The sequence below is a fragment of the Microcaecilia unicolor genome, chromosome 7 (genome assembly GCF_901765095.1).
Source record: "Microcaecilia unicolor chromosome 7, aMicUni1.1, whole genome shotgun sequence".
Taxonomy (NCBI): Eukaryota; Metazoa; Chordata; class Amphibia; order Gymnophiona; family Siphonopidae; genus Microcaecilia; species Microcaecilia unicolor.
The window spans coordinates 274,458,378-274,530,466 of NC_044037.1; the positions used below are offsets into that span (position 1 = coordinate 274,458,378).

At 44.8% G+C, this 72,089-nt stretch overlaps 1 protein-coding gene across 1 annotated transcript; it reads left to right on the plus strand.

The window, feature by feature from the left end:
* Positions 1 to 5,664: 5,664 nt before the first annotated feature.
* On the plus strand, positions 5,665 to 46,317 carry LOC115475132 (5-hydroxytryptamine receptor 5A-like). The gene is made up of 2 exons (XM_030210871.1): positions 5,665 to 6,378; positions 45,985 to 46,317. Exons 1-2 carry the CDS (start codon positions 5,665 to 5,667, stop codon positions 46,315 to 46,317), a joined length of 1,047 nt encoding a protein of 348 aa, XP_030066731.1.
* The last annotated feature ends 25,772 nt before the right edge of the window (positions 46,318 to 72,089 follow it).

Genomic DNA, 72,089 nt, shown 5'->3' on the forward strand with positions numbered 1-72,089 from the left:
AATTCAGTATAGGCTGTAACCAACAGCCGAGCTTGATCTCAGTGAGAAACGCCGACAAATTCGGCTCACTTAAAATGCTCTATACATCATTAAAGCAGCAAAGGGGAGAACGCTGATATATTAAGATAAGTCACACCTGTACTGCTTTTTGAATCACTGGTGCTATACAGTTCATTATATATTCATGGACATTTAATCTTCATGTTTGAATTGAGAGACAGTCATACATTTTTTTGAAAACTAGATACAGTGTTCTTTTTAGCAGATGGACATTTTTTTTCTGCTCTGTTAGTTACATTAAGAACCTGTTGGTTTAAAGAAATACCCTATATAAGAATTTTCACCTCCAACATTCTATGTCTAGATGCCTGGGTTCGTCACATCCATAACCACTCATTGCCCCGCCCTTGTGTCAAAACATAATGACGCCAGAGGGCAGAACAGTGAGAGGGAAGGGAAGCCAGCGCCAGCCAGCCAGAGAACGTTCAGGTACAAATCGAGGGGAAGAATCGTGAGGGGAGGGAGGGAGGAAGAGAAGGGAGGGGAGGGCAGGGGATAATGGATGGGATGGGAGGACAGTAGAGGAGAGAATCGTGGGACATTGAGGGGAGGGAGGAAGGGGAGGGCAGGGCAGAGGAGAATTGATGGACATGGATGGGATGGGAGGACAGTAGAGGAAAGAATTGCAGGACATGGATGGGAGGGCAGGGAAGAGGAGAATCGCTGGACATAGAGGGGAGGGAAGGGAGAAAAAAAAGCTTGCATGACAGCCTTCCTAGGGCCTGTTTCATTGTTGAGGAAATGGGCATGGTTCCACTAATAATATATAAACAGAAATAAAGTATATTATTATTAAGTTTTGTAAAGGGAATTTCAAGGAGTCTAATGATGTATAGAGCATTTTAAGTGAGCTGAATTTGTCGGCGTTTCTCACTGAGATCAAGCTCGGTTGTTGGTTACAGCCTACACTGAATTCTCCTTCCTTTTATATATATACTAGTAAAAAAGCCCCGTTTCTGATGCAAATGAAACGGGGGCTAGCAATGTTGTCTTCTGTGTGCTTGTGGGAGTGTGTGTGTCCCTGCCCTCTGGCCTCTCTCCCCTCCCCCCTCTGAGTCCTTCACTGTTACAGAGCCAGCGATTTGATTTCGTGCTCTGCTGTTTTCCTTCACTGACTGTGTTACAGAGAGGGCGGGGCAGACACTCATAGGGAAACCGGTTATCTCGCCCCCTTCACACTTCCGGCTGGAGGCTTCATAGAACGTTGGTGTTGCTTTTTATATAGAGAGATTCTTTCAAAGCATCTATTGCATTACATAATTTGCAGGTCCCTTGGTTTCTACTGAGTTTGCAATGATTTATTGTGGGATTGATTTCCTTTTTACTCAATCACATCTAGAGGAGTGGCGTACCTACAGGTAGGGATGGGTAGGTACAGGCCCACTCATTCTTGCCTCAGACCCACCCAGTCCAGTGGCTCATGAGGTCCCCAAAATACCTCAGTGGCAGTGCCTCACTCCCCTCTCTCCCTCTTCTCTGCTCATGGCCCAGCATCTGTCCGTCTCTCTGAACTCCCATCCCCCCCCCCCCCTCCGGTCTACCTCAGAGTCGTTGCTGGCTGCGATTCCTATAGGCAACTTGCACCGGCCCTGCAGGCTTCCCTCTACCACATCCCTGCCAGTGAAGAAACAGGAAGTGATGACATCGAGGGTGAGATGCAGTAGAAGGAAGTCTACAGGGCTGCCACAGGTTGCCTATAGGAATCACTGCCAGTGACAGCTCTGAGGTAGACCGGGAAGGGGATTGAGAGAGAGAGGGGGCAGATGCCGAGCCACAGGAGGAGGAGGAGAAAGAGAAAGATGAAGACGTGACTAGGGGCAGAGGGGATGGAAGGGAAGAGAGAGAGGGAGAGATGGGTGCAGGGGTAGAGAAGAAGGAGTAATGGTTGACGCTTGGAACCATGGCGGGTATAATTTTATAAGAACTTGCATGTGTTACGGTCACATCGGTGCCTATTTTATAAATACAGAGAGGTGCCTACATGTTTTTATAAAATACTAGCACAAATCCTGCAGAAATAGTGGCTAGATCAAGGCTGTGGATATTTACGCATGTCTAGCAGAAGGCATATTTTATAAAATACACTTGTAAATTGTGACATCATCCAAATGCCTCCCCCGAATGTGCTTACTCTAAGGTTGTGTACACATCTGTGCCTAATTGTACTGCATGTACTTTTGCACCTCAGATCATTTGATAGGGGGGGGGGGGGGGCTTTTATACATACATATGAAAAATCCTTCGTAAAATTTCCAGCTGCGAAACTGGAGCTTTCTCAGCAATGACTTTAGCTAAGAAGATCTTGTGATCCTCACTGCTCTCCTTGTCTGCTTTAATCACTAGGGATACGTTTCATCTGATTTCCAGAGGATACCAATTGTCTGATTGGCTCCACTGATGCCGATGAGCTCTGATCCCTCCAGGGCTGCCGAGAGGGGGGACAGGGGGGACAAAATTCCCCGGGCCTCCGGGGGGGCTTGGCGCCACTGCCGCAGTCCGGCCCGCCCGCCCTCCGTCGCTCCCTGGCACTGACCTTAAGCGTTTCCCTCACCTTTCCTTCGAAAGCGCAGCAAGCAGCAGCAGACCACTCCTTCCTTCCGTGTCCCCCCCTCGCCTGACGTAACTTCTGCAAGGGTGGGGCAAGGAAGGAAGGAGTGGTCTGCCGCTGCTTGCTGCGCTTTCGAAGGTGAGGGAGACGCTTAAGGTCAGTGTAGAGGGCCCGGGGGTGGAGAGAGGGCCCGGCCCGGTGGTGGGTGGAGGGGGGTCCGGCAACCTCAGGTGGGGGGGGGGGGGGCCCAGGGGTGGCCTTGTCCCGGGCCTGGATCATTCTCTCGGCGGCCCTGGATCCCTCCAACAGAAAGTCTCCAGTGCCCAAATTCTGATACAGCACTGGTAAAGCAGAGTGAAACTAATAACTCTAAGCAAAGACAAAGGGCTTTGATTTTTTGCCATCTTCTGGTGCCAAGGTGCCCAAGAACCTAAGGGCGTGCTGCTGCTATGCTGTCCACCAAGACAACACCCATAAGACTTATAGACCTTGCTGGACGTCAGGCCATCTCATTTGCCTCTCTCTTCACGTCTGTGGCCTCAACTTCTGGCTCACACAGGCAGCTCATCATCTGAGGACCACCAGGTTGGCTGAAGTCTGTGCAAGGAGAATTATTCCAGCCTCTACATGGAGCAAGAGGTATTTTCTGGATACAGATCTGGAGGGAGTCTGTGTTTTTCGTCTGCCACAAGAAAATTGTCTAGCTGTTTGTTGTTGTTCGAGAAGTTTTTCTCGGTTCCAGAAGTGTGAGTCAGACAATCTGATACTTTGCTGTATCCATAAGGAAGATTTATTACTTACTACAAGATAAAGTGTAATCAAATTTTTTTTTGTTACATTTGTACCCCGTGCTTTTCCCACTCATGGCAGGCTCAATGCGGCTTACATGGGGCAATGGAGGGTTAAGTGACTTGCCCAGAGTCACAAGGAGCTGCCTGGGCCTGAAGTGGGAATCAAACTCAGTTCCTCAGTTCCCCAGGACCAAAGTCCACCACCCTAACCACTAGGCCACTCCTCCACTGTGGCTACTATTTGAGATTCTACATGGAATGTTGCTATTCCACTAGCAACATTCCATGTAGAAGTCGGCCCTTGCAGATCTCCAATGTGGCCGCGCAGGCTTCTACATGGAATGTTGCTAGTGGAATAGCAACATTCCATGTAGAATCTCCAATAGTATCTATTTTATTTTTGTTACATTTGTACGCCACGCTTTCCCACTCATGGCAGGCTCAATGCGACTTACATGGGGAAATGGAGGGTTAAGTGACTTGCCCAGAGTCACAAGGAGCTGCCTGTGCCTGAAGTGGGAATCAAACTCAGTTCCTCAGTTCCCCAGGACCAGAGTCCACCACCCTAACCACTAGGCTGCCAGTTATGCCTTTGCTATAGTTCAATAAGTCATTATAATTTCCGAATGTTTCTGCTCAGCCTTCCCTTTGTCGGTCAAGAGTGGGAACCTAAAACAGGGGAGGGAGGTGTAAATTCACTAGCAGTGCACACCTCCCTACAGCATACATAGCCCAGGCCGGGATTGAAGAAGAGTTTGCCATAAAATCATCAGATGGATACCTTCCATGAAGCTGAAGATTTCTCCAGCTCCAGGCACAGGAGGGAAATCTCTTTCATCGAAGAAATACCTTGCACATAAAGAAATGACAAAGTTTCAACTAAGGAAATAGAGCTTTTTCACCGCTTCCCCATCTATTCACGGAAATATTCCTAAGCTCTGAAATCAGTTGTCACAGATCCAAAATCAGACTCCAAGCAAAGCCTGACCTAATTTGATGCCGCTGAAATTTCAAGAGCATGATAGAACATTTCTTAAGGGATTTGTACACTTGTATATATATTTTTTATTCATAAACCCGAACACCCTTCCATGCAGTATTGTTCCAAAACCGAACAGGACCAGAAATCTGAAACCGCAAGTTACCAGAGATCATTCAGCAAAGGAATGCATTAATACAGCGGAGCTTCTTCCCCCCCCCCCCCCCCCCGGTTTCTTCGGTGCTTTTCCCAGTCGGACAACACAGAGACACCCCAAAGGTTTCTCTGCCTACTTACCCTCTGCAAAAAGAGACCGGTGCAGTCTTGCATCGCTCGAGTCGTTCAAAGGCAAATCAGCAGCCGCTTTCCTTGCGTTTCGGAACGGGTCAGAGAGAGCTCAGCAGTTTCGGCAGATGCCACGCTTTCCCTTTTCGTCAAAACCGGAGCCTACCTCTACGGTATTGTGCAAGCCACATGGAGCCTGCAACTAAGTGGGAAAATGTGGGATATAAATGTGTAAAATAAATAAAAGAGACAAATGGCCGCAGTTGGACTGGTGCAAAGAAACAGCGCGGCTAAAATCAATCCCAGACCAATATGCGCTTCTTTTTCATTCGAATGGCAAAGGACAACGTTCGGCATCTCTTCCTTCACAAAAACTTCCAGCTGCTTCCTACATTTTAACCAGGGAGATTCACACGAATGAAACAGCTTTTCCGGTGCGGGTTTGTTATTTATAAACGCTATTACTCATTTTCAACTTTGCCATCACCGTTCGAAGAAAATGCACGTTTAAACTGGAAACCAACAAGCCCCTGGAGAATCACGCCTCAGATTTACCTCTGGGATCAAGAGGAGAAGACGGAAAGTTTTGGCTGGAATTGGAGGGCCGGTTCGGAGGGGCTCCCCCCCCCGCCCCCTCCCCCCCACACCCCCTTCCTCCTCGTTGCTGCCTGAGCCCAGCGGTCTGATCTTTTTCGCGGGTTTCCCTGTGATCCGCTTTTAACCCGGCGCGCTGCTTGACCACTTGAAGAGCATTTCCATTCGGAGGATGGACGATCGGCCCTTCAATCGCCTACAGGACACTTTGAAATGGAAATATAAGGGAGCCGCCGCTCGCTTCGATCCGCCTTCCAGAGCCGGAGAGCCAAGGCACATGGCAAAGGAAGCCCTGAGATGGGCTCCAGTTTGACTTTCCCCCCTCTTTCTCTGCCTAAATTAATAATCCGAGGGGAAGGGGGAAGAATTGTGGGGATCCCCTTTCTTAGATGCATCTGCTTGGAGCAATGGCCACGGTGATGGACATCAACGGGTCAGCGGTGGGGGTCAACTACAGCTCCGAGGACAGCATCCTCCGGAGGGGCCCCTTCTCCATTTTCAGCATCCTGATCCTAACTTTGCTGGTCATCCTGATCATCGCCACCTTTCTGTGGAACTTGCTGGTGCTGGTGACCATCTTGCGGGTCAAGACGTTCCACCGGGTGCCCCACAACCTGGTGGCTTCCACGGCTGTGTCCGACGTGATGGTGGCAGCGCTGGTGATGCCCCTCAGCCTGGTGAACGAGCTGTCGGGCAGGAGGTGGAGGCTGGGCAGGCTGCTGTGCCAGGTCTGGATCTCCTTCGATGTTCTGTGCTGCACGGCCAGCATCTGGAATGTCACAGCCATCGCCCTGGACCGGTACTGGTCCATCACCAGGCACGTGGAGTACACCTTGAAGACCAGGAAGCGCGTTTCCACCATCATGATCGGCCTGACCTGGGCCCTTTCAGCCGTCATCTCGCTGGCGCCCCTCTTCGGTTGGGGGGAGACCTACACCCCCGGGGAAGAAAACTGTCAAGTCAGCCAGGAACCTTCTTACACCATCGTTTCCACTTTTGGAGCCTTCTACTTCCCACTGGGGGTCGTGCTCTTCGTGTACTGGAAGATTTACAAAGCAGCCAAGTTCCGGATTGGAGGTCGCAGGAGGAACGCGGTGATGCCTCTCCCCGAGGTTGTCCAGGTAAGGGGAACGACGGGGCTGCTGGGGAAGAGATTTCTTTGGGAGGGAGGTACTTCTTTCCGGCTAAGGGTTATCACGATTTTTCCCCCTTTGTTTAAAATAGTGTGGTTGCCCTGCAAGTCCATTTGAATACACAGAAATAACATAATATTTTCACTTTTCACAACGACAACCCCTCATCAGTGAATGGGATACCAAAGAGAGACATTCAGACAACCCAGAAATTAAGATTTTTTGAAATTAAATTTGAGCAGACCCTTTGAAACTGACAAGACAGCTGAGACCCGGGTTCCTTAACACAGTTCCAGCCATAAATTTCCACTGCCTGTCACTTTCTGATCACTCTAACCCTCGCTGCCTCCTGCCCTTTCCCTGTCTCCACACTGTCATCGGAATCCGGTTTATGGTTCACGTGTATTTTCTGCATAGAAATAAGGGCTAACACTTTATGAAAAATACATAATGTACCTTTTTATTTGACTTAACAAACAGTATCTGGACCTAGCATCCATTCCTCAGTTCAGAACGAGCAAAAGATTTTCTGACAAATGCCATTTTTTGATCATTCTGTTCAGACCTGGGGAAGAGAGCACAAGCCTCCTAAAAGCAAGTCAAGAAATGTATTAAATTAGTCCAATAAAGCAAGGGGTATCACCCTGTATATACCTTCATTTCTTGCATTGCTTTGTTTCAGAAACCATCTATGACCCACTGAGCAAAAAGGTACCAAAAATGGGGTTTTATTTATTGTTACATTTGGACCCTGTGCTTTCCCACTCATGGCAGGCTCAATGCAGCTTACATATTATATACAGGTACTTATTTGTACCTGGGGCAATGGAGGATTAAGTGACTTGCCCAGAGTCACAAGGAGCTGCTGTGCCTAAAGTGGGAATCAAACTCAGTTCCTCAAGACCAAAGTCCACCACCCTAACCACTAGGCCACTCCTCCACTGTTGCTACTATTTGAGATTCTACATGGAATGTTGCTATTCCACTAGCAACATTCCATGTAGAGAAGTCGGCCCTTGCCGATCACCAATGTGGCCGTGCAGGCTTCTGCTTCTGTGAGTCTGACGTCCTGCACGTACGTGCAGGACGTCAGACTCACAGAAACAGAAGCCTGCGCAGCCTTGTACATGGAATGTTGCTAGTGGAATAGCAACATTCCATGTAGAATCTCCAATAGTATCTATTTTATTTTTGTTACATTTGTACCCTGCACTTTCCCACTCATGGCAGGCTCAATGCGGCTTACATGGGGCAATGGAGGGTTAAGCGACTTGCCCAGAGTCACAAGGAGCTGCCTGTGCCTGAAGTGGGAATTGAACTCAGTTCCTCTACAAATATCAGAGATAAAAGCTATAAAAGTTTTAAAAGTGTTGTGTAATATAGGGTCAGTAGAATGGGACTTTGCAATTTTTGTTTAAATAACTTTAATGTTTTTCATGTTCTACAGCCTCAGGTACCTAAAGTGGGGTATGTGATTTCCGGGGTTAATTACTTTTATAATTGATAAAAGTTTTTCATTTTTAAAAGACATAATTAGTCCATACCTAAGGCTAAAATTTGGTAGGATTGTGCAATTGATATCTTTCTGTCTTGTGCTATAAATAAGTTGCATACCTCACTTTTGACACCTTTTCACTCAGCGGGTCACATTTATTTTATAGAGAACATGAAGCCTGCAAAAACTCTGCATGTCCCAAAATGCATAGCTCTACTTGAAAGATGCTGATGGCTCTTGAAACTAGTGCTATAAAATAATGAGTGGAGTGGAACCGGTAGATGTGAATGGCTTGTTTACTCTTTCCAAAAATACTAGGACTAGGGGGCACGCAATGAAGCTACAAAGTAGTAAATTCAAAACAACTGGAGAAAATATTTCTTTACTCAACATGTAATTAAACTCTGGAATTCATTGCCAGAGAATGTGATTAAAGCATTTAGCTTAGCGGGGTTTAAAAAAAGGTGTGGATATCTTCCTAAAAGAAAAGTCCATAAGCCATTATTAAGATGAACTTGGGAAAATCCACTGCTTATTGCTTGGATAAGCAACATAAAATGTATTGTACTATTATGGGATCTTTCTATGTACTTGTGATCTGCATTAGCCACTGTTGGAAACAGGATACTGGGCTTGATGGACCTTCGGTCGGTCCCAGTATGGCAATGCTTATGTTCTTATGCAGGGCTGCTGCCTCCCCGGATCGCGGCGCCCCCCCCCCCCCCCCCCCCACACACACACAATCACCACTGTTCCCCCCCAGATCGCTGCTGTAATTATTATTATTTATTGCATTTGTATCCCACATTTTCCCACCTATTTGCAGGCTCAATGTGGCTTACATAGTTTTGTTATGACATTGTCATTTTAGGATATCAGATACAATTAGTAATGTGCAGGGATTAATTAAGGGAAGAAAGAAGGAAGTGAATATGGTAAGTGTAGAAGGTGGACTTTCATAACTGGGTAGATTGGTGAGGTGGATTATTGAGGCTATATGTTCTCTTTGTAGGCCTTGTTGAAGAAATATGCCTTCAGAGATTTGCGAAAGTTAGTTATTTTGTCGATTGTTTTCAGGTCTGTAGGTAATACATTCCATAACTGCGTGCTCATGTAGGAGAAGGTAGTGGCATGCATCAGCTTGTATTTTAGACCTTTACAGCTGGGGAAGTGCAGATTGAGAAATTTACGGGATGATCTTGAAATACTTTGTTGGCTGACGGAGATTCCCAGGCCCCACCAGCAGAAGACGTCTTCCTCCAGCGCTGCTGTTCAGTCGATTGCCTGCCCCTGCATCTGCTTTTCCTCTCAGTTCATGCTGTAGGCAAGGACAAATCAAACTCGGGTATACATACAATGTATCACATACCATGTAAATGAGTTTATCTTGTTGGGCAGACTGGATGGACCATGCAGGTCTTTATCTGCCGTCATTTACTATGTTACTCTGTATGTGTGCCTGAGAGGAAAAGCAGCTGAGCAGAAGAGCAGCTCTGGAGGTGCTCCTCCGGGTCCTCCCCAGCTTCCAAGGGGGAGCCGGCCGCAGCGCCGGAGCTTTCTCTCTCCTGCTCCTGTTGGGACGCGATCACTCAGGTCCCGTGGGGAGCAGGAGAGAGAGAGACCCCGGCGCTGGGCCTCCCCCTTGGAGGCCCGGTCTCGGGGAATTTTGTCACCCTGCCCCCCCCCCCTCAGCGGCCCTGTTCTTATGTCCTTAAGATTTATCCCTAGGAAGTTTCATGTTCTCTGTTTACCGTTATAAATATTTAATAACATGTGTTGTTAAACGTGAGATTGCAGAGATCCCTTATGAAACCCTTCAGAATCATGTTCTGTTCTGTCACTTGCAAAGGGATGTTTTAACTAAACTTTCTTTCTGTTAAACCAATTACTGGGGCTGACATTCACTCCTCATTTATCTGCCGCCCCATAAGACAAGAGCAAATTAATATGCATGAGTCTGCATCTTTATCCTCTCTCTCAAGTCATGTAAACCTCATGGGACAAAAGCTACTGTTTTGGAATGTTAATTGCTTAACCAAACACTATTTGGGATATGTGTTTGTATCTAAAGCATCTTAATTTTAATTAACTGTTGTTTTTAATTGGATGGATTATATTTTAGGCTAAAAGGATGAAAATCTATGTGTATTGATCCATTTGCTAATAATAGTGAGCTGCCAAGATAAAGTGAGGACACAGGCACCTTACATGTTGGAAATAGACATTATGCTGATTTGTCTGTCACTGAGTATTACCCTATATGGTCTATTTTAAAAATTATCATTTTAAGTGTGTTGTGCAGGTTTTTGGCTCATCCATGTGCTGAAAGTGCAAAACCATTGTGTTAAGCTGTGTCAACAAATGTGCCCATCTGATGACTGCTGTGAAAGAGGTTTACTGTCCAAGCTAATGAACCTGGAAGAGAGGCTTGGTGTATTCATTTGAAGAAAGACTTTTTCTGGCCTTACAGCTTCCTTCACTTCTTTGGGGCCTCCGCCTTGACCACTGCCAGCCTTTACAAAGTTCTGATGCCATGATCTTTCATTCGCAAGGGGATGGAATGACTTTCCTATGAGGAAAGGCTAAAATGGCTAGGGCTGTTCAGCTTGGAGAAGAGATGGCTGAAGGGAGATATGATAGATGTCTATAACATACTGAGTGGAGTGGAACAGGTAGACATGAATTGTTGTTTATTCTTTTCAAAAATACTAGGACTAGGGGTTATGCAATGAAGCTACTAAGTAGTAAATTTAAAGCAAGCCACAGAAAATATTTCTTCACTCAACAAGTAATTAAACTCTGGAATTCATTGCCAGAGTATGTGGTAAAAGCAGTTAGCTTAGCAGGGTTTAAAAAGGTTTGGATAGTTTCCTAATGTCACGCTTCACACGAAACACTGGATAGTGAGCCCTTGGGCTACTGCCGAGGGCGGCAGCGGCAGGAGGAACACCCACCGGAACAGAAGCCACAGCAGGGAGCAGGAAGACAGTCCACGAATCCAGCAGAACCGGGGCCAGGCAAACAAAGTCAAGGTCCAGCTCCAGGCATGGGTTCCAAGGCAGGCGGCAAACAAAGTCCAGGTCCAGGCAAAGGTTCAAAGGCAGGCAGCAACCAAAGTCAAAGTCCAGGTCCAGGCAAAGGTTCAAAGGCAGGCGGCAAACAAAGTCAAAGTCCAGGTCCAGGCAAAGGTTCAAAGGCAGAAACTGAACGTAGCAGGGAAAGCACAGCAACAAACAACCGCAGAAGACACACCTCTGAGGACCTCTGTTGCAAGGCAAACTAGAAACACTTCCAGGTGGTTAATAAGGGCCAACAGCCAGGGAGTTCACCAGGTACGGAAACAGCTGAGTTCCAAAAAGTCTCGAGACCAACTGGCAGGCTAGAAAATCCGGACCGGCATGACTTCTGGAATCGGGAATCCATCAACAGACAGTCCATTGCGACCACCAGGTCTGACCACCAGGGGGCGAGATGAATGAGAGCATGATACCGGGGCAGAGTCATAATACCTAAAAGAAAAGTCCATAAACCATTATTAAAATGACCTTGGGAAAATCCACTGCTTATTTCTAGGCTAAGCAGCATAAAATTTATTTTACTGTTTTGGGATCTTGCCAGGTACTTGTAACCTGGATTGGCCACTGTTGGAAACAGGATACTGGGCTTGATGGACCTTTGGTCTGTCTCAGTATGGCAGCATATGTTCACATTTTATGGTGTAGCCCAATTTCATCCAGCCGTCTCGGTAACAGTCCAGGCTAGGAACAACAGACCAGGGCTTCTTCGTAAACTCAGAGCATGTGCCCCCAAAATCTGGCCACTAGATGTCATAGCTGTGAGATGGCTGAGACTCAATGGTTGTAAATACTAGATTGCATTCATTTGAAACAAGGTAGGAAATGTCATGTCACTGCAAACAAAAATAAGCAGAAAAAAACACATAGTAGGGAATTCTGTATATGGTGTTTAGTGCTATGCACTATTTCTGCACCAATGTGTTGGCATCGAAAAGCATTATAATGGAAGCAAGGTGCCGAAACGGGCCAAAAATGGCAGATTGGTGCAGAAGTGAATACTACCTAATTGTTTCTGAGTGAATCTGAAAAAAGGGGCGTAACAATGGGAGGAACGTGGGTGGGGCAAAAAACAGTGGAGGAACAGAAAGGAAAACCTCTCACAGATGGTGTCCAAAAACCTTCTTTATTTCGGTAAACTTCAAGATCAATAAACGAGACCTGGCACGATTCATGTTTCGGCCCTACTAGCCTGCATCAGGGGTCTAAAACATAGAAAAATAAACAAATGAAAACCTATACCATATAAATAAATTAAAAAAAAAAAAAACCTAAGACATATAGATCATACATAAAAAGTGTGTAAAAAAAGGGAGGGGACATGGGAAGTAACCTGTTCCGGGGCAGAGGGAGCATGGAACGAAGGAAGGACAGGCGCGCGCGCGGCACCCCACCCCCCCCATTGGCATGCACTCGGGGTGGACCGCACCCACGGCCCCCACCTAGGAACGCCACTGAGTTGCTGTACATGATCGCACCCAAAACTGGGCACAGATTCCAGCATTATACGCTATTGGCAGCTGCTGTCGCTGTTTCTCCGCTTTCCTTCTACACTCTGTTTCACTCTTCACCTAGTACAATCATCACTTGTCCTCTCATCCATTGCTTCTCTTCCATCTGCTGTCACTATACCTTCTCCTCATTCTCTCATTCAAACATAGAAGAAAGACAGTCCCTTTTCAAAGAGCTTACAATCTAGTAGACAAAAAATAAAGCAAGCAAATCAATTAATGTGTAGAGGAAAGAGGAGAGGAGGGTAGGTGGAGGCGAGTGGATACAAGTGGTTACGAGTCAAAAGCAATGTTGAAGAGGTGGGCTTTCAGTCTAGATTTAAAGATGGTCAAGGATGGGGCAAGACGTAGGGGCTCAGGAAGTCTATTCCAGGCATAGGGCGCAGCAAGCCAGAAGGAGTGAAGTCTGGAGTTGGCAGTAGTGGAGAAGGGAACAGATAAGAAGGATTTATCCAGGGAACGGAGTGCACGGGTGTAGGGAAGGACGAGTGTGGAGAGATACTGGGGAGCAGCAGAGTGAGTACATTTATAGGTTAGTAGAAGAAGTTTGAACAGGATGCGAAAACGGATATGGAGCCAGTGAAGCGACTTGAGGAGAGGGGTAGTATGAGTAAAGCGACCCGGGCGGAAGACGAGACAGGCAGCAGAGTTTTGAACCGATTGAAGAGGGGAGAGGTGACTAAGTGGGAGGCCAGCAAGAAGCAGATTGCAGTAGTCTAAACGAGAGGTGACAAGGGTGTGGATGAGGGTTTTGGTAGAGTGCTCGGAAAGAAAGGGGCGGATTTTACGGATGTTGTAAAGAAAGAAATGACAGGTCTTGGCGATCTGCTGGATATGAGCAGAGAAGGAGAGAGAAGAGTCAAAGATGACCCCAAGGTTTTGAGCTGAGGAGACAGGGAGAATGAGAGAGCCATCAACAGAAATAGAAAACGGGGGGAATGGGGAGGTGGGTTTGGGAGGAAAAATGAGAAGCTCGGTTTTGGTCATGTTTAATTTCAGATGGTGTTGAGACATCCAGACAGCAATGTCAGACGAGCACGCTGAAACTTTGGTTTGGATGCAAGGTAAGATATCAGGGGTAGAAAGGTAGATTTGGGAGTCATCAGCATAGAGATGGTAGGAAAAGCCTCATTCCCTATAAGTGTATATCCCACTCATCCCAGCCACTATTCCCACTCTCATCCACTCTCTACAGCACCACCCAGCATGGCTGGATTAACCATTAAGCAGACTAGGCAATTGCCTTTGGTGGCAGCTATAGTCAAAACAAAACAATAGTTCTAGACGGATACACAAACTAAAAAAAAACATCCATGCCTACTTTACCTACAGGGAGGGAGGGAGCAGTTTTCAAATAGCCTATTCATCCAGAAAAATAGCCACTGAACTGGGTAAATGGATTTTGTAACTCTGCCTCATTATAGATATATCAATATATATAAATGGCGAGTGTCGTACTCACTCGCAAATGCGCAGTAGAGACCCTCTCTGCCCCGCCCCCACGTCAATACGTGATGACGGGGACGGAACAGAGAGGGTCTCTACTGCGCATTTGCGAGGGACACCGCCATCGCTAACGCTCCCCCCACCCGGAGTCGCCGCCACCACTCACCTTCCACCCGGTCGGGCCCTCGCTCCGCTATTGAAACAGCGAGGGCACGCAGCACACAGCTCTACTGAGCTGCTGTCGGCCTTCCTTCTTCTCTGCCTGTGTCCCGCCCTCGATGACGTTACGTCACATGAGGGCGGGACACAGGCAGAGAAGAAGAAGGAAGGCCACGGCAGCTCAGCAGTAGAGCTGTGTGCTGCGTGCCCTCGCTGTTTCAATAGCGGAGCGAGGGCCCGACCGGGTGGAAGGTGGGTGGCGACGGTTCCGGGGGGGGGGGCGGCGAACTCGGCGCCGGGGTGGGGGGCCTTTCAACCCCCCCCTTCCTATACTAGCCCGTTTTTACGGGCTGAACGGCTAGTAATATATATAAAACCAAGTTTGCAGTTAAAGATATGATGCCTAATTATGCATTTTGTGCAGATTGTTCTCAGAGGGATGCTGAGAACAGTCTGTACAAAATGCAGATTGTTATTTATTAAAATCTTGCCCTGGGCACCTAACACATTTTCAGTGGCTCTGCTACCCAGTGCTGCCATTCTTTTTCTCCTCCATGTGTATTCCTCTTTTCCACCCTCCAGCCTGCCCCAGGAAAACAATTCATAAGAACATAACAATAGCTATACTGCGTCAGACCAATGGTCTAGTATCCTGGTTTCAACAGTGGCCAATCCAGTTTACAAGTACCTGACAGAAACCCAAATAATAGCAGGTACTATGGATGTCTTTAACAGTAGGTTACAGATTACTAACAGCAGATCAGCAGTTTCATGTTTGAGTTCTTTCAGTATCCTTGGATGCATGCCATCTGGTCCTGGTGATTTACTACTCTTTAATTGGTTGATTTTGCTCAGTACGTCTTCCAGATTCACCGAGATTTCTTTCAGTTCCTCTGCACCATTACCCTTGAGAGCCATTTCTAGTACAGGTAGATCTTTTACATCTTAAGAACATAAGAATAGCCATACTGGATCAGACCAATGGTCCATCTAGCTCAGTATCCTGCTTCCAACAGTGGCCAATCCAGGTCACAAGTGCCTGGCAGAAAAACAATTAGTAGCAACATTTCATGTTACCAATCCCAGGGCAAGTAGTGGCTTCCCCCATGTTCATCTCAATAACAGACTATGGACATTTCCTCCAGGAGCTTATTCTTTGAGTGAAAAAATATTTCCTCCTATTTGTTTTAAAAGTATTTCCATGTAATTTCATTGAGCGTCCCCTGGTCTTTGTACCTTTTGAAAGAGTGAAAAATCGATTCATCATTCTACACCACTCAGGATTTTACAGACCTCAATCATATCCCTCCTTAGCTGTCTCTTTTCCAAGTTGAAGATCCCTAACCTCTTTAGCCTTTCCTTACATGAAAGGAGTTCCATCCCCTTTATTATTTTGATCACTCTTCTTTGAACTTTTTCTAATTCCGCTATATGTTTTTTGAGATAAGGCGACCAGAATTGAATGCAATGCTCAAGGTGAGGTTGCACCATGGAGCGATACAGAGGCATTATAATATTCTTGGTCTTATTTTGAATCCCTTTCCTAATAATTCCTAGCATCCTGCTTTTTTGGCCACCACCACACACTGGGCAGAAGATTTGAACATATTGTCTACAATGACACCTAAATCTTTTTCTTGAGCACTGACTCCTAATGTGCACCCTAGCATCAGGTAACTATGATTCAGATTATTCTTCCCAATGTGCAACACTTTGCATTTGTCCACATTAAATTTCATCTGCCATTTGGATGCCCAGTCTTTCAGTTTCCTAAAGTGTTCCTGCAATTTTTTCACAATCCACAAGTCTTTTGACAACTTTGAATAGTTTTGTGTCATCTGCAAATGTAATCATCTCACTTGTCATTCCGTTTCCCAGATCATTTATAAATATGTTAAGTAGCACCAATCCCATAACAGATCTCTATGGTACTCCACTATTCACCCTCCTCCATTGAGAAAAATGGCCATTTAACCTTACCCTCTGTTTTCTGTCCAATAACCAATTCCTAATCCCCAGAAGGACATTGCCTTCTATCCCATGACTTTTTATTTTCTCAGGAGTCTCTCTTGAGGAACTTTGTCAAAAGCTTTCTGAAAATCCAGATACATTACATCAACCGACTCACCTTTATCCCCATGTTTATTTATGCTTTCAAAGAAATGAAGCAAATTGGTGAGGCAAGACTTCCCTTGGCTGAACCCATGCTGACTCTGTCCCATTAAACCATGTTTTTTAATGTGTTCTATAATTTTATTCTTTATAATAGTTTCCAGTATTTTCTCTAGCACTAAAATCAGGCTTACCAGTCTATAATTTCCCAGATCACCCCTGGAACCCTTTAAAAAAATCGGCACTACATTGGCCACCCTCCAGTCTTCAGGTACTGTGGATGATTTTAATAACAGGTTACAGATCACCAACAACAGATCATGACTGAGTTCTTTTGGTACCCTGGGATGTATGCCATCTGGTCTAGGTGATTTATCACTCTCAATTTGGCTTAGTATGTTTTTCAGGTTCATGAGATTTCTTTCAGTTACTCTGCACTGTCACCCTTGAAAACCATTTCCGGTACAGGCAGATCACTTACATCTTCTTTTGTAAAACCCGAAGCAAAGAATTAATTCAATCTCTCCGCTATGGCCTCATTGAGTGCCCCTTTTGCTCCTTCATGATCTAAAAGTCTCATGGATTCCTTAATAGGCTTTCTGCTTCTGATATACCTGAAAGAGTTGTTACTGTGAGTTGTTGCCTCTGCAGCAAGTTTCTCTCTATGATCAGAGATAATGCATGCAAATTTAAGCAGCGCAATTATCTCTGATCATGAGGTAGAAGTGCGGGAGAATTGTGCCTGAGCATGCACTCAGCACAATCCTCCCACACTTGTTTGACAGATCTGGGCTGTCAAAAGGCCAAACCTGTCAAACACAGGGGCTGGAGGTCCATGGAACCACCAGGTCCTGACTATCCCTGCCCCGAGCAATGGGGGCTGCAGGTCCGGCGGACCTCCGGTCCCCCCAATGATCCCCCTCCCCCAGGTTCAGGGAGGGCTGGAGATCCAGTGGGTCTCCAGCCCCCCCAACCCCCCAGCAAATGGTCCCTGGTGGTCCAGTTGGCACCGACCAAGTCCCCCCCTCAGTGACATGGGGACTGGAGGTCTGCTGGACCGCTGGTCCCCCCTCCCCAGCACAACCCCCAGCATTGGCAAGGGTCCCTGTGTGATGGTCTTGAGACTCCATCCACCGCCCACCCTCCCTCTCTGCCCGCCCACCCCCCTACCTTGGTTGGAGGAGGGACGCAGCCTGCCTCCCTCCTCTTCCTTCGACACCGCAAAATGGCAGTGCCCAGCCCTGCCCAGCACATTCTGGGATGCGCTGGGTGGGGCTACACACCATATAAGGGAGTTTGCTTTTGATCATCTGCCTGTGAGTGAAGGTGAATATGGGAGTAGGAGGGAGAACAGCAGCAGTGGGGGGGGGGGGGGGGAGAGACGGCAGTGGTTAGGACTGAGTAGGGTAGAGCATGGTAACACTGGACTGGGGAGAACAGAGAATGATGGTATTATGTAAGGGAGCTGTGTCTCACAGGGCATGTAAATGGAAGTGTTGCAAAGTGTCATAGATTTGATATACCACCTTTCTGAGGTATAATCAAAGCAGTTTACATATATTATATGCAGGTACTTTCTCTGTCTCTAGTGGGATTCACAATCTAAAAATTTTGTACTGGGGCAGCAGAAGATTAAGTGACTCTCCCAGGGTCACAAGGAGCCATGGTGGCAATCAAACTCCATTCCCCAGGTTCTCAGCCCACTGCACTAACCATTGGATTACTCCCTCAATGGGAGCAAGTTTCAAATAGTTCCAGTTTGATAAGGTACTTTTTACCCAAATTTCAAAGGGAAAGTATGTGCTTTTCGTGTGCCTGTTATTTTGTGATCCCACAAAGCCTCCTCCAAATGTGGTTGGAAAGATGACCTTTTTTTGAACTCAGTGTATAATTTTGCCAGACTGAGGCAGTCTGTCCACATAAAATGTCATAGGTAGCTTTTCAAATTGCTCTCAAAGGGGGTCATTTTGTAACCTAATGCCTATGTCAAAGTTCCAAAAAAGGAAATCAAGACAGGAAAAGTGCTGTCACCAACTTATAAACATCAGCAGGGTTGAAGGTTCCCCTGAAGAAGTCTGAGAGGTGAAACGGGTCCCCCGTTGGGATTGTTCCTTCTGTTAAAGCTAAGTTAAACTAAGTTGTGCTTGGTTTACATTCTTAAAGTGAAGATGTTTGCTGGAATCAATGAACATTGAGTCATACAGAGTTTGAAAAATTATATATTGGGACCAAGTTCAGCTATTAAAATTACTATGCACAAGAGAACAGGCGATGATTGGAAATGTTAATAAATAAATACGTAAATGGAGGTCTTTTTTGACCAATGAATGAGACTGTGAGCTGTGACAAGAAAAGGGCTGCAACTCAGTAAGAGAACAGCCAGAACTTCGTCAGCTGATGACCACAGCCAGCTGAGGTCTTTTCCCTTCATCCTTTGCTTGTCAAGTACATATTTCATTTTTAAGTTTTTGGATTAATGAGTGAGTTGTTTGTTCCACTATTTATAATTTTGATGTTTACAGAATACAGTGGTTCCTTCAATTTTTGTATTTTACTCTTTAAAGTTCCTAAAGCACATATGTTCTGCCCATTTTATAAAACCAATATAGGTTTTTGTACTTATAAAATTGGTACCTAGAACCAGCCCTTGTAGCACACAGATTTGCATGGATGTACTGCATTCATGTACATACCTTACATCTCTACCTACTCTCCAACCCCAGAAATCTCTATGTGTGGTGTGCATGTGACATGTGATATTGCTTAAAACCCACCTCTTCATTGCTGCATTCGGCACCTAACTCTTACCGTTGAGTAAATCCAGACTGCCCCAATTTGACCGTTCACTTGTCTACTAGATTGTAAGCTCTTTGAGCAGGGACTGTCCCTCTATGTAAATTGTACAGTGCTGCGTAACCCTAGTAGCGCTTTAGAAATGTTAAGTAGTAGTAGTAACACGTATGCTTGTACATACATACAGTGGGGGAAATAAGTATTTGATCCCTTGCTGATTTTGTAAGTTTGCCCACTGACAAAGACATGAGCAGCCCATAATTGAAGGGTAGGTTATTGGTAACAGTGAGAGATAGCACATCACAAATTAAATCCGGAAAATCACATTGTGGAAAGTATATGAATTTATTTGCATTCTGCAGAGGGAAATAAGTATTTGATCCCCCACCAACCAGTAAGAGATCTGGCCCCTACAGACCAGGTAGATGCTCCAAATCAACTCGTTACCTGCATGACAGACAGCTGTCGGCAATGGTCACCTGTATGAAAGACACCTGTCCACAGACTCAGTGAATCAGTCAGACTCTAACCTCTACAAAATGGCCAAGAGCAAGGAGCTGTCTAAGGATGTCAGGGACAAGATCATACACCTGCACAAGGCTGGAATGGGCTACAAAACCATCAGTAAGACGCTGGGCGAGAAGGAGACAACTGTTGGTGCCATAGTAAGAAAATGGAAGAAGTACAAAATGACTGTCAATCGACAAAGATCTGGGGCTCCACGCAAAATCTCACCTCGTGGGGTATCCTTGATCATGAGGAAGGTTAGAAATCAGCCTACAACTACAAGGGGGGAACTTGTCAATGATCTCAAGGCAGCTGGGACCACTGTCACCACGAAAACCATTGGTAACACATTACGACATAACGGATTGCAATCCTGCAGTGCCCGCAAGGTCCCCCTGCTCCGGAAGGCACATGTGACGGCCCGTCTGAAGTTTGCCAGTGAACACCTGGATGATGCCGAGAGTGATTGGGAGAAGGTGCTGTGGTCAGATGAGACAAAAATTGAGCTCTTTGGCATGAACTCAACTCGCTGTGTTTGGAGGAAGAGAAATGCTGCCTATGACCCAAAGAACACCGTCCCCACTGTCAAGCATGGAGGTGGAAATGTTATGTTTTGGGGGTGTTTCTCTGCTAAGGGCACAGGACTACTTCACCGCATCAATGGGAGAATGGATGGGGCCATGTACCGTACAATTCTGAGTGACAACCTCCTTCCCTCCGCCAGGGCCTTAAAAATGGGTCGTGGCTGGGTCTTCCAGCACGACAATGACCCAAAACATACAGCCAAGGCAACAAAGGAGTGGCTCAGGAAGAAGCACATTAGGGTCATGGAGTGGCCTAGCCAGTCACCAGACCTTATTCCCATTGAAAACTTATGGAGGGAGCTGAAGCTGCGAGTTGCCAAGCGACAGCCCAGAACTCTTAATGATTTAGAGATGATCTGCAAAGAGGAGTGGACCAAAATTCCTCCTGACATGTGTGCAAACCTCATCATCAACTACAGAAGACGTCTGACCGCTGTGCTTGCCAACAAGGGTTTTGCCACCAAGTATTAGGTCTTGTTTGCCAGAGGGATTAAATACTTATTTCCCTCTGCAGAATGCAAATAAATTCATATACTTTCCACAATGTGATTTTCCGGATTTAATTTGTGATGTGCTATCTCTCACTGTTACCAATAACCTACCCTTCAATTATGGGCTGCTCATGTCTTTGTCAGTGGGAAAACTTACAAAATCAGCAAGGGATCAAATACTTATTTCCCCCACTGTATGTGTCTCTGCAATTTTAAGAGTCATGTAAAAATGCTGCATACATGGAAAACGCTTCTATAAAAATTTTCCCCACAATATCTGTGAAAGAATGTACAACATGACAACATGACTGTACACCATCATTATTAAAAAAAAAAAAAAGATTTTCCTTGATATCCCTTGTATGAATTTCCCTTATAAAGGTATTAAAAATATGTCAATCTTCATGTTGAATCTACATCAAAAAAGATGACTTTCAGGTAAATAATTGAGCTCTGGCAGCTGCCAAGAAAAACCAATTTAAAAATTGAATCCGTAGCTCCCAGCTGTACCATTGTGGAATTAGCTGTGCAGTCAGCTGTTCGGAGAATGGAAGGTTACTTTCTCAGGCTAGTGTGATTGTTCCACTGTGGTCCAGGCATTGTATCCCTCTACCCCTCTCCATCATCACTCGCACCAAATACTTCCCTCAATTTATAGAAAACAATATCCTTTTTTGGCCCTCCACCAGAAACCCAACTTGTGAAAGGAGTAACCTAGTGGTTAGTGTAATGGACTTTGATCCTGGGGACCTGGGTTAAGTTCCCACTACAGCTCCTTGTCAGTCTGGGTAAGTCACTTAGGGGTCCTTTTACTAAACCGTGTAAGTTTGTACGCGCGCCAAAATGGAGTTACCGCCCGACTACCATGTGGCTCTTGCGGTAACTTCATTTTTGGTGCGCATCTAATACGTACGTCTGAAAAATTGTTTTTATTTTTGGGCACGTGTAAGTGGCATTTGACACTTGTAGGTCATTACCGCCCGGATTCTTTACCGCTAGGTCAATGGCTGGCGGTAAGGTCCCAGACCCAAAATGTAAGCGCGGCAATTTTGATTTTGCCCCAGGTCCATTTTCGGCAAAAAAAGGCCTTTTTGCATGGGTGTTAAAAAATGGATCGGTGCGCACCCAAAACCCGCGCCTACACTAGCGCAAGCCATTTTTCAGCGAGCCTTTGTAAAAGGACTCCTTAATCCTCCATTGCCCCAGGTACAAAATAAGTACCTGTATATTTATTTATTTATTTGTTGCATTTGTAACCCACATTTTCCCACCTCTTTGCAGGCTCAATGTGGCTTACCTAGTACCGTGAGGTGTTAGCCACCTCCAGTGATGAAACAAATACAGATTGATGTTGTTACAGAACATTAGAGAATCAAAAGAAGAGAGATATATTGTTCATTGCAGGTTATGGCTTCGTTGTGTTGCTGAGTTCAGTTACTTAAGTTGGATCAGTAGTGTATGCCTTTTCCAACAGATCGGTCTCTAGTGATTTCCGGAAATTGAAGTGATCCTGCGTTGTCTTTATGGCTTTATATAATATGTAAGCCACTTTGATTGTAACTACAAAAAGTTGGTATATCAAACAGGGGCGTATCTGAGGTTCGGCGGTAGGGGGGGGGCAGGGGCTAGAGTGAGGGGGCACATTATAGTCCCCCACGGCCGTTGCCCCCCCTACCGCCGTCAACCTTCCCCCGCCTACCGCCGTCACCTACCCCCTGCCAAGGTCTGCTTCCTCCGGTCCAGTGCCTTTAATAATGTTACTTCAGCTGGCGGGGGACCCCCAACCCCCGCCAGCCCAGCCGAGGTCTTGTTTTAAGTTCTTCTTCCATCCTAGTGCTATTGAAAACTGCCTGCCTGCATCCCTTCCAGTTTCGGACTGAGTCTGACGTCGCAGCACGTTGTACGTGCAGGACGTCAATGTGCTGCGACATCAGACTCAGTCCGAAACTGGAAGGGATGCAGGCAGGCAGTTTTCAATAAAGAACTTCTTAAAACAAGAGCTCGGCTGGGCTGGCGGGGGTTGGGGGTCCCCCGCCAGCTGAAGTAACATTTTTAAAGGCACCGGACCGGAGGAAGCGGACCTCGGTGGGGGTAGGTGATGGCGGTAGGCGGGGGAGGGTTGACGGTGGTAGGGGTCCAGGGCCAAATCTGCGGGGGCCCAGGCCCCTTTGGCCCCACGCAGATACGCCCCTGATATCAAATCCCTTTTTACCAGGTTACTGAGTCTAAGTCATTTTCTGCTTGGTGCGCTAAGGGAGTTCTGTCTGTGTTAACAGAGGAAGTTAAACTTCAGCCCTTTTCAGACTTGCAACCCAATATCAACTTACACAACTAAGGACCACTTTACATACTTGCAATTGCAACATTATGTCCATAGTCTGCCCTGGGAGCAGTGTTGCAAAGATAAGCAGGATACACTGTCAACCGCATATACCGTAGGATCACAACAACTTGTTCCTTTGTTTTACCATCATACATTTCTTTTGGAAATTCTACCTGACAATGATTTTGCTCATCTGACAACTTTGTGGAATAATGATTTGGTAATTGAACTGGATGAACATTGCTTGTTCTGCTGTTTGTTTGCTGTCTGTAATGTCATTCCAAATATGCAGTTGTGAAAGCAACACTATAACTTTCTCTTACATCTTTATGTTTCTCCTGGACGTGCCTTTTGGACACGTGCCCAAAGTGCTCTAGGCAGGGAGCAACTATGGACCACGTTTTGGTTCTGCCCGGGAGTCCTTGCCTTTCGAAAGACACTAACAGACTTTGGCCCCCTTTTACCAAGCTGCGGCCAAAGGGGGCCTGCATTGGCGTCAGCGCGTGTTTTATACGCGCGCCAAGGCCCCCTTTTACCGCAGCTGGTAAAAGGGCCGGTCTCGCTTTCCTTCAGGAAATGGCCATGCGGCAAGTAAAGCGCTTGCCGTGTGGCCATTTTGGGAGGGGGAGAGCCCTTACCACCACCCATTGAGGTGGCGGTAAGGGCTCTCACGCTAACCCGGCGGTAACCGGGCAGCATGCGGTACAGCCCGATTACCACCGGGTAGTATCTGGCGCTACAAATTTGTGTAGTGCTGGAAATGATGGCGCGGTACTGGGGGAGGGGGGCGTACTGCTGGGCTGCTGCGTTAGCCTGGTGGTACTTCCTAGATAGTGAGCGGTAAGCCCACATTGGGCTTACTGCCGCTAAGTAAAAGGTGCCCTTTGTTACTCTCATTTAGAAGCACACTTTCTGTTGTGTCCCTGAGATATTGTTTGGCAATAATGACCTGGGGAAGCCTGTTCTGCCTGGCATCTTAGGCTTTTTAGCTCGTGCAGTTCTGGTGGCTCTGCGGGTGATACTCCTCCGGTTGTCATTGGAGCCTCCATCATTGTCATTGTGGTGCCAACATATGATCCCTTCTACTACAGATGCTGAGATGGGATATACAAAATAAATATATATATATATATATATATATATATATATATATATATATATATATATATATATATATATATATATATATATAATTTTGAATGGATATTTCAGCAAAAAAAAAAAAAAAAGGACAAAGGGCCTCCAGGATAGAGCTAGCAGACCTGTATTGAAAGATCCAACACGGGCCGTGTTTCGGCATAAATATCTGTGTCAGAGGTCAATGTAGTACAATCCACACAAGACCAAGATACTATCCAATAGCAAAGTCACATGTTGATTATCGACTCCCCCTCTTCTCGCTGAATGGATAGTTCGAACACAGCAAAGCTATTATTTCAAGCAGTTGTCTTCCTCATCTGTCACTTAGCTGTGTTATTCTCAGAGCCAGCTCAAGAGACTGTGGTGCCCTGAGTAAACTTTTGCTTTGGTGCCCCCCCCACCACACTTGTAATCTGGTATCTCTCCCCTCCACTTCCATCCCCCCCCTCCATGCTTGTGATTCAGTATCTTCCCCTCTATCTCAAGTCTCCTCTTTTGCTTGACCAAGTGAGGCACTGGCTCAGGGATTGCTAGTGATAAAGAGCACCGCAATCCCATTCCAGCATATATCCTTCTAGGAGTTTTAAGGTAGACCAGACTGGGATTGGCACTCTTTATCACCAGCACCCTGGGTCAGTGCCTCACCTGATCCACAGGTTGAGCTGGCCCTGGCTGCAATGTTTCCTCTAAGCGGAGCACATGAGCGATTGCTCATATAGATTGTACATGGTTACTCACAAAAATTATTTTTCCTGCTATATACATAAATGCATTTGCTAATACTGGTGCTCAAAAATTGTAGATTTTTAAAACGTGTTGCTCACACGAAAAAAAAAAAAATTTGCACACTTCAGTCCAATCCTTAGAGGAAACATTGCTTGGCTATTCTCGAATTTAAGCTTGTAAGTAATAAACACTTTTCAAATGGACAACATTGGATGGATTCCAGAAATGGACTGCTCATGGCCTTCAAGGGTTCTTGTATAATTCAGAGAATTACACCAGTGGAAACATAATTCATGTCACACAGCATATTCCCTAACACTTGACAGTATATATAAGGATCAGGAGAATGGTGTCTTGTTATGAGAACTTGAGTTTTTCTTTAAAACATGGAGAAAACAGAAGGAAAAAGATTTGGTGTCATACAATGTTCCCTGTAAGCTGTGTGGGAGTCCTCTACCTACGTTCCTGCCAGTGGGGGGGGGGGGTGAAGCTTTAATATTATATTTTTAATTACTAGAGGCAGGCAGGTCCTCTGGATTCCTATAGAGCTTGCCTGTTCCATTCTATTGAAAATGTGACAGTGAAACAGCACCCCCCACTGGTAGGAATGTAGGTGGAGGCCTCCCACACAGCTTAGAGGGAACACAGCACGGCACCATTTAATTTTCCTTCTGTTTTCTCCACGTTTTAAAGAAAAGCTGACCTCTAAACCTCTCATAGCAAGAAACCATTCTCCTGATCCATATATACCTTGTAAGTAAATTTAACATTATTTGGCCCTCTTTCACTTTGTGTACTGATTGATGTACCGTTGAGGAATAAAGTCCATAAGCCCACCTTGATGAATCTCAAGCCAAAAAAAGCACTGTCCGTACAGCTCTTAAAATGTATGGAAAAAGTTACTATGTTGACAGCTGCTTGGTGGTTCTTGAATAATGAGGATTAGTTGCAGCACTGATAAATTCTTACCCAAATATTTGCAAAGATGTGGAATCATGAGACTGCTCTCAGCTGACTGGAGTGCTGACAGCCAGAGAAAGGTGATGAAAGACTCTAGAGCAAGTATACAATTTGTGAGGCACATTTCAGTGTCAGGATGGAAAGCATATCCAATGCTCTTCACAGATACCCACAGGATCCATAGCCAATAGTAAAGCACTGTATTTATATCCACTCATACACAGTGTCTTACATACTTAAATCATCATTGGTTCAGTGACTGCCACCTTCCTATATAATTTTTTAATCGTTGAATGAACCTTTTATAGTCATAAACTTATATTAACTGGCTTATATTATTCTTGTTACTTAATACTCATCGTAAAAGTAGAACACTTGATCTAGTTGGCTTAGGGGCATTCTTCTTTGACACGGCAGATGTTTTGTAGAATTGCTTTTTCAAGGAAGTTCCCTAATATTAGCCATTGCTTATGTCGGCAGGATGAGAGGTGGTTAATATTAGGGGACTTCCTTGAAAAAGTAGTTCAGAGAAACACGTGCCATGTCGGAGAAGATTGCCCCTAAGAATGTCCTCCAGCCTTTATAAAAATAGTGGGTTCTGCTTTTCCTTAAGGGCTGTGTTCAGCCCTCTAACGGGACTCCAGGAGGATGCATTCCACGTGGGCAAAATAACAGCAAGAGAGGAGGAAGTCCTGCTCTGTACTGAGAATACAAAGCTGTCGTCGTCGTGTGATCCAGCTTCACGTCTATCTGTTGACCTTGTTGGTGATTGCCTCTTTTCGCTGATTGTCTTCAGACTGTACTCCTCTTGAAAGGGAAAACAAAATCATCATTAAAAACTCATCTGCAACACTCCACGAGCACAAAGGTACTCGAGCAGGACTACAAACTGCGCGGACTTTTTCGTATTCTTGAAATTCATCGTATCCAGTTCAGGTTACAGCTCCAAGAAAATCCAAACTGGATGAGTTGAGTCCTTTACACTTGCCTATACTGAAGCAAACCCTATAGCAGAGAAAGAAAAACGAAGAATAAAAAACTAGAAACAACAGTTCTCTAAAGAAGAAGGGAAAAGATAACATGTTTAAAAGTAGTGATTTCAAAATAATATACTCACTTGTCACCCACATAACATGTACATTAGTTTTGTTTGGTGCCTGCATAATCAAGTCATGCTCAAAACATTGAAGGAAAAGCATGAGAGAGCAGAGTATGGAAGGATAAGTCCAGTGGTGTGCTGGAGCTGGCTCATGTGAGCCAGTTGGTTTTTTGTCAAATTTTGCGAGCTGGTTGTTGCGCTAATTAGCTGGGGCAGGAGCGATCCTCCTATGCTCCTGCCCATGCAATCTCCACTCTCCATACTGAAAGTGACTGCCATACGTTTCAGCGGCAGTCTCGCAAGATTGCTGTGGGAACTCATGGCAGCCATTTTCAGTACAGAGGAGAGTGGAGACTGCATGCCCAACTGTGAAATAATTATACTTGGCCAGGGGCCACAGACCATAGAGTCCTCTGAAATCCTATATGTGTGCACCTTCAGTAGGTGTCACTGTTATGCAATGGCTGAGACTTCTACCACCCAGGTCTATGAACATTGCCTTCACCTTATCCCAGTCATAAGTACATAAGTATTGCCACACTGGGAAAGACCAAAGGTCCATCAAGCCCAGCATCCTGTTTCAAACAGTGGCCAATCCAGGTCACAAATACCTGGCAAGATCCCAAAAAAGTTCAATACATTTTATGCTGCTTATCCCAGAAATAAGCAATGGATTTTCCCCAAGTCAAATTGGTGGGAAAATGTGGGATACAAATGCTACAAATAAATAAATAAATAATAATGGTCTATGGACTTTTCCTTTAGGAAGCTGACCAGACCTTTTTTAAACCCCGCTAAGCTAACTGCCTTTACCACATTCTCAATTCCTAAATAATCCCAGCTGACTTTATTAAAATATGCAGGAGGAATTTTATACTTACTGGATGACCCGGGTTAACAGAAGATTCAAACCTGGATTTTCTGTATGGCAGTATACAGCACTATGCCAAACTGGCTCTCCTCCCCTTTTATATCCTTTCTTTTTTCTGCAGTTTAGTCTTGGTTTAGTAAATCTGTTTGGTCAAGTTGCAGGTTGTCTTTCTCTCTAGAGCTATAGGAAATTTTAGACTAAAGTGTATTTGTGCAGTTCCAATATACAGTTTAGTATCAAAGCATTCTCGAAAAGAATTCTAAAACCATATGTGAACTGTAGCATCTTCTCTCTATCCTCCTAACAATAGAGCCAAACTGACATGATATCATGTTTTGAGCTTCAATCTATGTTTCTGGGCCAAACAAACATCTTAACAGCAAGTCCAAACTTCACCAGCCTTCTCTATTCCTCAATATTTCAGTCTTTGATGCTGAACTGTGTTTTGGAGTATGCATAGATACAGTTTGGTGTTTGAATGGAAGTTTTGCTTGATATTGGATCTATGATTGTATCTCATTGACAAAGGGCCACTGGGAGGGGGTCGGGGGGGGGGCAAGATTCCACAGGCCCAGTCTCCAAGGGTGGCCTGGTGCCAGAAGGTTCTGCTCCCTTGATCTATCTTCTCCTGTGTGTCGGGACCCGGGTGATTGTGTTAACGTGTTAACCCAGATCTGGACACACAGGAGCAGGAGAGTGACAGACCGAGGGAAGAGCAGATGCAAGAAGGTAAGGGGGTGGGGCAGCAGCCCCAGGCCCAGCTCTGTCTCTCGGTGGCCCTGCATTAAGACACAATTAAATAACTTTAGTGTCTTCCTCTGTGTGAATTGATATGAAGGTCCAATAAATATTTTTCTCTCAAAATTTGAATATTTATACTGCCTCTAATATTAATGAACTTGAGTTGAGATTGCTAACGCAGTAGTGAGTCAGAGTAAAATGCTCTTTATTCCAGCTACTACTACTACTACTACTTAGCATTTCTATAGCGCTGCCAGGGTTACGCAGCGCTGTACAAGTTTAGCATGGGGAAGGACAGTCCCTGCTCAAGAGAGCTTACAATCTAAAGGTTACAAACTATGTAGTCAGTGTAGGTAACTTACAACTTAGGTAGTCAATGTAGATAGCTTACAATCTAAAGGTTATAAACTATGTAGTCAGTGTAGGTGACATGAATGGGGAAGGTGGTTAGGCGCCAAAAGCAAGGGAGAAGAGATGGGCTTTGAGTAAGGACTTGAAGATGGGCAGGGAGGGCGCATGGTGTATGGGCTCAGGAAGTCTGTTCCAGGCATAAGGTGATGCGAGGCAGAAGGGGCGGAGTCTGGAGTTAGCGGTGGTAGAGAAGGGTACAGATAGTAGTGATTTGTCCTGAGAGCGGAGGTTACAGGTGGGAACATACGGGGAGAGGAGGGTAGAGAGGTAAAGGGGGGCTGCAGATTTAGTGCACTTGAAGGTCAATAGGAGAAGCTTGAACTGTATACGGTAGCGGATCGGGAGCCAGTGAAGCGACTTGAGGAGAGGGGTGATATGAGAGTATCGATTCACGTGGTAGATAAGACGTGCGGCGGAATTTTGGACAGATTGAAGGGGGGATAGATGGCTAAGCGGGAGGCCAGCGAGAAGAAGGTTGCAATAGTCAAGACGAGAGGTAACGAGCGAGTGGACGAGGGTTCGGGTGGTCTGTTCAGAGAGGAATGGGCGAATTTTGCTAATATTAAAGAGAAAGAAGCGACAGGTTTTAGCTGTCTGCTGGATATGGGCAGAGAAGGAGAGGGAGGAGTCGAAGATGACTCCGAGATTGCGGGCTGAAGAGACGGGGAGGATGAGGGCGTTGTCAACAGAGACGGAAAGTGGGGGAAAAGGAGAAGAGGGTTTGGGTGGAAACACAAGGAGCTAGGATTTTCTGTCTTTCCCTATGAATCAAAAAGCTTTGGGAGTGTCAGATTTGCTCTCATTGGAAGTAGTAGGATGTGCAGGACCATGGCAGTGCTATTTACTACTCACACTGCAATCCTGGCTTTGGGTTTAAAGATTGCTGGAGAACAGGAATTTGGGTGATTCAAGCATTGTAGGTTGGTCTGTGTGCAGCACACAGGATGAATGTACAGTATGGTACTCCAAATATCTTTCATAGATGGAGACTACAGCCTCGGAAAATGTATTTCTTTCTCCTAGAAGTCAATCCTTAGATGTAAAAACATAAAACAATTGCATGGCATAAAGAAGCCGAACTCGAAAGAGTGTTTGCCCTCCCTCAATTCAGCTAAATCAAGGCCTTCAGGGTCTGGAATCCCAATATGTTTGCCATTGCACTCAATGAGGCAGATTTTAGATAGAATGTGAAGAGGAGAATTCACACATCCAGGTCAGGGCATAGAAAATTTGGCTTGTACAATTGGTGCAGGACAGCATGTAGATGTCTCCCCATGCCTAGAGACAGCAGTGATTCAAAAAAAACCCAAAACTGGGCATTGTGAAACAAAATATGTTAGATTAGCCCACATATGGGTGGGAACAGCTTAATAAAATTACTGCTCCCCATCTGCCCACACACTTCAACCCTGCAGTTTCAGCCTCTCCCCTGATCATCCATGATATCTTTCCCCTAACCCCATCACAGGATCATACCCCTTAACACCCCAATCATCCAATCTCCCCAACAGGAAAATCCCCACCTGATCATCTGAACCCCCACACTCAATACCCCTGGTGCAAGACGACCCCCTCACACACACACACACACCCCTCCCACCCCTTCCCCCTGATCCCAGCCCTGGCCTACTAGGGGTCCCTGGTGTCTAGCATGAGCAGGAGTGATTCTCAATCACCCCTGCTCTCCATGGTCCTGATTTCAAAGTGGCATGACCACTAGCTGTAGTCTCACATTAGTACCACTAGGGGTTTGGCTGCTAATTAAGCAAAATCATTTGTTGGGAGGTGTGACAGAACAGTGTGCTTTAAGCCTGTAAATTGTATTGGGTATTTCCTGAAGTGTATTTCACTAGTTTGGCAGCAAGTGGTGCATGTTTATGTTTTAAAGCTGCTGCAGAACCAAGGCTGTTTTCTTTTAGAAAGGCAGTCTGCAGTATACTTTCAAATTTGTTGTTCTAGGCTCTAATTGGCTCAGGAGCTCAATTTCTTTTGGAGTGTACTGGCTTTGCCCCAGTTTTAACCAGGAAGAAAAGAGAGTAGGATCTCTTTACTGAGGCTCTGTGAACAGTTATATGACCTGATTTTCACAGATACTTTTTAGAAAGTAAACAAATGTTCAGATAGTTTTATAATTGATACATATTTCAGTTCTCTGTTATTGTTTGCTGATTGCACTTTTTCTGTTCATTGTTCAATATTTTTAAGACAATAAACAATTTTCAGCTTATTGCCTCTGCCTGTCTGGACTGATAAAGAATCCCGGTGGTTTGTGTGTTGGGTGTATGAGTGCTTTCTGGGAACTGTGGGACCACTGGGAGCATGGCCCCAATAATCTAGAAATTAGTGGGGATAATTTGAGAGCGGGAGACTCACCCAGAGGAGCTTGTTACCCAGTCGTGGGAGGAATGTGCTAGTATTAAGCACAAGTGGTAGATGCAGGCGGACCTGAGCTGTGCTGGGGATAGACCCTCTAAGTGGCTGCGGGGTAACCCCAGGTAGGTGGCTAGGCATTTCATGACAGGAGGGGGGATTGGATGGCCAGGGAGGGTTTAAGGGGGATCTGATACCATGGAAAGGTTGGAGGGAATATATGCCTGAGGGCAGGTGTAAATGTGGATTCTCCTTTTAAGATGAGGAACCTATGTCAATGCATTAGGCCAGCCCAAACCACTCCCTCTCTTCATACCCTACCATGCCTCTTGGCAAAACAAACATGATAAGCTAGGATTTACATGTGTATGCCAATCTACTCATTTAAGTACTGCTAATTACGTATGGGGATGCTTCTAGAATAAGGGCCATAGTTTATTAGTGAGGTAGTTCTTCTAAATTATTTCTTGCTTGTATAATTTAAAATTAGAAATAAATCAAAATGTTGCATTATGAACTATCAACCTCCCCCCCCCTTTTTTAAGTAAGATTGTTGGGTTTCTTTAGTTGTTATAACAAGGTCAGTGTGTGTAAGTGGTTAGTGCAGCAGGCTTTGATCCTGGCAACCTGGGTTCAATTCCCACTGCAGCTCCTTGTGACCCTGGGCAAGTCACTCAACCCTCCATTGCCCCAGGTACAAAAACTTGGAGCAGAGGAGTTGCCTAATGATTAGTGCAGTGGGCTTTGATCCTGGTGGTCTGGGTTCAATTCCCACTGCCACTCCTTGTGACCTTGGGCAAGTCACTTAACTCTCCATTGACCAGGTACAAAAACAAAAAAAAGCTTAGGTTGCAAGCCCTCTAGGGACAGAGAAAATAACTGCATATTTTATTACATTTGTACCCCACGGTTTCCCACTCATGGCAGGCTCAATGCAGCTTACATGGGGCAATGGATGCCCAGAGTCACAAGGAACTGCCTGTGCCTAAAGTGGGAATCAAACTCAGTTCCTCAGGACCAAAGTCCACCACCCTAACCACTAGGCCACTCCTCCACTGTTGCTACTATTTGAGATTCTACATGGAATGTTGCTATTCCAACATTCCATGTAGAAGCCGGCCCTTGCAGATCACCAATGTGGCCGCGCAGGCTTCTGCTTCTGTGAGTCTGACGTACATGCAGGACGTCAGACTCACAGAAACAGAAGCCTGCGCAGCCTTCTACATGGAATGTTGCTAGTGGAATAGCAACATTCCATGTAGAATCTCCAATAGTAGCAACATTCCATGTAGAATCTCCAATAGTATCTATTTTATTTTTGTTACATTTGTACCCTGCGCTTTCCCACTCATGGCAGGCTCAATGCGGCTTACATGGGGCAATGGAGGGTTAAGTGACTTGCCCAGAGTCACAAGGAGCTGCCTGTGCCTGAAGTGGGAATCGAACTCAGTTCCTCAGTTCTCCAGGACCAAAGTCCACCACCCTAACCACTAGGCCACTCCTCCACTATAAGGTGTATCTCCAGTAGCACTATAAAATGATAGTAGTAGTACATTAAAACAATGTAGCATGCTTAGGCCTATTTTGAGACTGAATTTATGTCTAAGTGGTTTACACAGGCTATGTGGTTACTCTCACTTTCCTGATGCATATGTCTCTCTGTGCTATGAACATTTGTGCTGTTCTTTTTCCTCTTTCTGTCTGTGTTCTTTAGGACGCTACATAGGTCAGAGACATTCAGCGATTTGATCTGTCATTTTCTGCTTGTCCTTTCACCTGCCTTCATTCATCTTTTCTCTTTCCACTTTATTGGATAGCATGTGGCGTTTTCTTGCAGTGTGTGTGTGTGTGCTTGCTCTGTAGATGCCAAGGTTTTGAACATTTCATGATATTGATCATTCCGTCAGTTTCCACCGCCAACAAAGTATCCTGTGTTGCAGGTTCATTATTCACTTGCTTATCATTTGAAATGGTGACCTGGAGTCATTACATTAGTTTCAAAGGGTTAAATAATCAGCAGTTATCATTTGAGGCTTATTTCTTCTCAAAAATAGATTATTTCAGTTCTGGATTTTAATTACTTGAGGAGGGTGTGATTGACACCATGGGTTTTCAGAAGGAAAGTATGCTTATTTATTAGGTGCAACTTATTGGCCACCTCACGTCACTGACTAAGAATGTCCAAGTTGTAGATCAGTTTCTATGGCTAAAGAACATATTCTTCTTAAAATTATAAAAAAAACCACCTCAAAACACTGGAACTAAGCGTTGGAGGACAATTCTATAACTTGGCGCCTCCAGTTCGGCACACTGATGCTGCATCCTGAGCTTCAATTCTATAATGATATCTGTGTTCCAAGATGCAGTTATAGAATATTGGTAGAGGAGTGTGGTAGCCGTGTTAGTCCACTCTTAAGGTTATCAATAGAAATCAAACAAAATAAAACATGGAAAAGAAAATAAGATGATAGCTTTTTTATTGGACATAACTTAATACATTTCTTGATTAGCTTTCGAAGGTTGCCCTTCTTCCTCAGATCGGAAATAAGCAAATGAGGTAGCAGATAGTACATATGAGAGAAACATCAAAGCATTACTTTGACTGTCTGACAGAGGGGGAGGGTGGGGGTATGCATGGGGACATCAAAGCATTTCATTGATATTCTAACAGGATGGGTTTTGGTACTTATTTATTTTATTTTATTGCATTTGTATCCCACATTTTCCCACCTATTTGCGGGCTCAGTGTGGCTTACAATACATTGTAAATAATGGAAATACGGTTTGTTACAAATCAGTTATGGATTACATTGTGAGAATTTAAGCGAAGGCAGAGTCAAGGTATCGTTAGGGAGTAGGACAAGGAAACGAACAATGGAACAATGGAAAGAGATAACGGGAAATTAATAGGGTAATAGAACCTTAGCAAATGGACATTCGGTATAACATTTTCTGTGAGTGAAGGTTTAAGTGTGATAAAATTACGGGGGATGAGAGTTCAGAAAAGAATGTATTGGTGTATTTCTGGAACAGTGAGTGTGGACTTCATGTGTATTGATCCTTACAGTAAATTTTAGCAAAGAAATGAGTCTTCATTAATTTGCGGAAGTTGGTAGGTGAGAGGAGGGTAATAAACAGAGAAATAAACAGAGAAATACAGCTTTATGGTTTATAATGGGTTAGAAAACCCAGATCCTTATTGTCCTGTCTGTTGGGTGTTAAAATATTCAATCATTCTTATTGGTATGAACCCGGCATGCCTAAATTTATGTATAAAAGAATAAAAAAAAGCACCAAGGGCTGTTCACACTTCGGATAATCTAGAGTTCTTTATTTGTAGACCTGACACGACCTCTAGCACCAGCATTTGCTTTTGAGCATTGGAGCCTGAATACCCAGGTATAAGTTTAAAAGCAGCTGTTGGAACTTTAAGCAATGCCAACAACAGAGTTTAAAAATTAGGAGGGAAATTTATTTATGGCTTCTATTGCCTTGAGGGACATTGTATCCATCAAAGAACGTTCTTGTCACTAGGCGCCTCTGCTAGTACCCATTCTTCACTAGAATAGCTAATCAGTGAATTAGCTTGTTAATTAAACTTCTTACCCCCCCAGGCCTATACTAGTGAACCATGGTATATCCAATCATATCGACTGATTTGGATGATATGTATTTATATGAAGAAGCTGATAAGGCCAATGGAAGTGTTAAAAAGAGACTTGTCAGTAAAATCGTCTCTGAATGTCATTTCTGGATTATTATGAGGCTTAGCTGGAGTTTTCGGGTGTCTTGAATCTGCCTTCTACCACAGTTGTTGGTATTGCTTGGCTGCCTTCATGCTAGAGGCCTTGAAACAACTGACCTCACTTCAGTGAAAGACCACCCAGACATGCACATGCTGACAGTCACAAGACTGGGCTACTAACCTTTAGGCTGGCATTTTAAGACAGCATTATAATGGCAACATGCAGGTTGAGATTAATTTGGCAATGATGTTTTAAGACTTTTGGATATAGAACTATATTTTTGTGTACAGAACAACAAACTGAAAACAGCTTTTAATGTAATTTGTAACTGTGTCATTCATTTTTCTGTCACAATAAACCTCTTTGGAAATCCAAGGTGAGCCTAAAAGGATCTTATTATTTAATGAACCAGCTTTATAATTCTGAGATCTAAGTATTTTAGAAACAGTGGGCAATTTATCTTTCAGAGTCCACATGCGCTGGTCAGCCCTGGCCCCTGGACACAGTCCTGTTCTAGAGCTAAAGTGATACAGATTTAAGATATTTTATAAATAAAACATTTTGGGGGTTAATATTTAGCTTGGTTTAAGAAAGCTGGAGAAGCTCCTGCCTGCGTAAACTATGAGTAGTCTGGGGGTTGATATTCAGCAGCACTGGTTAGTGTTGTTGAGTATCGACTTTGACCACTCTAGCACAATCCATCCATTACCAGGGTGGTCCAGGGGCAAAGTTGGGACGGTGCTCATATAGCTAACCAGTCAGATGGTATCGAGAAGCTTTGATTAACAGTAGGCAGAGCTTGTCACCCTATCAATTACATTGTTTTGATTGCACTAAGATGGTGGCGGCTGCGTTGGGGAGAATGAAAACTTCCTTGGGTGGACAGGCTTCAACCTTGTGATGTCACGCCATCTCCTGTCCATCAAACCTCCTTGGATGGTACTTCACATAAGCAGTCCTATCTTTGACCGGTTAGGTGTGTGGGTACTGGCACTTAATATTGGCTGCCACCCACATTACAAAGACCCAGATATTCAATGCTAGTGTCCGGACACAGCCTGGCATTGATTATCTGGATCAGATTTAGCCTGAGGTAGTTAGCGCCTTTAAATTTACTGACCACTGTGGATTGAATATGGGCGGTTTGCTTACAATATGTAGGGGTTCCTGAACTAATTTATGAGAGCGAAGTTTGCTGATGGTCCACGAATTGAGAAACTGTTGGCTAAAATGGTTGATGACTCCCATTTTTTAAATTGTTTTTTCCAGTTCTGGGCTAGAATCTTCAGTGTAATGGGAAAGGATCATCTTGTGCAATTTATCACTGGATCCATGTGTCACAGGTCTTGAGGGGTGAGCTCTTGGGCTTCTGAGCTCCCAACCAGGAGATTAGTAGGGTGACTGACTGACTGACGGTAGATGAATCACTCCTTGACGAGAGGAGTTCAACAGATGGCGCTGAAAAACAGCACTTAGGAGCAGGCCCAGCAGAATCAGGTCCTGGGGTGGCCCGTTTTTTTTTTCATTATGGGTCGAGGACGCCCAAGTCCCGTCTTCGCTACGCCTCCGACACGCCCCCATGAACTTTGGTCGTCCCCGCGACAGAAAGCAGTTGAGGATGCCCAAAATCGGCTTTCGATTATGCCGATTTGGGCGACCCTGTGAGAAGGACGCCCATCTTTCAACACAAATCGGAAGATGGGCATCCTTCTCTTTCAAAAATGAGTCTGATAATGATTTTCAGCCGAGACCGAAAACGGCCAAAAATTAAAATAACCTCTCAGCCGAAACCAGGCAGAAAAAGGATTTTGGGCCAGTTTTGGCACCGTAATGAAACCGAGACTGAAATTCGGTCAACCTCTAGTATAAAACTACTACTACTACTTAACATTTCTAAAGCGCTACTAGGGTTACGCAGCGCTGTACAATTTAACATAGAGGGACAGTCCCTGCTCAAGGAGCTTATAATCTAAAAGACAAGTGAACAGTCAGTCCGAAAGGGGCAGTCAAATTGGGGCAGTCTGGATTACTGAACGGTAAGAGTTAGGTGCCGAACACAGCATTGAAGAGGTGGGCTTTAAACAAAGACTTGAAGATGGGCAGGGAGGGGGCTTGGCGTAAGGGCTCAGGAAGGTTGTTCCAAGCATGGGATGAGGCGAGGCAGAATGAGCGGAGCCTGGAGTTGGCGGTGGTGGAGAAGGGTACTGAGAGGAGGGATTTGTCCTGTGAACGGAGGTTTCGGGTGGGAACGTAAGGGGAGATGAGGGTAGAAAGGTAGTGAGGGGCAGCAAACTGAGTGCATTTGTAGGTAAGAAGGAGAAGCTTGAATTGAATGCGGTATCTGATCGGAAGCCAGTGAACTGACCTGAGGAGAGGGGTGATACGAGTATATCGGTTCTGGCGGAATATAAGACGTGCAGCAGAGTTCTGAACAGATTGAAGGGGGGATAGGTGGCTAAGTGGGAGGCCGGTGAGGAGTAAGTTGCAGTAGTCAAGGCGAGAGGTAATGAGAAGTGGTGAGAGCTGCATCCACTGTTGTTCGCACACATTTCATAAAATTAATATACTATTGCACAGATATATTTTGTTGGTAAGATCAACCTCTGACAGCTATAGTGAATACAACCCTACAAAACAATCACCTCTCTACTGTATTAAATGGTGCATCTTATAGGACATGATCGTAAAGTGTTGTTTTTAGGTATGGTTTTCATTTTTAACACGTTTTTTAAAAATACACCCTCCCTGTTTACTAAGCTGCTCTAGCGGCTGCTGTGCGCTAATGCCAACACAGCATATTCACTTTCAATGGACTATGTCGGCATTGCAGTGCAGCAGCCGTTAGCATGGCTTAATAAACAGGGGGACAGTTTCTTACCCCATTTGATTCTCAAAGCACCAGCTAAACTGAAAAATGTTCAGATGCAGAACAAAAAAGATCTGGTGAACAAATGTGAGATTCTGACTTTACATCACAAGCAATGATGATTGAAATAGCAAAATAGCATCAGACAACCAAGAAAAAGATGTCTTACTGCCAGATATTTCCTTGGAGACACAGCAATGAAGTAATCATAGACTAGTGCTTGTCAGTAATTTGCACATCCATGTCAAAAGTTAGAAATCATTCTAAGAAGTTTAGCCAAAGGCACAGAATAGCAAATCATTTCACATATGTAATCCCTGGTTAAATTGGGATTACTGAAAGCTAGAGAGTTACTGAGGGGAGTGACTGGGAGGTCCCTGGGTCGGACGAAGCCCAGTCCATGGGAGTGTTTATGAAACAAAATGCAGAGGCAAAGTGCCCCTGGAGAGAAGAGTGACAGGGGAGGTGGAGTTGAGGGATAATAAATGAGCCGGAAGATGTCCTTGGTTTTGCCTCTAAGGGTACGTAGTGAACTCTGATGGTCTGCAAGTCCCCGTCAAGTGACCAGGAAGGAGAAGGGGGATTCTGGAATGCCATTTACAGCTAGGCAGAAATTAAGGAGCAGTTACTGCCATTCTCACAATAAATGGAGAAGGAGTGAGAGCTTTGGTAGGATTGGGGAGGTGTACTTACTGAAGGAGGACAGCCCTAATGGGGTCTGTGCCTGATGGAAGAGGAGAGATTGAGAGTAGGAGAAATATAGCCCCTGTAAACTGACACCTGGCTACCAGGATAGGCATGGACAGGAGCCTTTGTCTCTATGTAAATAGCCCCAATTTAAGAATTCCCTGTACATATACCAACCAGAAAGGATCAGGAACCATGGAGTCCCCGGATATCAATAGTTTTGACACTGAAACTGTTTGGGAGCTGAAGCATTTGGATTGTATTGAAGGAAAGTTCAAGTTACTAACTGCCTGTTGCAGTCAAGTTCAATAAAAGTTAAGTTTGTTTATAAAACCTCCCGGAGTACCAAGTGGTTCCTGAACTGGAGAGTGGAGCAGGATCCTTCCTGGTAAAGTGTCTCCCAACCCCCCGGATCGCTATTCCGGATCATTGACCCACTCCCAGCTCATCTGGAGTTTGTCTGAAGGCTCGAGTATGGTAAATGTGGCCTGAATGAGCAGTGATTGTTTTATGGGCCCGGGTCCAGAGCTAGAACTGGATGAGACCTGGGCTATATTATATTACATTATATTAGAGCACCAATATACCTGCTACTGGGAAACCGGAGCAAGATGGATACAGATTCCTACACAGACACCACCATGTCAGCAGAATCCTTCACCTCAGTTGCAGATACAAAACATGACTCTCACTTGATACAAAATAAGGAACTACAAAAACCATGCAGACAAAAACTCAAAGCAGAGATACTGGACTCAGCATATCATGCAACACCTGAAAAATATAAATGCATGTCCTCCTGTACAGTGCAAAATAAATTCTCAACACCAGCATAATTCAATCACTAAACTGAAAATTAAATCATTTTTCCTACCTTTGTTGTCTGGTGATTTTATTATTGCAATCACCTTGTTTCCAGTCTTTGGTTCTGCTTTCCTCTCTCTGTACTCTTATCTCTGTTTCCAGGGCCTCCTTTCCATTTGCAATTTCACCTCCTGTCCTATGTTTGTTTGGCACTAATCAGCTCTCATCAATTTCTCTACCTCCTTTTTTTCAGATCTATCTTGTTTTCCTTTCCCTTCATGTTCAGCCTATCTCCCGTTGTCCCTTCCCTTATGTGCAGCATGTCTCCCCTCTTCCCTTCCCTTTTGACATTTCTTCTCTATCCTTGCCCACCATCATTCCCTCTGTGTTCTGTCCTGTCCTGTCTAGCATCTGCCCACTGTGTTCCCACCCCTCCTACTGTGTCTCTGCCCCTTCTAGTGTCCAGCTTCCCCTCTTCATCCAAGGGCAGGCATCTCTCTCAATTTTTTCTCTTTCCATTATTAGGTCCAGTATCTTTCCCACTTTTCCCTCTGCTCACTTGCCTTCCCCCCTCAGCATCTTCTCTCTCTTTCTCTCTCTCTCTCCTTCCCTCCATTACTCCAACGTCTCTCTCACTCTCTTTCTCACTGCTTTATCCAACCTCTCTTCTCTCCAGGTCACCTCCCCCTCTCAGGCATCTTTGTTTCTCTACTCACCTTGCTCTGCTGTGCTCAACTGATGGGCAGCATCTTTGTCTCCTATATCCCCCCCCCCCCCCCAAGGTGAAGCATCTTCCACCCATGTGTGTCCCCCTGAACCAGCATCTTCTACCTGTGCCCCACCCTAAACCAGCATCTTCTACCTGTGCCCTCTCCCAGCACCAAACTGGCATCTTCCACCTGCGCCCACCCCTGAGAACCGACATCTTCCACCCATGCCCCCTCCCCCAAGGTCCAGCTACTGTTTTTATGCTTTTCCTCCTCCACCCAACACTTTAAGCCTTCTCATTTAGTGCCAGCAGTGGCGGAAATCAAGGCAGGCTGGTCTCTGAAGCTTTTTTATGTAGCTCCCACCTACACGGGGTCAGGAAATTGCATCAGAGGAAGCAGGCCCTGCACGAAGAAAACTTCTGGGATTTGCCTGCCTTGATCACTGCCACTTCTGGCACTGAATGCGAAGGTTGGAAGATCATCAGAGGCAGGAGGAAAGGAACAAAAATAGTTGACAGGCCTGAGGGGGGGCGCAGGTGGATGATGCCAGTTTGGGCAGGGACACAGGGCACAGGTGGAAGATGCAACTCATATCTCTGTCTGTAAAGTGGAGTGGAGGAGTGGCCTAGTGGTTAGGGTGGTGGACTCTGGTCCTGAGAAACTGAGTTCAATTCCCACTTCAGGCACAGGCAGCTCCTTGTGACTCTGGGCAAGTCACTTAACCCTCCATTGCCCCATGTAAGCCACATTGAGCCTGCCATGAGTGGAAAAGCGCAGGGTACAAATGTAACAAAAATAAAATAGATACTATTGGAGATTCTACATGGAATGTTGCTACTATTGGAGATTCTACATGGAATGTTGCTATTCCACTAGCAACATTCCATGTAGAAGGCTGCGCAGGCTTCTGTTTCTGTGAGTCTGACGTCCTGCACGTACGTGCAGGACGTCAGACTCACAGAAGCAGAAGCCTGCGCAGCCACATTGGTGATCTGCAAGGGCCGACTTCTACATGGAATGTTGCTAGTGGAATAGCAACATTCCATGTAGAATCTCAAATAGTAGCAACAGTGGAGGAGTGGCCTAGTGGTTAGGGTGGTGGATTTTGGTCCTGGGGAATTGAGGAACTGAGTTCGATTCCTGGCACAGGCAGCTCCTTGTGACTCTGGGCAAGTCACTTAACCCTCCATTGCCCCATGTAAGCCACATTGAGCCTGCCATGAGTGGGAAAGCACAGGGTACAAATGTAATAAAAATAAAGTGGATCCCTGTGGGATTCCCATGGCACCCCTGGGGAGCAGCTGTGGCACACCGGTTAAAAAACACTGATTTAGACTATATAGAAGTATTCACCAAGGATGCCCTATGTCTCCAATATTTTTCAACCTGGTACTGGAGCCTCTCCTTGCAGCTATTTGTCAAAATGATCATATTAAGGGTATTGATGTTTTGGGTGTCATTCTCAAACTTTCACCATATGCTGATGAAGTACTGTTATATCTATCTGGATCCATACCCTCTTTTTTGGGTTATAAGTAGATTGGGAAAATATGGAACTAATATCCTTAAATAATCTTTGCATTCCCTTCAATGTACCCCAATACAGTTTAAAATGGATCACCTCTTCTATTAAGTATTTAGGTATATATTTTGATAGAGATCTTCTTACCTCCTCAACAATCAATCAATCTGGATAAAATTAGTCAGAAAGTTAAAGACCTTCTCAATACTTGGTGACCCTTACATCTATCCTGGTGGGGAAACTGGATACATTAAAAATGCTGGTCATTCCTAAAATAATGTACATATTAAGCACGTTCCCTTTATATTTTCCACAAAACTTCTATCACCATTATTAGAAGGTTTGTTGGTAAATAAGGCTTCTAGAATTGCACTTGGTAAATTAAAAAGTCCAAAGGGATGCAACTGGAATCAGCTTTAATGTATCCTGTGCCTTTCTCTAGATTAATAGGTACTAATTTGCCAAAGGGTATGGAGTCCAGGTGTGCGGATGTTATAATGCCGTTGTATCGCTCCATGGTGCGACCGCACCTGGAGTATTGTGTTCAGTACTGGTCTCCGTATCTCAAAAAAGATATAGTAGAATTGGAAAAGGTACAGCGAAGGGCGACGAAAATGATAGTGGGGATGGGACGACTTTCCTATGAAGAGAGGCTGAGAAGGCTAGGGCTTTTTAGCTTGGAGAAGAGACGGCTGAGGGGAGATATGATAGAAGTGTATAAAATAATGAGTGGAATGGATCGGGTGGATGTGAAGCGACTGTTCACGCTATCCAAAAATACTAGGACTAGAGGGCATGAGTTGAAGCTACAGTGTGGTAAATTTAAAACGAATCGGAGAAAATTTTTCTTCACCCAACGTGTAATTAGACTCTGGAATTCGTTGCCAGAGAACGTGGTATGGGCGGTTAGCTTGACGGAGTTTAAAAAGGGGTTAGATAGATTCCTAAAGGACAAGTCCATAGACCGCTATTAAATGGACTTGGAAAAATTCCGCATTTTTAGGTATAACTTGTCTGGAATGTTTTTACGTTTGGGGAGCGTGCCAGGTGCCCTTGACCTGGATTGGCCACTGTCGGTGACAGGATGCTGGGCTACATGGACCTTTGGTCTTTCCCAGTATGGCACTACTTACTGTATGTACTTATGTACTTATGTAAAGAATTTAATAGATAATCCTGTCCTTAGCCATACTTTCAAACCCATTTCTTCATTTGATCGATCATTACAAAATCCTTCATTAACCACTTATTACTCCCCTTTATGAAACATTCCAAAGATATTAGCAAATGAAACGTCTGTAAACTGGCAATCTTGGTAGAAATTAGGTAAATGGGGTCATAGGAGCCAACTTTTCAAAATTATTGGGGGTGCTAAGCCCAATGAATATAACCCCTCTCTGGACATATACAAGGAATTTTCTCAATATTGGGGGTGCTCCAGCACCCACAGCACCCACAGAGTCGGCTCCAATGAATGGGGTGCGAGCACACTGCTGAATGATGATAAATCCTCCTGGCTGACTGTTATTGAATCCCAGTCCTGGTTTCACAGTTTTATAGATGGTTACAACTCAGATCAGCATTACGAAAATGTATTAAATTGTCATCATTATCAGACTCTACTCCAACCATCATGCTTCTACGTAACAAATTATTTCTGGTCGTACAGCATCAAAATTCTACAACCTTTTCAAGCATCTGCATTCAGATAATTTAACTGCAATTGAAAAAGTCATGGGAGAATGACTTAAATAGTACTATTCAAGATTCCGAATGGAAAACCTTTCAGCACATTACTTTTCATGCTTCCTGGTCTTCTTCAGTTAATCAATCACTATTCTTCTTCTACCACAGAGCTCATTGGACTACTTTAAGGTCATATTACGTTAACCGTGAGTTTTCAAAAATGTATTGGTCTTGTGCTCCAGAGTTAGGCAATATTAAACACCTACTGTTCCGCTGTAAATGTACACAAACATGCTAGGTTTTAATTTGGTCAAACAAAAAAAACAGCACCACGGGCCTTTAAAAATGGAACACAGTTCTTTAATGAATGAGCCTTGACAAAAAGACCCGACACGGGCCGTGTTTCAGTGACTAGCACCTGCGTCAGGGGTCCCCACGTCTCATATAGTAAAAGCTACAAAGCACCAAGGCACTTTCACTTTCTGTATCCAAATGGATGAAAATGGGTTTTAATTTGGGTCACACTTTGTTTCATATGAAAACTACTCTTTCCTATAAGTTTCTCATTTTAAAATCCATTTCTATCACTAACATATTATCTTCAGAGCAGAGGCGTAGCCAGATACCCAACTTTGAGTGGGCCTGGACCCAAGATGGGTGGGCAGAAGAACCCCTCCCTGACCCACAGGTGATTTGGTCTCTCCTTGTCTCACCTGCATGCCATCTGCTATCTACAAGGTATGCAGGAGGGACAGTTGTTGGGAGTTTTCAGATGGTGGGGCTCGGGAATCCCTGCCAGCCACACCATAGGTGTGCTGCTACCCACCCAGGCCCACCCTTGGCTACGCCACTGCTTCAGAGGGTTATTATTTATTTGGTTCCCTAATATCTCTTGCAATTAAGACAATTTTATCACATTGGAAAGATTTGTCACAAGTGACATATGATAAATGGTGGAATTTAGGGCCCCTTTTACCAAGCCACGTAGGCGCCTACGCATGCCCAACGCATGCCAAAATGGACTTACCGCCCAACTACCACGTGGCTCCTGCGGTAATTTCATTATTGACGCGCGTCCGCTACGTGCGTCTAAAAAATAATTTTTATTTTTGGACACGAGTAGCAGAGGCGCGCCAAGTGGCATCTGACACGTGTAGGTCCTTACCGGCCAAATTCTTTACCACTAGGTCTACAGCTGGCATTAAAGTCAGAGACCCAAAATGTATGCATGGCAATTTTGATTTTGCCGCACGTCCATTTTCGGCAAAAAAAGAGAGGCCTTTTTTTACAGGCGCACTGAAAAATGATTCTGCATGCGCCCAAAATCCGCGCCTACACTACCGCAAGCCACTTTTCAGCACGCCTTTGTAAAAGGACCCCTTAGTTCTTCAAACTTAAAGAGATGAAACTTACTTAGGAAAGCAAAGGAATCTGTTACACATTTAACAACAAATGGTACACTTTGATTTCCTTTATTGATGTGACGTTATAATAATTTGTTGTATCATAATCCATGCTTACCTTTAAGTATGTTATCCTATATAATAATTCTCACCTCCAACTTTCGGTCTCTGCCTGGGACCATGGCTCCGTGGTCTGATTCCGGCAGTAGATCAGTGATGTCATCCGCATCACACAGCCTCTTCTATCGCTTCTGTTTCTGCTGTTTGTGTGGTCCTGCCCTTGAGGGCGGGACCACAGGAACAGCTGAAACAGAAGCAAAAGGAGAAGCTGTGAGAAGCGTGCGGGAGGTAAAAACGTGCAGGAGGTGGGGAGGGGGGTCCTGAAAAGACAGGGGAGGGAAGGGGGGTCATGACCGACACGGGGGGGGGGGGGAAGGGGGTCATGAAACTACAGAGGGGGGTCTTGAAACGACACGGGGGAGGGGATTCCTGGAAATCAACTGGAAGGGTAGGGGCAGGTCCTGGAAATGGAAGGGGAGGGGGGGTCCTGGATTAGGGGGTAGGGGGGATGGGAAGAAGGGGGAGGAGGAGAGGGAGGGGGTCCTGGAACTCGGAGAGGCGGAGTGGGATGGGAAGAAGTGGAGGTGGGGTCCTGGAACTCACATGTGAAGAAGTGGGAGGGGTTTCAGGAACTCAGACAGGGGTGGAAGGGGGGAGGGGAAGGGAGTTCAGCAAACTCTCGGTCTCGCTGTTTCTCACATATGCACTCACACACACTGTCATTCTGACACACACACACTCTCTCACAGACACAATCACACCCAATCTCACTCTCTCTCTGACACACACACACACTCGCACAGTCACTCTCACACACACACTCTCTCACACACACACACAAACAAACACACAGTCACTCTCACACACACACTCTCTCAAACATACACACTACGAGGAAAACCTTGCTAGCGCCCGTTTCCTTAAAAACTGAAACGGGCCTTTTTTACTAGTCTAGTTATAATGTTCATATTTTTCTTTTTGTTACTTTTGTTGCTTGCTCTGCTGAAATAAATAAGCTAAGACTGAAAAGAAAAATAAAAATAGACCGTATACTTCCCCAGGCACTTCCTCTCCTGACCTGTAATTCATAATTCCTTTTCCATTGAACGAGTGTCAGAAAATACAAATGCAGAGCTTTGCACACTCCCCAGCAACAGCAATAGTGGAACATGCTTTTGATTTATTTAATGTCTGCTGAAATGACAGATGACTGATTCTACCGCGATATTAGGTTTTAAACCATGTAACAGAGTGTATTTGTATCTTATAAAAACTCGTCTTTGCTTTTTCTTTTGAGGTAAAGGAAGCCGCCCGTGAGCCACAGATGGTGTTCACAGCCCGTCATGCCACAATCGCTTTCCAGACAGACGGTGAAACGTGGCGGGAACAGAAAGAGAAGAAAGCTGCTCTGATGGTGGGGATTTTAATTGGAGTCTTTGTGCTTTGCTGGATCCCTTTCTTCGTTACCGAGCTGATCAGTCCCCTTTGCTCCTGCAACGTCCCCCCAGTATGGAAAAGCATCTTCCTCTGGCTTGGTTATTCCAATTCATTCTTCAACCCTCTCATTTACACAGCCTTCAACAAAAACTACAACAATGCCTTCAAGACTCTTTTTGTAAGGCAGAGATGAGGACACAGTGTTTAGACTGCAATGCAGCTTCCTACAGAAGTTTCTTGTATGTGCATGCAAAAGATAAACGCTTGCTTCAAAGATTTTATTAGACCTGAAGAGGACTGAAGAGTATTTTGTTATAATGGAAATAAAACACGATTGTATATTATAACTTTCAACGGACAAAAAAAAAGCACGTGAAAGAATCACAGTGAACTATAGCATGAAATCGACTCTTCTTTGCATCACCTTCCTTTGTGTACAATCTGGAGTCCTATGTTTGATTACATTTGTCTGAAAAGTGCAAGCCAACTTAACATTAATAATTGTGTGTAATGTTAACCCACTCACGGCACTTACCTTAAAATCAGAATTGTTTTCCAAAGGGTTTTTAACCTTAATGATAAAGAAAATTTATTTCTTCCATTCTTACTGATTTCATCTTGTTGTGCTTGGCCATCACCCAGAAGTCTGTATATTTGATTAAAGAAATAAATGATGACCCAGAGCCGGTCATCAGCTCTTGTAGTTCTTGGGCTGCTATAAAACAAAGTTTATTATAGTGTGACAGTTTTTAAATAGATGGAAGCTGTAATGGCTAATCACCTGCTTCTCAAGAAACAGGTATCTCAAAAATATTTGAACAAATATATATCTATATTTATTTATGTATTTATTTATTGCATTTGTACCCCACATTATCCCACCTTTTTGCAGGCTCAATGTGGCTTACATGGTGTTAATATGATATCATCATTACATAATCTTAGATACATTCGGTAATAGGCTGGAGGTAAAAGAATAATTAATTAGAAGGTGTTAGGTAAGGTTGTGTGAGGGGTGTTTAAGGCATTTGGGTGGTGTAGGGAGTGATTTGTTTCCTTAAGGATTATTTTTGTATGCCTTGTTGAAGAGATGTGTTTTCATAGATTTGCGAAAGCTGGTTAAGTTGTTCGTGGTTTTTAGGTCCATGGGTAGTGCGTTCCATATCTGTGTGCTTTTGTACGCAAAGGTAGTAACGTATGCCTGTTTGTATTTAATTCCTTTACAGCTGGGGAAGTTCAAATGGAGGAACTTGCAATATATAGATATATAGATAGATATATATCTGTGAGAAGAGAAGAAAACTCATATATCTCCAACAATTCTTCAATAATCTAAGTATCGCTTTATGAGCCACAAGTCCACAATGTACGAACCAAACCTTGTACACAAAAAAAATGTGAACGTGTAAAGAAATTACTTAGGGGGTCTTTTACTAAGGCATGCTAGCGTGCCTTAGTAAAAGAACCCCCTCAGTGTGTCACCATCATTTTCGAAAGAGAAGGACGCCTATCTTTCGACAAAAATCGGAAGATGGGCGTCCTTCTCACAGGGTCGTCCAAATCGATATAATCGAAAGCCGATATTGGACGGCCCCAACTGCTTTCCATCACAGGGACGGCCAATGTTCAAGGGGGCGTATCGGAGGCGTAGAGAAGGCGGGACTTGGGCGTGCCTAACACATGGACGTCCTCGGCCCATAATGGAAAAAAAAAAGGGTGTCCCTGACGAGCACTTGAACGACTTTACCTGGTCCTGTTTTATTTATGACCAAGGCACAAAAAGGTGACCGAAATGACCAGATGACCACCGGAGAGAATTGAGGATGACCTCCCCTTATTTCCACAGTAGTCAATAACCCCCTCCCACCCTCAAAAAACATCTTTAAAAATATGTCCTGCCAGCCTCTACGCCAGCCTCAGATGTCACACTCAGGTCTATCACAGCAGTATTCAGGTCCCTGGAGCAGTTTTAGTGGGTGCAGTGCACTTCAGGCAGGCAGAACCAGGCCCATCCCCCTCCCTACCTGTTACGTTTGTGGAGGAAACAGCGAGCACTCTAAAACCCACCAGAAACCCACTGTACCCACATCTAGCTGCCCCCCTTCACCTGTAAGGGCTATGGTAGTAGTGTACAGTTGTGGGTAGTCGGTTTTAGGGGGGTTTTGGGAGGCTCAGCACACAAGGTAAGGGAGCTATGTTCCTGGGAGCATTTTATGAAGTCCACTGCAGTGCCCCCCCCCCCCAGGGTGCCCAGTTGGTGTCCTGGCATGTCAGGGGGACCAGTGTACTACCAAGGGCTTGCATTTGGTCATTTCTGAGATGGGCGTCCTTGGTTTCCATTATCACCGAAAATCAGAAACGACCAAGTCTAGGGACAACCATCTCTAAGGACGACCTAAATTTCAAGATTTGGGCGTCCCCGACCGTATTATCGAAACAAAAGATGGACGTCCATCTTGTTTTGATAATACGGGTTTCCCCGCCCCTCCAGCGGGGTGTTTTGCGAGGACGTCCTCAACAAAACTTGGGCGTCCCTTTCGATTATGCCCCTCCATATGCGCAAGAAGTGTGTCATGAATGTGCTGTAAGTGCAGCCAAAAACGTATGCAGTAACATCTCGCCATCAATTTTTCATTGTGAGTCCAGGGTGACTGCGCTTACAGTTCCTGGTGAAGGAAAACGAAACAGGGCATCTCATACAGCTGCAGTCTTTTCAAATAATGGCAAAACTAAGTTACAGAACAATTTGAAAATTAACTATACATTTGAGTGATTTTGTTACTGGGCAAATAGTTTTACATGTTGTATTGTTTTATGGACACAAATATCCACATGAATAGTATGTACTCATTTTATTCTTTATTATTGTTCACATAAGAAGTCACGGTGATGTGTGAACACTGTCACCATTATTAGTGGAAGAAGCTCACAGCTCTGTTCCGCATTCATAACGCACTTGTTGCATGTGTGGTGAAACACTGAGTAATTTCTTTACACATTTATATTTGTTATTGTGTACATTGTTTCGTTGGTACATTGTGGACTTGTGACTCCTAAAGCAATACTTAGATTATTGAAGAGTCGTTGGAGATATATGATCTCAAGAAACAGGGGCACATGTCCAATAATATGCATAACTGTGAAGTGACACTCGTAAGTTTTCAAATAATTTTATACCACTTTGGGTGGACTTTTAATTTGGAAGTGTAGTTTCAGTGCCTGAACTAAATGGGATGAACTCCAGACTCCGCCCCTTCTGCCTCGCATCACCTTATGCCTGGAACAGACTTCCCGAGCCCATACACCATGCGCCCTCCCTGCCCATCTTCAAGTCCTTACTCAAAGCCCATCTCTTCTCCCTTGCTTTTGGCGCCCAACCACCTTCCCCATTCATGTTACCTACACTGACTACATAGTTTGTAACCTTTATATTGTAAGCTCTCCTGAGCAGGGACTGTCCTTCCCCATGTTAAACTTGTACAGCGCTGCGTAACCCTGGCAGCGCTATAGAAATGCTAAGTAGTAGTAGTAGTAGTAGGATGAACAGAGCATTCAGGGTCATCTTAACCAGTAGGCAGACTAACTAGTTTATTTATTTATTTATTTATTAAGATTTATTCACTGCCTTTTTGAAGAAATTCACCCAAGGTGGTGTACAAGATCAATCTGGACGTAGACAATAGGCAATATCAACCAGGGGCGTAGCCACGGGCGGGCCTGGACGGGCCCAGGCCCGCCCACTTTCCCTCCAGGCCCGCCCATCCAACATCCTGCTGCTGTCGCTGCCTTTTCTCCCGCGGCTCCGCCGGGTCCGGGAAGCAGCGTTCAGCAGCGTTGCCTGCCTGCCTTTTAAAATAAGTCGTCTCCCCAAGCTCCGCTGCATTTACTTCTTCGCCCGTCGCAAAGCGCTGCCATTCGCACAGGCAGCTCTGCTCCCCTTTATCGCGTCCATCTGGCCCTACGTATCCACTACAGGAAGTGGATCAGAGAGGGCCGGATGGACGCGGCAAAGGGGAGTGGAGCTGCCTGTGCGAACGGCAGCGCTTTGCGACGGGCGAAGAAGTAAATGCAAAGGAGCCTGGGGAGACGACTTATTTTAAAAAGCAGGCAGGCACACAGGCAACGCTGCTGAACGCTGCTTCCCGCCACGCTGGTGACTGGCGCAGGGATGAGACTTCTCAAGCCTTGGGGGCCTCCAGAAGATTCTTCAGCTGGCTGGGCCCGGAGATTCCTGCCAGCCCAGGTATGGATAGAGAGGAAATATGTGGGTCATGCCTACCCAGTCCACCCCCAGGCCCACCCAAAAATTGAGGTCTGGCTACGCTACTGATATCAACAGAAAAAAATATTCAAATAGCAGTACATATTATGGCATAGTATGCTACTTATAGTGTCAACACAATATTATTATTATTAGCATTTATATAGCGCTACCAGACGCACACAGCGCTGAACACCTGATACAAAGAGACAGTCCCTGCTCAAAAGAGCTTACAATCTAAATAATACAGACAGACAAGACAGTTACAGGTGAGGGAAGTAATGGGTGAGAAGGAAGGAAGGGACAAGGGGAGGGCAATTGAGTAGTGGCTAGGAGCCAAAAGCAGCCGTGAAAAGGTTTGTTTTCAGCATAGATTTGAAAACAGGTAGAGATGGAGGTAGACGTATAGGTCCAGGAAGTCTATTCCAGGCATAAGGTGCTGCGAGAGAACAGGAGCAAATCCTGGAGTTAGCAGTGGAGGAGAAGGGGGACGACAAGAGAGATTTGTCCAGTGAGCGGAGTTCACGGGGAGGAGTGTAGGGAGAGATGAGAGTGGAGAGGTAATGGGGGGCTGCAGAGTGGATGCATTTAAAGGTCAGTACGAGAAGTTTAAACTGAATGTGGAAGCGGACAGGGAGCCAGTGAAGTGACTTGAGGAGTGGGCTAATGTGGGTATAACGATTCTGGCGGACAATAAGTCGTGCCGCAGAATTTTGGACAGATTGGAGAGGAGAGAGATATACAATAGAAAATCTTAATAGACAGCATAGGGTGGAGATATAGACAGATACATTAGAGTAACAGGAATTAGAGAATAAGGAGAATAACTAAAAGAAAGTTGCATGTGGAGTCAGAAAGGTGCATGAAAATGATCTCAGCTAGGGTAGAGTGGATAAGCAAGTCTTGTTACAGTACTGTATTTGCAGCCGGTGTTTGTCTTTGTGTAGGTAGGACTAGCAAGTTAGTTGCTTCTTGCATTAAAGGCTTGGGAGCAGAGCCAAGCTTTCACCTACTTCCTGAACTAGAGATAGTCTTGTGTTGAGTGAAGCCTTTCAACAAGTGCATTCCAGAGCATGGGGACTACTTCCAATAAGACTTGTTGGCTGATGTCTCATTGAGTGATGTCCTTTGGAGAGAGTGTGGTTAAGGATACTCCTTGGAAAGACTTTAACGACTTTGGAGCTGTGTAGAAGGACATCCTATTTTTGAAGTATTCTGGCCCATTTCATTGTGGGTCTTGAAGGTTGCCAAGGGTGGCATCATCAGGGGGCAGCCAGGGCTGTGCCAAGGGTCTCTGGCGCCCCCCTGCAGACTACCAGTTGGCGCCGCCGCCGCCCCCCCCCCCCCCCCGCACCTGCCTGGCTCCAAGGCAGCGATTCCCCTATCTCCCTGAGCCCTACCCTCCCACCCATCCATGCCCATCTGTCCCCTGCCCCCGCCATTCATCCCGATCAAGCAATTCCCCTCTCTCCCTTCCATGAACCCTGCCCTCCCATCTATGCTCCTCTCTCCCCTGCCCTCCCGCTCCCATGTAGGAACTGCCCGCCCTCTTCTCCCCCCCCCAAGATCCCTTTCCTTTTTTTTTTCTTTTAAATTTACCTTCCTCTGGCAGCGCAGCGTCAGTGAAGGAGGCGGCGCTCCCAGTCCCGACGTCTCTAGCCTTCCATTGGTTCGCTCAGTGTTCCGCCTTCTTCTGATGTCAAGGATGATGTCAGAAGAAGGCGGAACACTGAGCGAACCAATGGAAGGCTAGAGACGTGGGGACTGGGAGCTCCGCCTCCTTCACTGACGCTGCGCTGCTGGAGGAAGATAAATTTAAAAGAAAAAAAAAAGGAAAGGGATCTTGGGGGGGAGAAGAGGGCGGGCAGTTCCTACATGGGAGCAGGAGGGGTAAGGTAAGCACGCAGCGGCGGCGTCCCCCAGAGGATGGCGCCCCCCTGCGGCGCTTACCCCGCTTACCGCATCGGCACGGCCCTGGGGGCAGCAAAGAGTAGGGTTACCATATGGCTCCAGAAAAAAGAGGACAGATTGAGCCAGTCTGGGTTTTACTTCCAGCCATATGGTAACCCTAGCAAAGAGCAGCTGCAGTCCTAACACCATAGTCAAAAAAACCATCAGAACGTACTTTTACTAACAGAAAGGGAGGGCAATTTCTAAATAGCTCATTTACCTGGTCAAATAGCTTTTGGAAATAGCTCTCATTAAGTATATACTGTGTACTTGGTTCCCTTAGGAAAAGGAGGAGTTAGTGGTTTGGGCAGACTGGATGGGCCCTTTATCTGCCATCATATTTCTCTATTTCAGTGTCAAAATATACATTTTTACAAGTTCATTCTAGGAGGGTGGTGTTGGGGTGATCATAATTTTTCAGTTTAATTATCAAATTCTCTTGGGGAGCTAGGGGCTCAAAAGTAAATTGAAGACACAAAGCTGGAAGTTTGTCTAGGGCACCTAATAACCTTGCATCAACCAGTGGCCTAGCCAGAGGTGCCCACCCATTTAGGGCTCAGGCCCACCCCACAGTAGCACACACTTAGTGGTAGCTGGTGGGGATCCCAAGCTCGGCCAGCTGAAGACTTCCCCCTTATGGTAACAAAAACGCTACTCTCCATGATACTGGCACCTGAGCATGCTCATTTTTCAGCACATGCCTGCTGCAGACTGCCAAGATGGAAAGAAGCGTTTTCCCGCCAGCTGAGATATTTTTTGGTGGTGGTTGGGGGGTGGGGGAAGAAAACTTGGTGCCCACCCACTTCTTGCCTAGGCCCACCCAAAATCTGTTGTCTGGATATGCCCCTGGCATCAACCCTGAAGGAGTCACACCCTTACCTTAAGAGCAGTATTTGGGTTTCTGCAGAACCATGGCTGAAACAGCAAACAAGAGAAAATTAGTGCGGGGCCTGTGAGCTGGCAGCAATCCAATTCATTGCACCGGTTTCCTTGGTAACGGAAGGCTCCTGCTGGAGGAAGGAACAGGGCTGTAGCAGGTTCTATCAACTCTGGCCTGCCAGCAGCCCCATGCAGATATTTTCTCTGGGTTTTTTTTTCTCCTGTACTGCTGCTGCTGAGACTACAGCCTGAAAAGCCTCTCCATATTGGTTCATGAGATAGCTTTTGATAGGCAGGCAGTAACAGAAAAGATAGAAAGCAGTTGATAGCCAGCAGGACAGAGAGAAGGTATGTTGCTAGGGAGAGTGAAAGGAAATTGTTTTTAGATAGAGAGAGAGCTGGTGCTAGGCGGGGGGTGATTGGAAGAAAGAGGGGAATTGTTTCTGAACAGGTAATCAATAGAAACAAAATAAAACATGGAAAAGAAAATAAGACGATACCTTTTTTATTGGCCATAACTTAATGCATTTCTTGATTAGCTTTCAAAGGTTGCCCTTCCGATCTGACGAAGAAGGGCAACCTTCGAAAGCTAATCAAGAAATGCATTAAGTTATGTCCAATAAAAAAGGTATCATCTCATTTTCTTTTCCATGTTTTATTTTGTTTGATTTCTATAGATTCTACATGGAATGTTGCTATTCCACTAGCAACATTCCATATAGAAGTCGGCCCTTGCGGATCACCAACGTGGCCGCGCAGGCTTCTGCTTCTGTGAGTCTGACATCCTGCAGTGCAGGACGTCAGACTCACAGAAACAGAAGCCTGCGCAGCCTTCTACATGGAATGTTGCTAGTGGAATAGCAACATTCCATGTAGAATCTCCAATAGTAGCAACATTCCATGTAGAATCTCCAATGGTATCTATTTTACTGTCATAGTAATGCTTGAATGTTTTCACTTATATACACTGTCAGCTAGCACATTTGCTTATTTCCGATCTGAGGAAGAAGGGCAACCTTGGAAAGCTAATCAAGAAATGTATTAAGTTATGTCCAATAAAAAAGGTATCGTCTTATTTTCTTTTCCATGTTTTATTTTGTTTTGTTTCTATTGATTACCTTTAAAAGTGGACTAACAGCTACCCCACCTCTCTTCTTTCTGAACAATGGGAGAGAGAAGGGGATGTTTTAAGGGCAGGGGCAGATAAGAGAAAGAAAACTTGGTGGGCATAGGGAGAGAGAGAAAGGGGAGATGCTGCTGCACAGGAGTATGTTGGACAGACATAGGAAGGGCTGCTGCAGGATGAGAGTAAAGGAATTCTGTTGGACCAGCACTGTGATGCTTCTGAGCATAGGCTGAAAAGAGACAGAAACAGAAAATTACACCAGATAAGGACTTGGGAGGGAGGGTGGGGGGTGGAATTCTATACATGGCGCATAAAATTTGGCCGGAAAACATTTTCGGCTAAGCGTATTCTTTAAACCATGCCTAGATTTAGGCGCGGTATTTGGCAGAAATCATAGCACCTAAATCTACACACCTCCATTTCAGGGGCGTAGCCACGGGTGGGCCTGGACGGGCCCAGGCCCACCCATTTTCCCTCCAGGCCCGCCCAACCTTCGCACGCTGTCGCTGCTGCGGAGGCAGCGTTCAGCGTTTCCTTCCTACCCTGTCTTTTCCCCAAGCTCCGCTGCATCGTCCCTGCAAGTGGAATCCTTCTTCTTTTCGGCCGTCACGCTGCACTGCCGTTCACACAGGCAGCTTCGCTCCTCCCCCGCGTCCATTCTGGCCCTCTCTGATGCACTTCCTGTTAGGGCCGGATGAACGCGGTGGGGGAGGAGCGAAGCTGCCTGTGTGAACGGCAGCGCAGCGTGACGGCCGAAAAGAAGAAGGATTCCACTTGGGGCGATGCAGCGGAGCTTGGGGAAAAGACAGGGCAGGAAGGAAACGCTGCCTCCGCGGGACAAAAGGGCAGCGGGAAGGTTGTGGATGGGCGGGCTGGAGGGAAAATGGCTGAGCTGCTGGGACATGGGAGGGAGAGGAGGAAGGGAGAGAGCTACTGGGACATGGGAGGGAGAGGAATAAGGGACTGGAGGGAAGGGAGAGAGCTGCTGGACATGGGATGGAGAGGAGGAGGGGATTGGATGGGAGAGAGCTACTGGACATGGGAGGGAGAGGAAGAAGGGACTGACGGGAAGGGAGAGCTGCTGGGACATGGGAGGGACTGGCGGGAAGGGAGAGAGCTACTGGACATGGGAGGGAGAGGAGGAAGGGGCTGGAGAGCTGCTGGACAAGGAAGGAAGAGGAAGAAGTGACTAGAGGGAAGAGAGCTGCTGGACATGGGAGGATAGGGAGAGAAAGAGGGGAGATGGATGATAGGATGCAGAGAGAAAGGGGAGAAACTAGAAGGATGTGGAGAGAGGGAGGAGACTGAACAGAAAAGGGTAGAGAGATAGACACTGGATAGAAGGAGAGGGGAGATAGAGACACTTAGTGGAAGGATCAGGAGAGAGGGTAGATGAGTGGAAGGATAAGGAGAGAAAGAGGGAAGACACTGGATGGAAGGGTAGGGAGAAAAAGGAGACGCTGGATGCAAAAGAAAGAGGGGAGACACTGGAAGGATGGGGAGAGAAAGAGGGGAGCTGCTGGATGGAAAGAGGGAGAGGATAGAGTAGGGAAAGACTGGAGAATAAGAGGAAGGGGCATGAGGAGAACAAGGGTGAGGAAAAGATGAAAAGCCATAGGTGATGAACGGACAGGAAAACCCTGGCAAGAGAAAGACGAAGGAAAGCTGAATCTAGAGACTGGGAGCAACACAATGAGAAAAAGTAAATGGTCATACAACAAAGGTAAAGAAAATAATTTTATTTTTAATTTAGGATAAAGTAATATGGTACCTGTGTTAATAAAGTTTCAGAGACCAATACTTCCTTCCTTAGGTCAGGAGAGGATATCGTAACAGCATTATACTGACCTGAGGCAGGAGGTTTTGGCCTCTGAAAGCCCACTGAAAAGTGTGACTAAATTTTGCTGGGGGAGGGGGGTAGAGAGAAAATTTTGTGCCCACCCACTTTGGGTTCAGGCCCACCCAAAATTGGCAGTCTGGCTATGCCACTGCTCAATTTACACCAATAAAAACATGGTGTAAATCCCGGCGTGTGGATATAGGCGCAGAGGGCCATACTGTATAACAGTGCACATAAAATTTGGAATGCCCACGAAACGCCCATTTCCCCACCCATAACCACGCCCCTTTTGCCTGTGCACATTAGAAGATTGACGCACTGTGTTACAGAATATGCATACCGAGTTGTGTGCGTTAATTAACGTGGCACCTGCTGTTTAAAAGGTTTTACCTCCTGCTCGGCCGCCAACACTGAAGTCCAGCAAGTACAGACGCCGCTTCAGACAGGCTGTGGCTTCACTTCTGTTTCTGCAGTTCTTGTGGTCCCGCCCTTCTGCAAACAAGAAATGAGGGCGGGACCAGAGGAACAGCTGAAACAAGCGGTGTCTGTACTTGCTGCACTTCAGTGTTGCTGGACGAGCAGGAGGTAAAACAGCAGCTGCCATGTACGAAGGACTAGGGCACCCGCACACGTCCTCCTTGCTGTCGGAGGCCACAGAGACAGAGGGAGGGAGGTGCTGGCTGGCGGAAATGGGAGGAGAGGGGGGTGTGGACATCGGAGGAGAGGGAGGGCCCAGATAGAGGGGGGGTCCTGAGATAAGAGAAAGGGGGAGGGGGGTCAGAGGAGGGGGGTTGGAGGGGTCGGGAAGGGGGGAGGACGAGTGGGGAAAGAGGAGGAGGGGAGGGGAGGGAGAAGGGGTGGAGGAGGAGGGGGTGAGGGGGGAGTAGGAGGGGGTGATGAGGGGGGAGGAGGGGGGTGATGAGGAGGGGTGGGGGAAGAGGAGGGGGAGGGGGCCCTGGAACTTTGCTAGCGCTCGTTTCCTTTCTGTTGGAAACGGGCCTCTTTTACTAGTAATATAATATTTATTTAAATACGGCCTTTATCCAAGGCAGAATATACAAAAAAATACATAACACAAACAGAGGCAAATTCAAACGCTGAGAAACCAGGTGCAGCTTAAAACCTCAGCTTAAAGTGAATCTGATTCATAGAACAAAATTCAGGAAGGCACAAAAAATGCCAGATAGAATAAATAGTCCCTCAAAGTCCTCTTAAAATATGTGAGCCTGGATTCAACCACATCCAAGAAAGGGAAAGGGAATGGGACTTGATATGCTGCCTTTCTGTGGTTTACATAGTATATACAGGTACTTATTTGTACCTGGGGCAATGGAAAGTTAAGTATTTTTCCATAGACACAAGAAGCTACAGAAGGAATTGATTCCAGTTCCCCAGGCTCAAAGTCTATTGCACTAACCACTAGGCTACTCCTCCATTCAAGAAAATTGAAGTCATGCAGTAATGGAATTAGCAGCAACAGCAGCTGAGAAAGCAACATATCATTGACCATGCCAGGGCATCTAGTTTGTGCTCTCTCAAACTCCCCCAAGTACCCCCCATCCATACCCATTCCCAGTCTAATTCTTCCTTTATCCTTACTAGCCTCTCTGAAAGCCCTCTTCATCCTTACCTGTTGCTGTTTCTCTCAAGCCCATCTTGTCTTCACATTTGTTCTTCAGGCCAGCTTAATCATTAGGTAGACTAGGTGGCCACCTAGAGCAGCAACTTCTAGGGGTGGCAAAGAGCAGTTGTGGTCAAAACAACACACTAGACTTGGACAGCTGCACAGTCCCAAGGAACTATCAGCATATTCTTTTACCCTCAAGGATGGAGAACAATTTTTAAATTAACCATTTATCTGTGTAAGTGGGTTTTAGAAGTTGCCCTCATCACTCTCTCTCTCTCACACACATACACACACACACACACACACACACACACACACGCACACACACGCAGCTATATTGTGGATTTGGAAAACTTAGGATTAATATCTTTGGTCTGAAAAATAGTAGAAAATGAGGGCCTAATCAATATGAACCGATTGTTTTTGGAAGATTGAGAGGCCCCAGGAAGGAGAATAGGACCTAATGCACCAGATGCATATCTAAAGATAAGCATGGCTATTGAAAGCTGATTTCTCTCCTAAAGTTCCCAAACTCCAAAATAACACATAACATGTTTATGTTATTCAACAAAACATTACTATTGTTTCAAAAGTTGAGAAAATATGTATTAGACACGTTTTGCAGTCCTGAGAAAACCATCTGTATCCTACCTATCAGAGTCAAATTTCTTTTGTATTCTTGTTGACCTACTGAATTCTTTGATTAGAACTGAGAGTTAGCTGACCCTCTGATGTAATTTGTTTTTAGCTTATATAAACTGTATGCTCCCTTTGTCAAACAAGAAGTTCATGGAACACAACTGACATTTGGTTGCTGGTGGTCTATCTTAAGAACCTTCTTGCTAACAATTCATTTTTCTGAATAAAAGGAAACCAAAAACGACCACCTTGCTGTGAAGTGTTAAATCTATCAGCCAGAATCAACAGTTTGTGACTGCGATGTGATCATTAATTTTCCCAGCTGGGAAAAGGCTTTGCATTGGGATTCTTCCTACACAAGATAAGATCTGTTTTTGTTTGTTTTTCTTTTTCTGCTCAGGAATTGTCTCATTGTAAATGCTGAGTCCCAGTTGTGATTTAGAGGCCCTTTCACTAAGCTGTGTAGGCGCCTACATGCACCCAACACATGTCAATTTGGAGTTACCGCCCAGCTACTACGTGGCCCAGGCAGTAATTTCATTTTTGACACACGGCCGCTACATGCACCAGAAAATATATTTGAGATTCCACTCCACATATTATGGGAAATCAGAAAAGTAAGTCTGAGATCTTACTTTCAGGGCCAGCAGATTACATGAGTGTTAATTATGTAAATATTTGGATAAATGGAATAGTTTACTAGAAATAATTCTGCTTTGTGCTTTGCATAAGATGGATCTTTCAGACATGAAATACTGGTACATTTAAGAGATGTTTTGGAACAAAAAAAATTGCCTCAGATCAGTGGACCTTCTAGTATTTTAAACGGTATGAGGAATGTTTAAAATGTGATAAAGCACATGCTGTATCAGGTTTGAAAAATACAATGGAGAAAAGGTTGATGAAGTTAAAGGTGAAATATAAAGCTGATTATTTTGAAAAAAGATGCACTTCTTTGTAGCCGGTACTTCGTCCCACTGCCCCACCTCCAGATTATCAGGCAGAAGATAACATAGATGAAGATATTGTAGATCTTTTTCTGTCATGCAGAAGGTGGATCAGTGGCAGAAATCCTGATGCATTTCTATCTGATTCAGGGACAACATAGAGAAAAAACAGCTACAGGGGACAATCCAGACTGTGTGACAAGGGAAAACATGATGGAACATTAAGTGGAGTGGGCTCAGCCTAAATCTATAGAGGCTGGAGCAGAATTAGAAAGGATGCATAATTTTTTTTTTTGTTACATTTGTACCTTGCGCTTTCCCACTCATGGCAGGCTCAATGTGGCTTACATGGGGCAATGGAGGGTTAAGTGACTTGCCCAGAGTCACAAGGAGCTGCCTGTGCCTGAAGTGGGAATCAAACTCAGTTTCTCAGGACCAAAGTCCACCACCCTAACCACTAGGCCACTCCTCACTTTGGAGTCCTAATCCCTGTGAGTTCCTGTATCCTGTAAGTCCTGCCGTCTGCCTGCACCTAGGGGCTCAACCCCTAGGGAACGGCGGCCAAGTGCAGGTGAAGGATGCATAATGATTTGCCTCTTAATGAGTTGCAAAAAATATATAGAATAACCAATGAAACTCATGAAACAGAAGTAAAGAGTTTGCTCAAAGATTTGATGACATGGGCTGATCATAAAAGTTTTGACACTGATGAGAAATTAGAAAGAGATGATAAAAAGTTGCCTTAGCCTAAGTTACATGGCTTGCATCAAAGCAAATACAGACTTAGGCACACTAGTGCTGGTAGGCAGGTCTCAGAGTCTGAGACAGAGAGGGTTACAGCTTATCCATTATGATTGTTGCCTGGGAAACAAGATAAGTTGGTGAAACTCCCAGTGCTTTGGAATGTCTCTGAGATCAGAGCCATAGCCAAAGATTTTCCTGATATTGAGGAACATCCAGTAAAGTGTCAGAAAGAACTGTGTAGTGTATTTGATGGTTATAATCCCATTCACACTGGTGTCAGCCATCTCTTGAGAGCTCTTCTGCCTGATACCAAATTGAGTAAACTCCTCAAGGAAGCTAAATGGTATACAAAGGATCCAAATATTGATTACACAGAGGATGACAGCCTAGAGACAAATTTGAGGCCAAATGTAATGATATAGGAACTAAAGTTACAGAAATATATAAAACAAAGGCTGACTAGAGTAGAATTAATGCATGCCAACAGAAACCTGGGGAAGATCCCCTCTAAGTATTGGGACCAATTGGCAAATGAATTTAAGGAATATTCTGGAATTGACAATGCTTTAGAAAATGCTGTTCCAGGTGTCAGCGCAGTATTTGTTAATGGGCTCCTGTCCCCTGTACAGTCATTGCTGAAAACCATTCTTGTTGAATGGAGTACAGAAACACCTGAGACACTTGCCATTGTAAATTACTTGATCAGGAAGCAGAGAAGGGCTCCAAACTAGCAAAAGAACAAGAACAACCATTAAACCTGTAATTGTGATCTTTCCAGAGCTCAAATAATTGAAGAGGAAGAGGCAGAGGACAAGGGCCCAGAAACAACAATGGCCTACCAAGAGGCCCGTATGTGGCCAAATGGGACATTGGAAAACTTTTTGCTCTGAAAAGATTCCATGAGGATCCCCTGATTCTGAAGCTGAACAATCCCTGTATATCCATGATGTCCAACATCGTGACTGACTAAATAGAGGAAACTCCAGCACTGAAAAACCCAAGGAGACTTTTCATGGGGCATTGCCACCTGAGACCCTCTATCTTTTCATACCCCTTGATGCAGATCATTCATTTGACACCATAGTGAATGGGCCACTAACTCAGTGGCTGATTGATGCTGGAGCCACTCACTCTGCTCTTAAATGTTCTGAATTTCTCTGTCAGGGGAAATGGTCCAAGCTGAAGGACTATCAGGTAACCCAGTACCTCATGTTTTATCTGAACCCTAGCTCATACAAGTGGGTTCTTCATATCAAGAAAATACCTTGCTTATGAGCCTTACCCTTCTAAAGACCTTTTGTGTCACCTGGGCTGCACCATTTACTGTACTTCAGATGGCATGGTTCCTTCAAGTTCCAGAGCAACACTTACAGGATGTTGAAGAAATACTATTTATGTCTCTCAAGGAACCAGCACATACTGACGGTATTGATCCAGAATTGGAAACTCATCTTCTTGCAGTCCTACAGGCCTTGAGGGCATCTAGCCCAAATGAAGTGGGGCGGTTTCAGACTGAACCTGTAAAAGTCATCCTGGACCCTTCCAATCTGGTGCCCAAGATTCCTCAGTATACCCTGAACCCTGAAGTTGAGGAGGGTATAAAACAAGTGATTCAGGAACTATTGGACCAAGGAGTCATCTGTCCTACAAATTCTCCTTATAACACCCCTAGGGCTGTCATTGTCTCCTCCCAGTTGTTCCTAATCCAGCTACAATTCTTTCATTTTACTCTCATAGATCTCAGTAGTGCCTGTTTTAGTGTGCCTTTGGTCCCTGAGAGCCAGCCACTTTTTAATTTTACATGTAGGGGCCAACAATACACCTGGACTACCTTGAGTCAGGGATATACTGAAAGTCCCTCTTACTTTTCTCAAGCTTTAAAAAAGACCTTAGAACCCTTGAAATTTGAGGGAGGATCCAACTTGGTCCACTATCCACCTTATAATTGAAAGAGAAAAACGCCTAGATTTCGACCCAAATCGGGAGATAGACGTTTATCTCACAAAAACGAATAAATCGGTATAATGGAAAGCCGATTTTGGATGTTTTCAACTGCACTCCATTGCGGAAGCGTACAAAGTTGACGGGGGCGTGTCGGAGGCATGGCGAAGGTGGAACTGGGGCGTGGTTGTCGGCCGAGAGATGGGCGCTTTTCGCTGATAATGGGAAAAAAGTATGTGTTTGTAGCTAGAATTTAGGGCACTTTTCCTGGACCCTGTTTTTTCACGAATAAGGCCCCAAAATGTGCCCTAAATGACCAGATTACCCCCAGAGGGAATCGGGGATGACCTCCCCTGACTCCCCCAGTGGTCACTAACCTCCTCCCACCACAAAAAAAATGATGTTTCACAACTTTTTATTTTCACCCTCAAATGTCATACCCACCTCCCTGGCAGCAGTATGCAGGTCCCTGGAGCAGTTGTTAGGGGGTGCAGTGGACTTCAGGCAGGTGGACCCAGGCCCATCCCCCCCCTACCTGTTACAATTGTGCTGCTTAATGCTTAGTCATCCAACCCCCCCAAACCCACTGTACCCACATGTAGGTGCCCCCCTTCACCCCTAAGGGCTATAGTAATGGTGTAGACTTGTGGGCAGTGGGTTTTGAGGGGGATTTGGGGGGCTCAACACACAAGGGAAGGGTGCTATGCACCTGGGAGCTCTTTTACCTTTTTTTTTTTTTTTTTTTTGTAAAAGTGCCCCCTAGGGTGCCCGGTTGGTGTCCTGGCATGTGAGGGGGACCAGTGCACTACGAATCCTGGCCCCTCCCACAAACAAATGCCTTGGATCTATTCGTTTTTGAGCTGGGCGCTTTCATTTTCCATTATCACTGAAAAACAAAAACGCCCAGCTCACAAATTGTCGAATAAAACATGGACGTCTATTTTTTTCAAAAATACGGTTCGGTCAGCCCCTTCACGGACCCGTTCTCGGAGATAAATGCCCATGGAGATAGACGTTTTCGTTCAATTATGCCCCTCCACGTTGACGATCTCCTGGTATGCTCATCCACTAAGAAGGCTTGTATAAAAGACTCTGTGCTATTGCTTAATCATCTATTTAGCATAGGCCTAAAATCCAAACAGAAGAAACTCTAGTTCTGCCAAACCAAAGTTATGTATTTGGGATTTTTACTCGGTCAAAGTAGCTGAGAATTGCTACTCACCAAAAGTGCTGCTATTTGAACTTTACCATGGCCTACTACTAAAAAACAACTTAGGAAGTTGCTTGGGATAGCAAACTACTGCAGACAATAAGTGGAATGGAATGGATAGACGTGAATCGCTTGTTTACTCTTTCCAAAAATACTAGGACTAGGGGGCACGCAATGAAGCTACAAAGTAGTACATTTAAAACAAATCAGAGAAAATATTTCTTCACTCGGCATGTAATTAAACTCTGGACTTCGCTGCCAGAGAATGTAGTAAAAGCAGTTAGCGTAGTGGAGTTTAAAAAAGGTTTGGATAGCTTCCTAAAAGAAAAGTCCATAAGCCATTATTAAAAGAGACTTTGGGAAAATTCATTGCTTATTTCAAGGATAAGCAACATAAAATATATTGTACTGTTTTGGGATCTTGCCAGGTACTTGTAACCTGGACTGGCCACTGTTGGAAACAGGATGCTGGGCTTGATGGACCTTTGGTCTGTCCCAGTATGGCAATACTTATGTTCTTATGATCATGGACTATGTCATCATTACCAAACCTCTTCAGGATCTGCTTTCTGGTGAAGTTCTAGAACCCTTGTCCTGGGGACAGGAACAAGAGCAAGCTTTAACACAATTCAAGCAAGCCTTGTCTACTGCCCCCGTGTTGGGCATACTAGATTACATAATTCTATTCACCCTGTTTTGCCATGAACAGAATTTCATTGCCTCCAGAATTCTTACTCCGCCACATGAAGGGAAGCCTAGGCCAATTGCTAACTACAGTGCTGCACTTGATTCTGTTGCCAAAGGATATCTGCCTTGTTTAAGAGCTTTGGTCATAGCTGCTCTTTTATTGTCATTGTCAGAGAATATAGTGCTGCAGTCACCTCTCATTTTCAAGGTTCCACATGCTATAAAAGCACTCCTTAATCATGTTAAGACTCAACATTTTTCCATGGCCAGACAGACTCAGAATTTATTTTTTATTTATTTTTGTTACATTTGTACCCCGCGCTTTCCCACTCATGTCAGGCTCAATGCGGCAGGCAATGGAGGGTTAAGTGACTTGCCCAGAGTCACAAGGAGCTGCCTGTGCCGGGAATCGAACTCAGTTCCTCAAGACCAAAGTCCACCACCCTAACCACTAAGCAACTTCTCCATCCTCAACAACATGTTATAGTTCAGCGGTGTACCACCCTGCAACCTAACTTCCTCTCCCTGATGAAGGGGAGCCTCATGACTGTCCAACTTGTTGAAATAAATAGCAAACCTTGCCCCAACTTGCAAGAGACTCCTTTGCACAATCCAGACTTTGAGTTCTTTATGGATGGCTCTTGCCTCAGAGACAGCCAAGGGCAACTAGGGCTAGATATGCTGTTTGTACCTTTTCAGACATAGTAGAAAGTGTTCCTTTACCTGATGTTCACAGTGCCCAAATTGCTGAACTTGTTGCCTTAACCTGTGCCTCTGAAATTGCTACTGATAGTTCTGTTACCATACATACTGATAATCACTATGCATATAGGGTAACTCAGAATTTGGGGGAAATAGGGGTTTCATAATATCTTCAGAGAAAGCCATTCATAATGCCCATTATGTTTCTGCCTTGTTGAAATCTATTATGCATCCAAAAGAAATTGTTATTGTTAAATGTGAGGGCCATTCTAAAGCCCACACTGAAGTATCTCGGGGGAATTCTTTTGCTGACCATGCTGCTAGAGCAGCTACTTTAGAGGGACATCATACTCTGTCTTCCATGTACCTAGTGTTGCCGTCTCCTTTGCCTCTCTTACAGACCGTCATCCAAGCCGAAGTGGAGGCGTCACCATTGGAAATTGAGGAGTGGCCTAGTGGTTAGGGTGGTGGACTTTGGTCCTGAAGAACTGAATTTGATTCCCGGCACAGGCAGCTCCTTGTGACTCTGGGCAAGTCACTTAACCCTCCGCTGCCTGCTGCATTGAGCCTGTCATGAGTAGGAAAGCGCGGGGTACAAATGTAACAAAAAAAAATTGATTCTTGGAGAAAGGCTGGATGCATTTTGCATTCTGATGGGCTTTAGAAGACCCATACTGGCCATATCGTTCTTCCTGATTACCTGCTCCCGCATGTTGCCTCTGTGTACCATGGCCAGGTACATGATTCATACATTTTCCCAAGATTGGTAGATCCCCAAATTTGTCAAAATTGCAGAGGAAGTATGTGCTACCTGCCTGGTCTGTAAGTAGCATAATGTAGGTAAACATGTAAAGACCAGCCAAGGACAAAAGCCTGCCCCATTAGGACTTTTTCTGAATCTGCAGATAGATTTTATCCAGCTTCCCAAATGTCAGGGCTTTGAGTATTGTCTAATAATTGTGTGTTTATTCTCAGGATGGGTTGAAGTGTTTCCTTGTGGCCAAGATGGTAATTCAGCATTTTATTCCTTTCTGGAGAGTTCCTATTTGGCTTTCCATTGGTAACGGTACTACCTTCGTTTCACAGATAGTACAACAGGAAGTGAAAGCCTTGGGTATAAAATATCAGTTCCACACCCCTTATCACCCTCAGAGTTCAGGGAAAGTGGAAAGAACAAATGGAATATTGAAAACAAAGATTGCTAAAATACAGTAGGAAACAAGATTAAATTGGGTTCAGATTTTGCCATTAGCTCTCATGAGTATGAAATACACCTAATAAGAAGACAGGATTGGCACCTCATGAGATACTACTACTACTACTTAACATTTCTAGAGAGCTACTAGGGTTACGCAGTGCTGTACAATTTAACAAAGAGAGACAATCCCTGCTCAAAGAGCTTACAATCTAATAGACAAGTGAACGGTCGGTCCGATAGGGGCAGTCAAATTGGGGCAGTCTGGATTCACTGAACGGTAAGGGTTAGGTGCCGAACGCAGCATTGAAGAGGTGGGCTTTAAACAAAGACTTGAAGACGGGCAGGGAGGGGGCTTGGCGTAAGGGCTCAGGAAGGTTGTTCCAAGCATAGGGTGAGGCGAGGCAGAATGAGTGGAGCCTGGAGTTGGCGGTGGTGGAGAAGGGTACTGAGAGGAGGGATTTATCCTGTGAACGGAGGTTACGGGCGGGAACGTAAGGGGAGATGAGGGTAGAAAGATAGTGAGGGGCAGCAGACTGAGTGCATTTGTAGGTAAGAAGGAGAAGCTTGAACTGAATGCGGTATCTGATCGGAAGCCAGTGAAGTGACCTGAGGAGAGGGGTGATATGAGTATATCGGTTCTGGCGGAATATGAGACGTGCAGCAGAGTTCTGAACAGATTGAAGGGGGGATAGATGGCTAAGTGGGAGGCCAGTAAGGAGTAGGTTGCAGTAGTCAAGGCGAGAGGTAATGAGAGCGTGGACGAGAGTTCGGGTGGTGTGTTCAGAGAGGAAAGGGCGAATTTTGCTGATAGTTAATGGAAGACCTATGAAAGCATTTCCCTCTGTATTTGTGCCACCAGATTTGGATATAATGAAAAGTGAACATATATCTTACTGTAAACATCTATTCCATATGATAAAGTATTATCATTTGCAGGTTGTTGCTGCCCTTCCAGATAAGACCAAGAAACTGTGCCACCAGTTTCAGCCCAGAGATTGGGTCAATGTAAAGGTGTTCCGCAGAATGAATTGTCTTGAGCCAAGGTGGAGAGGGCTGTATCAAGTGCTTCTGACTACAAGACCGACAGTAAAGTGTGTTGGACTTTCTACATGGATTCATGCTTCTCACTGTCAGAAAGCTAGAATTCCAGAAAAGAATCAGTGGGAAGTGACGCCAATAGATGACACCAAGTTAAAGCTTCAGAGAAAGGTGAAATAAGATGATGAAATCCTAAAGCAGGACCAAAAATCTGAAGATAGAAAGAAAGATCACTGAGCCAGTGGCGTTCCTAGAGGGGCTGACACTCGGGGCGGATCGCCGATGCGCCCCGCCCCCCCAGGTGCAGCAACCCCCCCCCCCGGCAAAAGGACACCCCCACCCCAGCGAAAGAACCCCCCCGGGTGCACGCCGCTGGGGGGGGGGGTGCCGCGCACCGGTCAGCGTCATTCGTTTCCATGCTCCCTCTGCCCCAGAACAGGTTACTTCCTGTTCCAGGGCAGAGAGAGCATGGAAACGAACAACGCTGACCGGCGCGCGGCACCCCCCAGTGGCGTGCACCCGGGGCGGACCACCCCCACCGCCCCCCCTTGGTACGCCACTGCACTGAGCCTACTGAGGAAGATTCTAAAGACTGTGAACCAAAAGTAGCTAATGAAGAAGAAATGTATGAAGTAGAGAGTATTATTGATACTAAGATTGAAGAAAGGAAAATTTTCTATACAGTGTGATTAATGATTGACTGCCCTCCTTCCCCTGCCCACCCGCATGCACACACAGTCAGTCCAGCTTCTCTCACTCCCCTCCCGGATTGCAGGCATCTCTTTCTCCCTTCCCTGTCCTGTTTTCCTTTTTTTTTTCTCAATCTTCTCCTTGCATTATGGGTGGTATTGAAATGCTGCCTCAGAAAAATTTGCAGGAAGACCTTAGGAAATTGGAAGATTGGGCTTCCAAATGGCAAATGAAATTTAATGTAGACAAATGCAAAGTGGTGTACATTGGAAAGAATAATCCAAATCATAGGTACATGATACTAGGGTTCACCTTAGGAATCAGCACCCGAGAAAAAGATCTAGGTATCATTGTAGACAATGTGCTTAAATCTTCTGCCCAGTGTGTGGTGGCAACCAAACAAGCAAATAGGATGTTAGTAATTATTAGGAAAGGGATGGAAAATAAGAACAAGAATATTATAATGTCTCTGTATTGTTCCATGGTGCGACCTCACCTTGAGTACTGTGTTCAAAACTGGTCATCGTATCTCAAAAAAGATATAGTGGAATTAGAAAAGGTTCAAAGAAGAGTGACCAAAATGATAAAGGAAATGGAACTCCTCGGAAAGGCTAAATAGGTTAGGGCTCTTCAGCTTGGAAAAGAGATGGCTGAGGGGGGGGGGGGGGGGATATGATTGAGGTCCACAAAATCCTGAGTGATGCAGGATGGGTAGAAGTGAATCAATTTTTTACTCTTTCAAAAAGTACAAAGCCTAGGGAACACTCAGTGAAATTGCTTTTAAACAAATGGGAGGAAACAGTTTTCACTCAATGAATAGTTAAGCTCTGAAACTCATTGCCAGAAGATGTGGTAACAATGGTTAGCGTATCTGGGTTTAAAAAAGGTTTGGACAAGTTGCTACAGGGAAAGCCCATAGTCTGTTATTGAGATGGACAAGGGGAAAGCCACTGCTTGCCCTGGGATTGGTAGCATGGAATATTGCTACTAATTGGGTTTCTTCCAGGTACTTGTAACCTGGATTGGCCACTGTTGGAAGCAGGATACAGGGCTGGATGGACCATTGGTCTGACCCAGTATACCTTTCAGAGTTAGCCTCATAGCTTGTCAACTCTGTTCACCACAGTTTCTAGAATCCTGTTCACATGAGACACAGCTATTGTAATGAGAGCCTCTTGGGAAGCACACCATACTCCTTCTAAAATTTGCTGGCAACCTCCACCCTCGCCACAGGATCCTATGACTCTTATCACCAGATTTCCCACCTCTGTGAGACCGCTGGGAAATGTAGCTCCCTTTGGAGTCCTGTCCTGGGAGACCTTCTATTCTATAGGGCTGATACAAAATATCATAGTAGTCTTATCAGTTTTAATTTCAAAGAAATGCTAATCAATACAAGAAAAGTAGAGAAAGAAAGATCTGTCACAATATTTGCAATAGAGTGGCAGCAATATAATGTCATTAAAAAAAGACTAGAAGTCATTCTTCAGAATGAGAATATCAAGCACCCTACTGTTAATGTGTCATCACAGAAATCCACCACTCAACCCATATCACTGTAAACAGAAGTAAAAATTATTGCTCATTGAAGCAGGATTGTATTACTTGTTTTGGTCAATCAATATTTAACATTCCATTTTGTATTTACTCCTAGATAAAACACATAAAAAAATAACCAGCTTTAGTACCAGTCTTTGTCAGAATCCCATCACAGAAAACAGGTGAGCAATGAACATAGGATACAAAGCTGAAGAATGATGTCACCGGACACTAAGAACTGGTACACAACTTATATTCAAACAAACAGTGTTGTTCACAGTACTAGGTCAAAGTACTTAAGTAAAAGTAAATGTATATTTTAGGGCCTCTTTTATCAAACCACGCTAGTGGTTCCCACATGGCAATGCCAATGAAGCCCATTTATTTTTATTTTTTTTTGTTACATTTGTACCCTGTGCTTTCCCACTCATGGCAGGCTCAATGCAGCAGGCAATGGAAGGTTAAGTGACTTGCCCAGAGTCACAAGGAGCTGCCTGTGCTGGGAATCAAACTCAGTTCCTCAGTACCAAAGTCCACCACCCTAACCACTAGGCCACTCCTCCATTGAAAGTGAATGAGCTTTGTCGGCATTACTGCACAGGGGACCGCTAGCACAGTTTGATAAAAGAGACCCTTAATACCTAAATAAAAGTATGGTGAAGAACACCTTAAAAAATGTACTTAAGTGAAAGTAAAAAAGTAATTGCCTCATATAACTCTTTTTGAGTAAAAAGTAAAAGTATCGCAACTACAATGAATGCAATTATTGTTAACGTTTTTATCCCAACAACTTTATTGCTCTACAATTCAAACCACTTTGCTTTTAGTAAAACTACATTTTTGAAAATGACTGTAACTGATATGATTGTGAGTCATTAATTCCAGCACAGCTAAAATGGTTCAACAATTGCTCTAGCAGAAAGTGGATTATTCAGTCTGAAAAAAGTTCCTTCAAATCACGCCAGGTTGCAATATTACTGATGTCTTCTGACTGGATCTGCTGGTTATGATCAAAGGAATCTCTGAGACGCTTAACTTCTATATAGCAAAGAGTTTTTTTTAATCACCATTATTATCATTATCATCGGCATTAAAAATGGTGCTGTCTAATTCATCACTTGCATCTTCATCTTTATCTTTGTTATCATCATCATACTGTCAAGTTACAGAGAAGGCTTTCAGAAAGTTGGAATCATTGTGTTGTTCTAACAATTTTTCATCTGATGGCAAACTCTGAATATCTTCAAGAACTGATAAAAGAACATCAAATGTATGGGAACCTTTCGGTCTTAAGGCCAGAAAGCAAACTTCCTTTCTAAAGACTTTTATCAATCCAGGGGACAATCACCCCAATGTAAAATTTCCCATGGGATGACAAGCAGTCTTTTGTGGTAGAGATATATGTCGGTTCACCAAGAGTTGCTACTAGCTTAAGCTTCATCTCTAGTTTAAAAGGACCCAACTGATCACTGGCTGGAGACCAGTAACCAATTCAACAAACATAGAAAACTCCACTGTTTTATAGGCTGTGTTCCCTGAACAGCAAAATTTAAGATGAGATGATCCATTGTTTGTGTGATGAAGTTTGCAATAATAAAATCCTGTTACCAGTTTTGCTGTTTTATTTGATTTACTGAGGAAATGTCATTTACATCTCTCTTCTGCGATTACTTTTACTTTTAACTGCAAGCATCAGATGTAACTGAGTAAAAGTAGTAAATATTGGTGGAATTATTACTTCTGCAAAAGGAACAAATGTTATCCTGTTTTTCCTTACAAGTAAAAGTAACAAAACTTTTACTTAAGTACAGTAACTAGATACATTTACTTAGTTACTACACAACACTGCAAACAAAAATGTAAAAACATAAGAAACTGTATCAAATGAATGGAAAGTAATGAGTCCAGACACTAACTAAGGAAATAATTTGGGAGGTCTAGAGAATTCCTCTGTTGGAGAGCTTACTTCAGTTTTCTAACTACACAAGCATTGAATAGCTGCAAAGAAGCAGTGTGTTTTAAGCCCGTAAAATGTATTGGATATTTTCCTGCCTAAATTAATTCTGAAAAGTATTTCTCTAGTTTGGCCAGCAGGTGGTGTTTCTTTGCTGTAAAGCTGTTACAGAGAACTGAGGGGGTGTTTTACTAAAACCCTCACGTTTTTGGTGCACGCTAAAATTGGCTGTGTGCAAAATGTTAGAGACGCCAATGCATTCCTATGGGCATCTCTAATGTTTATATTTGAAATCTTGTTGACTAGACTCTGATTGGCCTGGAGTTTGAAATATACCCAGCAGTTGTTTATTTATTTATTTGTTACATTTGTATCCCACATGTTCCCACCTATTCATAGGCTCATTGTGGCTTACATAGTTCCTGGCAGTTGCTTCAGTCTTAGCCTAGGAAGAAAGAGAGACAGATCTCTTTGCTGAGGCTTGGTGAATTATATGTCCTGACTTCCCAGGTACTGGTTAGATGGTATATAGATGTATAGTTAGTGTTATAATTGATACATATTTCAGTTACCTGTTATTATTTGCTGATTGCACATTTTTTGTTCATTATTCCAGTGGGACAATAAACCTGTTTAGTTTTTTGACTCTGCTGTCTAGACTGATAACATAGTAACATAGTAAATGATGTCAGATAAAGACCTGAATGGTCCATCCAGTCTGCCCAACAAGATAAACTCATTTTACATGGTATGTGATATTTTATATGTATACCCGAGTTTGATTTGTCCTTGCCTTTCTCAGGGTACAGACCGTAGAAGTCTGCCCAGCACTGTTCTTGTACTAATTTCTGAAGCTAACGTCGAAGCCCCTTAAAATTTACACTCCAGTCCATCCCTATCAATTCAGTCACGATCAGGACATAGACCATAGAAGTCTGCCCAGCTCTCGTTTTGCTTCCCAATTACCGGTGTTGCCACACAATCTCCGCTAAT

Bases quoted from the DNA above. Each gene is read 5' to 3' on its own strand.
- LOC115475132 (XM_030210871.1), top strand. From the start codon at position 5,665: ATGGCCACGGTGATGGACATCAACGGGTCAGCGGTGGGGGTCAACTAC. The intron at 6,379-45,984 runs GTAAGGGGAACG...TTTTCTTTTGAG, and splicing joins CTCTCCCCGAGGTTGTCCAG to GTAAAGGAAGCCGCCCGTGA.